At 42.6% G+C, this 72089-nt stretch overlaps 2 protein-coding genes across 2 annotated transcripts in view; both read right to left on the bottom strand.

The window, feature by feature from the left end:
• Positions 1-6480: 6480 nt before the first annotated feature.
• GCM1 (glial cells missing transcription factor 1) lies at positions 6481-18197 on the bottom strand. Its single transcript, XM_032764047.1, has 5 exons — positions 18099-18197; positions 14157-14409; positions 11942-12054; positions 10236-10364; positions 6481-7230 (listed from the first exon to the last, which is right to left on the bottom strand). Exons 1-5 carry the CDS (start codon positions 18195-18197, stop codon positions 6481-6483), a joined length of 1344 nt encoding a protein of 447 aa, XP_032619938.1.
• Positions 18198-67238: 49041 nt separating this feature from the next.
• Positions 67239-72089, bottom strand: part of ELOVL5 (ELOVL fatty acid elongase 5) — a 59308-nt gene continuing 54457 nt past the window's right edge. The window contains exons 6-8 of the mRNA XM_032763998.2: positions 71786-71910; positions 69817-69951; positions 67239-69104 (exon numbers count right to left, since the gene is read on the bottom strand). Coding sequence (XP_032619889.1) covers positions 68973-69104; positions 69817-69951; positions 71786-71910 — 392 coding nt within the window. The 3' untranslated portion in view covers positions 67239-68972. The remainder of the gene's footprint in view (positions 69105-69816; positions 69952-71785; positions 71911-72089) is intronic.

Consider the following 72089-nt stretch of genomic DNA (forward strand, 5'->3'; position numbering starts at 1 on the left):
ATAGTGGATGGGTCTGGGGTTCCCCCACAGGTAAAGTTATATAAACCCCAAAAGGGGACAGGGCTTATCTGGGAGCCTGAACAAAGTGCTGAATTTTAAGGGCCTGGAGCTAGGGCTGAAGACGTTAGCAATGTAAAATAGACCATTTAGTTATCGCACTCTTTGGTACCCCCAGTGGAGTTCATTCAGCCTTGGTAATGTTACTAGAGGGTCAAGCCACTGAAGACCTACCAATGTCAGCCTTCAAGGGACACCAGGGGTGAGAAAAGGACTATAATACTGCATCTCACTGCTTGGAGAAGCTCAAGAGGGTGAGTGTCCTGTTACAGCAATATTGTGGCCAAAAGCACTAATTTAATTCTTGGATTTGTAAACACGGGAATCTCAAGTAGGAATAGAGAGATTATTTTACCTCTGTAGTTGGAACAGGTATGGCCGCTTCTGAAATACTGTGTCCAGTTCTGCTGTCCAAAGTTCAAGAAGGATGTTGATAAATTGGAGAGGGTTCAGAGAAGAGCCAAGAGAATGATTAGAGAATTAGAAAACATGGTTCAGTGATAATCTCTTTGAGTCTAAAGGGTTGCTGGCTTACAATCTGTAAGTGCCTACACGGGAACAATGATTTAATAAAGGATTCTTCACTCTAGCAGAGAATGGTATAACAGGATCCAGTGACTGGAAGTTTGAAGCCAGATTAATTCAAACTGTAAATAAGGTGAAAAATTTAAGAGTGAGTGTAATTAACCACTGGAACAATTTAGCAAGACTTGTGGTGGATTCTTCATCACAGACCATTTTAAAATCAAGATTGGACATTTTTCTAAAATCTCCTTTAGGAATTATTTCAGGGGAGTTCTCTGACCTGTGTTATACAGGTGGTGAGACTAGATGATCACAATGTTCCTTTCTGGCCTTGAGATCCTGGCCATCTCCCCACAAAACTCCAGGAAGAATGTTAGTGTGACAGGAAAGGCCAGATTACTCACTAGGAAAAGCTGTGGTAAGGTGCTTCACACACAGCACAATCTTCACTCTGACCATGTGCAAAGGGCAACAGAAAAATTCTCCACTCCCAAAAGCCTGATACAAAATGCAGGCATTCTGCCTGGGAGAGAGGCCAGGTTAAGGTTCGGTTGTGTGTGAAACAACGCTTAACTGGGCAGACTTGATTTGGTGTTTTTATTTGTAGCACTAACATTTTTGGGGGAGAGGGAGACCTTAACTCAGCCTCACCTGGTTTTCTAACATTTAGGGGTTTGAAGTCCTATGTACCAGAAAGGTTCAAGAAGACTGTTGTGTGGCAGCAACTTTAACACTACCTGGATTAGGGTTTTGTATGTGTGCTCAGTTTAGCTGAAGGCTCTTTTATGATTCAGGACCCCTCTGTTAAAGTAGTGACAAACCTACTGTTAATTAAAATGCTTTAACATCAAAACAAAAAGCAGAACTTAGGTCCCGTCAACTGTGCAAATCTCTGGTTTTCCTGCCTTTTCCAAAGCTGTGTTGCCTTTCCTGTGTCCTAACCCACACAGCCAGGCAAGCAAGGAGCAGCTTTCTGACAGCTAATTAAGCTTCTAAAAATAATTGGCTTCAGCAAGTTTTACTTTGTTTTGTTGATTTACTTCTCTCCATAATTTAGATGTAGCCCCTAGAGGTGTGTGTGTGAATGGTGGTTTTTTTTTTTAAATCATACTGCATTTTGCTGTTCCCAGCATGCTCTGCTGGGGCTTGCAAACCCCACACCTGCAGGGAACCAATGTATAGCACCTATGCATGACCCACACTTCTCTGCAGATCATTGCAACCTGACCTGATTCCTGCATTCAAGTGCTGAATACCTTTGAGGATGTTGGCTGAACAAATGGACTCTGCAGAAAGAGAGAGAGTTATCATTTGGACCCACAAAATATTCCCCCAGCCTGGGACAAGCAGGTCAGTTCTGTTTCTCTTCCTGTCCTCTCCTCCCTGCTGACATCAGCTCCTGAAAGGAGGGGCCTGGAGCTTCCATTCCTCCAAAGACATCTGCAAGACAGGATTGGGTGCTGAGGTGACAGATGCAATTTGGTGAAGTGTAGAGGTATCAGCAGCACCTACTTTGGGGAAAATGAGGTAGGTCAGAATGAAATGAGAGGCAGTGCTGAAGTGTACATGGTTGGGGATGTGTAACAGAATTATAGGGTCAGAACCTTAGCTGCTGCAAATTGGTGTAACTCCATTGACTTGCTTTTTTTTATACACACTTAGTTCAGGCCCTGATTATTCATCCCAGGTTTCACCTAATATGTGCCCATACACTCCTGCTCTCTTTCTACACCTGCCATTGAAGACTTACCCATACCTAGTCAGAGTTCAGTGATTCTCCAAACCAATCAATCTCCCTGTCTCCTGCCTCTTCCCTACACAGTGTCCTCCAGCCACCTCCTTCCCCTCAGCAAACAGCCAGCTGGGGGTGTTGCTGTCAGAAGTCCTGAGGCAATGGGTGTGTAATGACCTTTTCACTCAGTGCTGCTTCTGCTTATCTCATTTGGGGAGTTTTTACCTCCCAGGGAACCAGGCTCACACCTAAGGCCTAGTAGGATCTTCAAACCTGCCTATGGTGTTTCATGGCCTAATCTGGTAGGTGTGTTTGCTGGGCCAGGGAGAGACAGTGAGAATGACTTTGTAGCCTGGTGGTTAGAGCACCATCTGAGAGAGGGGAGAGGCAGGGTCCAGTGCCCCTGGCTCCAACGACTATTTAATGATGTAGCCAAAGTGAAACAGCTTTCACAGGAGAGACTGAAGGAGCACCACGTCAGCATATCCCATAGCTCAGTGCTTAGCGGTGTGGGAGATGCCTGTTTAAATCTTTTCCACACATCAGGTGAGGGAAGAATTGAACCTGGGTCTCCCATCTACTGGGTGAGTGCTCTAACCTCTGGGCTAAAAGTTATAAGGGAAGTGGCAACATAGGCAAGAGATTCCTGTCGGTGGATGGCAAGCTGAGACAGGTGCCTCCTTGCAGCCCAGACTTAGGCACCTAGCTCTGTGAGAGGGGCGGGATTTAGAACGCACCCCTCTGGTCAGCAGCTCCCATTGGGTATTTTAAATGGCGCTCTGCCTAGCATGCTGGCTTTTGTGAATTGTTTCTCTCCCTCCAGGCATTGTACAAGTAGACTAGGCACCTAACTCAGGCTTTGTGGAGTCCAGTGATTTTTCAAGGGGCCTAAAAGTTAGGTGTCACAGTGCTCAGTGTCCCAATGCCAAGTGGGGCTGATTCTAGGGGCGGATGCCCTGGGTGTCAACTTTCAGGGGGTGCCTAGCTGCTTTGCCACTCTGCCTTTTTCTTTTGTTCTGCTCCACTCTGGCTGGATGTGTAATTTTTCCCCCCCCAGCTGACTGGCAAAATAGCAAGGGCCACTCCTGATATCAAAGTCCGTTTGTGGATCGAGGCTTTAGTCGCTCTGTGCCTCAGTTCCCCATGTAAATAATGGGGATAATGGTACTTTTACTTCACAGAGGTATCCTGAGGATAAATATATTAAAGATTGTGAGGCACTCGTACTATGGTAGTAGGGGTCATGTAAGTACCTACAATAGAGTGATCCCTCTAACAAATTGGTTCATAGAGTTTCATCTTTAAATGCTGCATAAGATTAAAAAGTTGTGAAAGATTCGTGTATCTATAAGATAGTCACAGTCTGACTGTATGCAACATGTGGCACACCGTGTTGTGGCAGTAGAGATGGTGCCTGTAATATCCTTAAAACAGTTCCTGTATAGTCCTGACCAGAACTTGCTTTGGAGCAACCAAAGAAGAGACTGCACCCCAAGAATCCATCCTATGTTTTATACTGAGTCAACGCATTCTTGGATAAGACTATGAGATTTCAGCATAAGGAGAGTATTCTGGCAAAATAAGCGTGTTTAGTAAAGCTTAAACAGTAGTTCTGTAGCTCAGTGCTTTGATCCTAGGAGCACCCAGTAAGCTGGTACCCAGCATTGTCCTTGAAAAACACCCATGTCCCTAACCTCTTTGTATTTCTGCTGCCTGTATTTACTAACAACGTAGCTATCCCTGGCATCTCTAAAACAATTTTCTGTAAAAGGCAGTAAGTTGCAGAGGGCTTGTGCTGTGATGTTGCCTGGTGAATGTAATCCAAGCAGGTGTCTTCGTGCTGCCTCTATTTCTATTGTCAGACCAACTTTAACATTTAGTATGTTTTGTTCTAGTTGCAGGACAAAAATAGATCTTGCTCCTATTTTCACCACTGAACCCCTACAAGTGTGGGCAAATTTAAATTTACTTGCAACCAACTCTGAGGTATTTGGCCAAGGAAGTAGAAACAAGGAAATATGTTCCTTTTTGCAACATATGTCACTATTAAATGGTGCTTTGCAAGGCTCACCCATGGGACTCGTATTTCCAGACCATGAACCAAGTAATTGCAAAGTTGGCAGTGTAGTACTCCCAGGTACTGATCATACTGAAAGTGGTGTGATTTCCAGTCTAGAAGTATGGAAAGGCTGAGTAAATGGCTTGGGACTGGGAGCTTACAGATTTGAGCAGACTTTGTGTGACTTTAGGAGAATCACTTAACTACTCCATGTCTCAGTTTCTTCATCTGTTAAATGGGGTTAATAATACTTCCCTTCAGGCATCTTCTGAAATCCAAGTCTTTAATATTGTGATGCATTTTGAAAACATCAGATGGAAGGCACTGTATCAATACCAAGTATTAGCTATAGTAACAGTAGCACTACCGACTAAGCAAATTTAGAGGATCTGGCAAAGAACACAGGAACTGCAATACAACATCAGACCAGTGGTTCTTTTAGCCCAGTATTCTGTCTCTGGCAAGGACCTGAACTAGAAGCTTTTGAAGAAGATTCCCAGCAGAAACAGTTATAGCATAACCAGCTCAAAAGAGAGCTCCTCCCTCACCCTCATCAATTATTTGTTGGCTTATGTTCTAAAGCAGGAGGGTTTATAACCCGTCTTAAATATTTTTATCTTATTGAATATAAATGTGGCTATTGTCATTAATAAAACTTAGCATAGAAATCTTCAGATAGATTTGATGAATAATAAAAATAAAAGGTGCCAAATTATATGTTGGAGTGATAATGGTTGACAGACTAAGTAGGGAGGTTGCTGAATTAGCCAACACCTAACAAGATGACTACCACACTGGGATATATATTAGATTTGTACAACATACCTGGTCATGAAAGCTGCTGCAGACCCTTATATTTCACAAACTGCAATATACATTTTGAAACATTCTATAAATATACTTTATCCTCCTCTTATAAATGTCACTAAACTCCACCCTTACTGCTGATGGTATCATTTCCATAGCAACAAAAGTACCTCAAAGTAGAAAAGGTAGGGAGAATCTAATGAAAGAAAACATGCAAACAAAAGACAAATGATTAGACTGACCCTATTTGACAAACACCAAGTATTTCATGGTGTGGAGTACTATAACATGTTTACTGCCACTTATTTTGTAATATTCTTGATCCAAGCTAGTACCAATAAAAACTTTATGGCATCTCACATCATAACGTATTGTCAGGGCATTGCTTGGAAGACTAGAGAGTAGAAATGAGCTCAAACTACAAAGTTTGAATCTGGATCCCAAAGCCCAAGGGTGTTTGGATTCAGGGTTTTGGTTCAGCCCATTATACTAATAGGAGCCAGCCATGAAATGTGGATCTAGATCTGAACTTCCTCAGAGTATCTGGGTCCAGAGCAGTCTCTTCTAGTGATCGCTGCTAAGTTCCAACTTAGTCCACAGCTTTGAAATACTGTACACTTTGCTGTGGAATGGAGAACAATGAAACAGAATCCAAAGAGTGACAGAGATTATATAGCTACCGAAAAGATACACGCTCCAAGGGAAGTTTAAAGAAATCTGCCAACATTTTCAAAGTTGGTCACCTAAAGGTAGGCAGCAAAACCCATATTTAGGCACCGACATATTTGGCTTGATTTTTCATGAGTGGTGCCCTCTGATAGCTCTTATTAAAATCAAGTTTGCATAATTTAAATATGGAGTGGAATAAGGGACATACGTATTCAAGGACTGTTGCAGCCTTAGACTAAAAATAGGGCAAGTTTTGCAAACATAAAATGGCCAATATTAAGAACAATTCAAGGGTGACAGGAGATATCAGTGAGGCTTCATGAATGGACATGTCCACAGACAGGGAGTAGATACATCCCAGGGAATGATGTAGGGGATAAAATGAACTGGAATTGATTATGGCTCCTCTGTCCTGCTGCACAGGGGAGATGAGAGGCCTGCAGGGAAGTGCAGGGTGGCTGTGCTCCCTAAGCCTGTTTATCTACCCCCTGCACAGTCTTCTGTGCCTATGTAGAGTGAGGGGTAGAGGGCTGCCTAATCAGAATGGCAGCATTTTACATCCACGTTACACAGAGCAGAGAATCAGGCCCACTTTTACAGGTGCAGGGAAGAGGGGAAATAATAAACATGATCATCGTAAAGGATAGAGACTAAAAATCATTTCAGTGTTGCAGTAATCCAGATTGGTGTATTTTCTTTCTTCTTCAAAGTCCCATTCGTTTCCTTTCGTGAGTGGTGAAGGCTGTTGATGGTGATGTGCAGAATTCATAATGAAGTAGGGATCCTCCGAAGAGAGATGGTAGAAAGAGGAAGGGATGTAGCTGCTGTTGTAATTCACATGCAATTTCCCTTCATAAAAATCATCTCCAGACAGGCCTGGGTTAGGCCTGGAAGGATGGTAGCCAGCCTTTGTTGTAGGTGGTTTATTGGGAACATGTTGGATACTGGAGTCCATACAGCTTTGTGGAGAAATGATTTCACAATGCAGATCAGCCAAAGATAAAGTAGAACCATTGCAACACTTGTCAGTACATGGATTCCTTTCTAGGGTAGTGTTCTTATTCCAGGGTTGTGGCTCTCCATAGTCAGCATACATATTGCACACAGAAGGTCCAGACAGGTCTCTACTGTCAAGCTCCCTGCTGCCAATTTCTTTGCACTTCTCGTAGTATTTGTTAGATCCTATGTCCTGAGAGTGTTCTGTTAGGTCAGGGGATCTTCCAAAACCATAGTTTTTGGCAAGAGACAAACAATTATTTATTTGCTCTTGAGAGTTTTTGTCTAGTAAATGTCCATTAAAACTACAGGGTGATATGTAGTTTTCCTGATTGGAAAGAAGTAAAGGCCAAGCTTCCTGACTTTGCATCTCACCTATCAGGGACTTAAGAAAGAAAAATAAAATTTAATAATTAACTCAACAAAACAAACAAAAAAGAAACCCTTATAACTAACGCAGACCAATTAATACTCTTAATGTAAACAATAAAACAGATCTAGTCAGAGTACCAAAGATATCTGAGTTTATATTTCTTCTGTCCTTGCATTATGTTAATATTGTGCATCGTAATGGTGAATCTTAGTAGGCCGATGGTACAGTATAAGAGAAATGTAAAATGGAAAGAAACCCATCCAAGTCTGGTGTCTCTTCCTTTGAACTTATCTGTTTCTTCATAATAGAGGAGCACAGTTGGGGCCCCAAATGATAAACAGCAAATGAAAGTCAAAGTTCAGAGAAAGAAGAAGGCTCTAGTTTTAGGATGCTAGTCTGGGACTTTTAAGACTTGGGTTCTCTTCTCTTACACAGACTTCCTGTATAACCTTGGGCAAGTCACATAATCACTCTGCCCGTCTGTAAAATGGAGATAATAGTACTATGAGGGGGGTTGTGAAAATAAATACATTAAAGGTGGAGTGCTCAGATGCTATGCTGATGGGGAGCCTTGTAAGTATAGCATAGTTCAGCCTCCAAAGTCCTTCCAAAGGCTTACTAGAAAATGTACCTTGAATTGAATACTAGAGTATATCAAAATAATACTTATTAATGAAATTGCAGTTTCAATACATGTACTATGACAAAGGATAATTTACTTATTTCTGTGGAGCTTTGCTGCAATTGGATAGGATGTTTTTTTTTAAATGGTTGTTACATTTGAAGTTGATTTTTTTTTTCATCCCAATAAATATGATTCTTCAGACATTTGTAAAAGTATTTCCCCTTATTTTTAGTTGACATTTTTATTTCTTTAAAATTCAGAGCTTCATGAATGTCAGTTTCATTCAATGAAGGCGCAGCACACTGGAAGTATTCTGCTGAGCATACTTTCTGGGTATTTTGCAATCTCTTTAAATACTCTAATTATTGGATTATAATTTTACAAGGTTTAATTCCTTGCAGAACACCTTCTTTTTGTGTACATTTAATGATTAGTGCTTACAGTCTTCTGTTCTTTGTCATTTTACTTTTGCATCCTTTTCATTATTGCAACTTTATGACTTGATGGACCCAACCGCAGTAAAACTCCCTTCACATATTCTTCAACTATCTGTATGAAGAAATTCCACTGACTGTACATTCTTTAGGGCCCAGCCCTGCCTTAGTTAAAGACCAGCTGATACCATACGGAAAAGTTTGAAAACATTCTACTGAAAATTATTCTATTTCTAGATCATATATTTTCTATAGTTCTCCTTCCAGGCATGATATAATAAGACGTATTATTTGAGAGTTTTTTCTGCTTCAGCAAATTATTCTTCATCTGAAGTCAAAATCTTCTGTGACCTCACAACTACTTGTTGTGGGCATTATCAATCTGTAACAAGGGATCATGATTTCAGGGAAAGAAAAAGCAGAGAAACAAATGAGCTTGAGAGAAACGGAGCCAAATTATGATTGGAGCAGTTATACTGATTTACACCAGCTGAGGATCTATCCCAAACAACATGTATTTATGGAGTCTTGGGCACAAACTCTCATTGACTTTAATGGGAGAAGAATTGAGAAGCGGACAATGAGAGTTTTGCCTGAATTAGAATATCAGGATCAGGCACATAGGAAAAATGGCAAATGGGACCCAGTCTTGTTACATGGGGGAAGAACTGCACCTATGCAAACAAGGACAGACTTGAAACCATATGAGAACAGCTGTTGGCTCATTGGCTTTTTCAAAAGTTCATGTCCCCTTGTTCTTGTATCAGACATTAGCTGCCATAGCAATGCATCATGTATTTGCTCCCTGTTTCCTCAGAAATCAGTATCTCCCACAGAGTCACTCCTGAGCGCCACTTTCTCACACCCTCCCAGCATATTTTCACTGAAAGTCACTTAGGTCTTCGTTGTTTCATTCTGGTTGGTGTAACCTCCGCTGTTCTATCTTTGACTCATTTCTTGGAGCTTCAAGGATTCTCTGATTCCCCACACATTCACACAGAACTGAGAGATCGGTGGGTAGTTACCCCCCCTCTGAAAATCATTAATACCTTCCTTCAGCAGCCAGAAGAAGCCTCAATGTCAAGTGCACCAACCTGTGATAAGTGTCACTGTCTTCCATCCACCAAACAGCAGATGCAGCTGAGTACTTGTGACCTCTCTCAAAGAATGCTGATAATTCACACCAGGGATAGCTCTGCTGATCAACCTGATTTCCTTACTCAGGGCTGGATTACAGTCATGAGATCTGTGCATGGATGCTGCCCTCAGTGTGTGTGATTCTCACCCTTTCCACATAGTCAGGACAGGGAGAAGCCATCTCTGGATCATCCTCCTCTTGGCTCTGCGGAGAACTCTCCATGGGTCTAGAAATGCTTATGTGGGAAGGGGGCCAGAAAGGACTAAGCATGAAGGATGCACATTATCCCTCACCAACCGTGGAATTCATAGAAACTGAACTCAAGCTAAGGTGGCATTAACTTTTCTGTGATGGCCCCTCAACATCATTGGTAAGACCTACACAGCAAGTGGGGATTGTCTTGGCAGTACAACTCCCATTTGGAGTAGCATGGCAGCTAGATGGAGATGGAGGTGGTGGTGGTGGAAGCTACTGCAGAGCCTACACGTGGATAATCCTATGCTTCTAGTGGATCCTTGATATCTACACATCATGGAGATTTGCAAGTTATTTTGATAAAACCCCAGCTCATTCTGCAGCGTGAAAGTCCCCACAACAATCTAAGAGGAGAGTTCTGAGGGGAAAGCTGCAATGACAGATGTCTCCTCTCCTGTGGGCTTTTCTAAGGGAGGGGAGAATCTGGCCATAGTTTTTATTCAGTGGTAGGCATGCCAAAGTTGCTGACTCCCACACCTAAGGTCCAGGTAACCTGAGCAGCATGGCACATAGGACAAGAGACTGTTGAGCCCTCTGTGTTTTGTATATTAATAATAAAAGTTACCTCAACCTCCCGGCATCTTTTTAGTCTTGGAGAGGTGGGAGAAACAGCTGTCTGTCCTTTCTGTATTGATCTTCTTGCTTCTGCTTCTAGTTTTGTTTCTGGCCTGGGGTGATCATGGGCCCCCTTAGACTTTAGAAAGGAATGGGTTAAGTTCAAATTAAATCAGAGCCCAAACAGTAACTTTAGGACTTCAGCACTTACGGTATGTATTTAAAATCCACGTAGGGGCTGCGTGGCCCAGTGGGTTAGAGCCTTTCACCTCACATGGTGTATTCAACTCAGCAAAACAGAATAGGGTGGTCTGCTGATGATGGACATTTGCAGAAATCACAAAACCATTGCACAACATTTACAGCTAGGGTTCTTCTCAACAGAGCCCAGACTTGCAGGGTTGCTGCTAGTCAGAACTAAGGTGTGTGGGGAAGCTTCTCTCTCTGTAGTATGTGTGAGAAGCCAGTTTCATTAGTTCTTTAATGAATGGCATGCATCTGACAAAGTGGATGTTCACCCACGAAAGCTTATGCTCCAATACATCTGTTAGTCTAAAAGGTGCCACAGGACTCTTTGTTGCTTCTTTAAGGAACACACACATATCTTTCAAAACTAAGGATCTGTGTGTGTGTGTGTGTGTGTGTGTGTGTATATAGATAGATGGTATGCTTAATCAGAAAATTAATTTCCATTTCTATTTCTTTGAGAATTAACTTGATATAAGCATGTTTGTAAATACAATATGTTATTAAAACGAAATATGTTTGGCCAGGTCCCCAGAAGGTGCAAAGACCTGGAGGAGAGTAAGGATAGTCCAGAATTTAGCCTTGGACTTAAGAGACATGGGTTCAATTTCCTATTCTGCCCCAGATTTCCTCTGCGACCTTAGGCAAGTCACTTAGCTTCTCTGTGCCTCAGTTGTCCATCTGTAAAATGTGGAGAATAGCACTATCTTGCCGCGCAGGGTAAAGTTGTCAGGACAAATATGTTAAACATTGTGAGGTGCTCAAAAATGACGGTAATGGAAGTATAAGTACTTACAAAAAAACCAAAACAACCCCCCTTCCAAATTTCCCAAAGGGTCACAGTAAAGCTTTAAAAAAATATCTGTTTATACCAGATCTGGCCTATTATCTAACTGTTTGAGCAATTGGTACTAAATGCTACAAAAAGTATAGTGTGTATATGATGGGCTACCACAGATACATGCTTAGGTATGACTCCTTACTGCTCTAAGAAATCCTTATTCCTGGATGGTGCATTCTGGGAAGGACGTAACAGCAAAATAGCATTTCCGAAGCTGTAAGGATCAGGGCTTTGTCTTAGTCTTTTAGACTATGTCTGCACTGCAGCTGGGAGAGCATCTCCCTCCCTGCTCTAGTTAGCATGCTAAAAATAGCAGTGTGGATGTTCAGTACAAGCCCGCCTGACACACAACACCCCCCGCCTCTGGCCCATACTCAAGTGGCTAGGCTGTGTCCCAACAGCTACACTGTTGTTTTTAGTGCACTAGCTCAAGCAGATCTAGGCCATGTCTGTCTACCCGGGCTGGGAAGCACACTCCCAGTTGCAGTGTAGACTTGCCCGCACGGGTATGATGCAGTACAAAGTAATGATAATATACGATTCTTATTAGGTAGAACAAATAAATGTCTTTAATTAATTGGATTCAATACCTTTTTAAATTGCTCTGGATAAAACTGTTTTATACCAACCTGAAAAAATATGAATGGCCCTTCATGCCTCCAGAAGTTGGTGACAGGGTACCCACCATGGCCTCGACAGGAAATAAGCTTTAAAGGTCCACTGCAGTTTGGACAGCATTTCCCTGTAACAAGAGTAGGAGGATACATTTGCATCAGTACAGGGGATCTAGCAGTCAGATGAACCATTCTCACAGATTGGATTCATTTGCAGTGGATTGTTACCTTATGGTGCTTGTGTGCTCAAAAGATGCATTGAGTAGTACATATAGACAATCAAATAGTGGCAAAGAATGACCTTTCTCCTGTTTCATACTTCAAGGTGACCTGCAAAGTATATTTTTAAAAATTGTATTTTTTTTGTACTTAGTTTGGTTTTTCATTGAAGTATAAAAAAAGAGCTGAAAGGCTCGGCAATGAGGGTTTTGGTTTTCTGATTGTTTTTCAACTTAGAAGTAGGCCTGGTTAAAAAAATATTGATAGATGTTTTCCACTGGAAAATACTGATTCAATACAAAAAGCATTTTGCCAAACTGCACAAATTTCATCAAAAGGTTCAATGAAAAATTATCATAAGAACATAAGAACCACCACACTCGGTCAGATCAATGGTCCATCTAGCCCAGTAGGCTGTCTTCCAACTATGGCCAATGCCAGGTACTTCAGAATGAACAGAGCAGGCAATTATCAGTTGATCCATTGCCTCTTGTCCACTCCCAGATTCTGGCAAACAGAGCCAGGGACATTCAGAGCAGGGAGCTGCGTCCCTGACCATTCTGGCTAATAGCCATTGATAGACCTCCATGAACTTTTCTTGGTTTTATAGTTTAGCCTTCACAACATCCCCTGGCAACAAGTTCCACAGGTTGACTGTGCATTCAAGTGCCTTGTTTCAACTTTATAATTTCAACTAATATAATATATTTTGAATGATACAGTTGAAACAAAGTACTTCAACCTTATCAAAACAAAAAGTTTTGATCAGGTAATTTAGATAGTTCTGTAACCAATTATTTTGGCAATTCTATTTTGTGGGAAATTTAGAAATGTTGTCTTTTCTTTGGGATTTGGGATGAAAGGAAATCTTGAAATGCCAGAATTTCCTGAGGAATGGAAATGCCAAATTTCAACCAGCTCTATCTCGAAATATCAGGAATTTCAAGTCTGATCTTCCCTGGTTCGTGAGAGCTCAGAGATATTTATTATGGGCTCCAACACTTCAACTAGATTTGGCAGAATTTGATTTTTTTAAAAAAATTTTCAACAGATAATATAAATGTTTGTCTAAGCACTTAATTTTTTTTTATAGATTTAAATTTTCACAGTTGTGCAAAATTATCAGGGAGATAGCATCACATATAACAATATGCTAAGTAAATATCCTTAAACCAAACTCTAATAAGTTCTCAACCAGCATTTTTCTTTCTTTGCCTATCTGTAAGTTTTGATTATTATTGAAGGATTTTTTTGTCAATTAACTTGTGAACTGTGATATCAATGCTTGCTGACATTTACCAATAAAATTTAATCCTTCCAATTCTAACTTTAGCTGAAGTCTTTAACAAAATCTTCCTTTATCCAAAATGTTCATTAGTCACCATTAAAAAAACCAAACAATTAAAAAGAATTTTAACAAGTCTAGCTAAAAATCTCTTCCCTTCTCAATTACTCAAGTTTAGATTGCTCAGTTTTTGTGTTGTCACTTTTTCAGTAATTTTCCATTCATCATAGTCTTCCAGCGTAGACAGGTTGAAAATCTAACACAGACACAAGTAAAAAAACCCAAATACTTTTTCTTTAGAAAAATATTTTTTCTGCATCATAAAAAAAATCAACTAATTTTTTCCCTTTGGAGGTCACCTTTAAGTAAGGTTCCTGTGCAGATTAGTATACTAGGAACTCATCTGTACCAAGCTGGATATCAAGCCTTAGCTAAAGCAAAATAGACAGTATATGCTGACTTTTAAGACTATCCAGGCTGCAAAAGAAAGTTTTGAGAAGCCAAATCAGTAAAAATAAAAAGGAATCAATATTCATTAGAATTCTTCTGAAATATGCAAGTTGTATTAAATAATAGGGAATACTGTTGTAATGGCAGTGGGAAAGACTGGATGATGCATTTAGTCTTTTCCATCGCTAATGTCTATGATATTATAATAATTTATTAACTAAGTTATTAATAAGAGAACCAGGGCAGGTGTTGCCATTTCCATATAGCCATACTTACTTTGCTGCTTTTGCCTGGCTTTATCACATATGGCTGGTCTCAGATAGATCTTCCTCCCATCTGCGGCTGAGCAGTCATTGCTGCAGACCACTACCCCAAGGCAGGACTTTTTTAAGATGCGCGAGTTGTGGTTATTGGTGTTTCTCATTGCCCAGCTACTCAGGTGCCTCTGAGCATTTTTATCATCTGAGCTATAGATATGCTTTACATAGGAATCTGGCCATTCCTGAAACCAATCTGTTTGTTTCACATCCTGTTAAGAACCCAAAGAATGCCACATTTTAGCCAAGGAAAGAAAGTAGTTTCTCAATATGAGGACAATAGGCTAGATCCTTGTCACTCTGACAGTGTGTAGCAGGCCTAAATCCAGACTAGCCAGTAACAGGAGGATTCCTTCAGTATAGGCTTGGGGGATGGCTGGGGAAAGGGACTGTGGCTACAGTTCCCCTTTGCTCCAATGATCTGACTAGCTGCCAGAACAGCCCTTTGGCCTTCAGGTTGCTCTAACTCATTCCAGGGCCCAGCCAGGTGCAGAGCAGTCTCAGAGTGGAAGGTGCGATACCAAGTGACTTTAAGCTACCTACTTTAAATGAAGTACCCTACACAGCCATCAAGCGTAGCAGCTGTTAATTTCTTGTATGCTCCATGGCCTATTTCACCATTACTAGATGGGTCTGTGCTGCAAAGTTTGGAAGTGGAGACAAGCATTTGGTTTGGGTTAGCCCCTCCAATACAGCATTTCAGTCAGAACTTATTTTTTTATTAGAGATTGAGCCAAAATCTATATTGTAACCAACAAACAGAATGACATTTTAGCAAGGGGCCAGCCAGACATCCACACAATGGCTACAGTGAGTAAAAGAAGAAAATGTAAATAGGTTATAAAGAACCAAACAACACTCTGATGCCTTAATGGGAAATAGATTGGTGACAACATGAACAAGTCTCAGCAAAGCACTGGGATTTTTTTCTTGAGTGTAATGAAAGCAAAGAAAGGAGAAAAGGTCAAAGGAGACTGAGATCCACAAAAGCAGTACAGAAGCACCTTGCTAATTTGCACTGGCTGGGAGATCTATTGAGAGAGACTAGCATCAGGGCTATTCCTTTGCCATTCTTGTGAAAAACTACCCAAGTTTGACAAGTTCTGTTCCTTTGAGAAAATCTTGATTTTAGAGCTAGCCAGAAATTTTCTGACAAATCTGAGTTTAACCAGAACGTATCAGCTCAGTAGAGCAAAATGTTTCACTGAATCTACTGCAGATTTGATGAAACTTTACTTAAAACTTGATTTCCTGGATGGCTGCTGGGAAGCCAGTGTTCTGGGGCAACCCCACCATGCAGACTGCCCTGTGCTGGTAATTGCAGGGTTTCCAGGCTCCCCTTTCCACAGAGAGCTTGACAGCTCCAGAAACCCCAAGCACAAAAGCCCAGGAGCCCTGAGCCTAGTACCCCCAGCTGGAGCTCTCAGGGCTGCTATGCTCCCCCCTCATTTGCAGCAGCACTGCCCATCTCTCTGCCTTGGAGCAGGAATTATAGAACTCTGCGAGCTGGAGCTCAAGCTCGAGTCTAGGACAACCCCATCATGGCAGGCTTCAAGTTGCCTTGACTCTAGAGACCGCTCAGCTAGCAGTTTCAGAGCCTGGAAGCCCTGTGAACCCCACTCAGGGTAAGTTAATCTACTTCTGTTTCAAAGTTGGGTAGGTCAAAGCTCACTACAGAACTTTTAGTGTGCAGTAGCAGGGTTCACATGGACACTTAGTGTGCCACAGGCTCATGTGGGGTGGATTTATACCCCAGCTTTTCATGAACTATATATTGTGTAGACAAGCTCTCAGGTCTTCCAGGCTGCCTGCTGCAGAATTGGGTACCTGAAAGTCCTGCATCGGGCTTCCAGTGTTCATGGCTGCCACCAGGCAGCTCTTCCATGCAGACAGCTTCCTGCTGAGGGGCGGCGGTGGTGCACACAGTTTCCAGATTCCCAGGCCAGCTGGCTCCCTGGTCTATCAGACACCTGAGTGGGTAGCCAGGGTGTCAACTGGCCCAGGAATCTGTCACAGTCCTGAGGACCCCAGGGCTTCCAATCTACATGGTGGTGCTGCCCTGGACTAGCGGACCCTGGGAGCCCAGACAGCTGCTGAATAAAAGTGACATTCTGCTGCTACCTGTGCTAACAGCAGTGAAACTGATAAGAATGTCAATTTCACATATTTAATTTTGGTTCGGTGCTCCCAAAATGAAATTTTTCAGGCTTTTTGGGTGCAAAAAGAATTTGGTATAATTGTTTTTGATTCAGTTTAGAACAAAAAACGAATTCCAAAATACTGAAATTTTTTAGGAACTGAAAATCCTGAGTTATGGCCAGCTCTACTCAGTTCACACATGCTCAGTAGAGACTTGTTAGAGTTTGGCAGCTAAATTCCCTGAAGTTTTAATCTGCACTGCACATGTTCCAGGCCAGGAATCCAATGTCTGATAAAAACTCTCCCAGAAATCACTACTTCCAGCTGCTGGGAGCTGCTGTGGCTCCAGGCTTGGGAACTGAGAACAGGAAGACATTTCTTCTATGCTCTCTGTGCTCCATCTGCTGGCTCCTAGGCAGTGTGGAGGTCGAATCCGCCTGACACAAATGCAGATGGAGCTAGAGACGGACCTACAGGAGGAGGGCCAGTGGTGGCAGTAGATTTGGACAAAGAGCTTTTGGTGTGGAAGGGGAACTGAGACAAGGAGCCTGGGTGGGGAGGGTGATTGTGAGTGGGAGCCAAGGTGGGGAGACGGATTGGATGAGGAGTTGGGGTTGCGTGTGTGAGGGACTGGCTTGGCTTGACAAGGAGCCTAGTGGATATTGAGATGAGAAGCTCAGGAAGGGAGATTGAGACTTGATGCTGATATAGTGGAAGACTGGGACTCAGAAGGGGAGCATGAAGAGGGGAACTGGAACTGGGATAAAGAGCTTGGGGGTCACCATCATCTGCTGTCAACAAATATCTCTTATACTTCCAGCCAAAGTGTGTGTCTAATGCCCTACTAATAGCTGGTCCACATACAGGGTGACAACCAGCTCGTGTCCTCTGTTACTCTGGTAGCTCAAGTTGCAGAGACTTGGGTCTAAATGTTCCAACAATGCTGATGACCCATATTAGTGTCAAGATGTTGCCACTTACTGGAGTTTCACCATTTTTCAGTTTGCTTTTTTAAAACACCTAGAAAACTACACACATACAAAACTACATTAAAAGAACTTTAAGGCTGCAAAGTTTCTGGGTACCTAGCTTAAATCTGGGCTCTGATTTGCAGAAGTGTTAAGAACTCACATCTGCAACTGAAAGCAGTGGCAGCTGTGCTTCTTGAAAATATAAAATGCTTTATAATGCAAAATACTCTGAAAAATTAAGTCCTAGGTATCGCAAATTGGACACCTAAAGTTACTGGGCACTTTTGACCTTAATCTCTGTGTCTCAGGTACCATCTGTAAAATGGGATAAAATACCATCCACTTACCTCACAGTGCTGCTGTTAAAAAAATTCACTAGTGTTTGTGCAGCACTCAGATATTATAGTCCTACACCAAAGAGAAAATTAATAATTGTGTGTTCAAAGCACATTTGAATGATATGCAGTAAATAAGACATTCAAAAGAGATGACAAAATAAAATTTTGAATAGCTGTATCATCCAACCAGTGAACTAGATAACTAGTGAAACTATAGTGTCACTATTAGTTCTAACACAAGACAGCTCTTTCAGGTGTATAATTCAAAGATAAATGTATGAATGCTTAAATGGTTTACTGAATAATTTTCTAGCTGTTCAACAAAATGTCTCATTTTGCGATCTACACCAGGGATACCGGGAAAGTGGCAAATAAGGAAAGATGATAAAATATGGATGTTTCAGAAGGTATTGGCTGAACTTCTAAAATACCTTCTAAAACAAATGCACGTACCTGAGGCAGTTTGATGTCATTGATATCCCAGCTTGTCATTTCTCCACTTTGAGAAGTAGAATCCTCCTGGTCCATAATGTCATCTGCAGCTTTCAGCATTTCTGAATTCCTTCCCAAACTTAGCAAGCAAATCTCCACTGCCTTCTTTTGAAGTTAACTAGCTGTCACCACTCTCAGGCAGTTTACAATGAGGAACCTGTTTCCTGAAGCTAAACGATAGAGAGGCTGCCCATTAAAGATAAAAATCAGTGTTCTTCTGCCAGAAAAACTTGTTTCATTAAAAGTTTTGCAAGCAGACAAAACAATGGAAAATATAGCTTAGAGACAGAATGTGATCTTATGGAGGCATTATTAACTGAAAGCACACCATGAGTTTATTGACGGTTTTGTCTTGCTCATTCTCTTTTCAGATCAAATTTATGTTCATGTAACTCCACGCCCAGACCTCTTTGTAAGTGAGATCAGAATCAGGCCCTATATTTTCAGAGCCAAAATGACTGGGAAGCTCAGCACTTGCTAAGGCCTCTTTTTTTTTTTGTTGGTTACACAATAGGATTTTCTCATAATGTACATTACAAAGATAAGGTGCAATAGGTGACTCTGTCATATCTAAGGTGACCAGATGTCCTGATTTTATAGGGACAGTCCCGATATTTGGGGCTTTGTCTTATATAGGCGCCTATTGCCCCCCACCCCGTCCCGATTTTTCACACTTGCTGTCTGGTCACCCTAATCATGTCATTTAAATTGAAATGGTTCTCGGCCATTTCCTAAATTGCACGCACCTCTGAAAGCCCATCAGTTACAAAAATGGATAGAACTGGGCAGGCTTCATCCATTTTCCTATCTCAACTAGCAGGCAAACAGAAGAAAATTTGGTATGTTAGTTAAAAATTATTGTTTCCTTATGCTTTCCAGTCATAATTTCAGTATCAGCTAAGCATAGCACCACAACAGCAGTGTGCACACACATAAAGTTATTTTTTCTTGAGTGAAATCATTATTATTTCTGAAGAGAGAAGGTAAATCTGAAAAGTATCATCTGGAGCCTCAGCTGGTGGAAACTGTCATAGCTTCATTATCTTCAGTGGAGTTACTTTGATTTACGCCAGCTAAGGATCAGCTGCAGCATGCTGAGTGGTCAAATATATAACATATATAGCATCATAATGTATTAGGCAGTTTGTCCAGTAACTGGAATAGGGAACTGGGAGCCATTTTATTATTATTATTGGCTATGCAAGTGACAAGATCTTTAAGAGGTGCCTCAGTTTACCCATCTTAGAAATTGGTCTGATAATACTTCACAAGAGTGTTATGAGGCTCAGTGAATATTTGTAAACCATGTTGAGATCCATGGATGAAAGGTACCATAAACAGTATATTCAGAGTATTACTTCCCAATAAGTAAATCAGAACAAATCAATGGTAAAACAATAAGGGAATTGCAGCGTACTGTGATCAGATATTCAGAGCAAAATGCATGCAGAAAGACACTAAACATGACACTTGGGATTTAACATTAATTGCTTAGTGATCTGAATTGGCAATTTAATTCTTACTAGGCAACTAAGTCATTTTTGATCCAGAAAAGATGTTATCAGAATGATCTTATTCTGGGAAAAGCTGCTTTACTACATAGAACATACAAAAGGCTATAGAAAACATCAGGTCTTCATATACTTTCATATTACACCATGAGGGCTAATATAGTCACCGCTGCAGACAAGGGCAGTAACATTAAAACAGACAATTTAAAATGGAAGTTGCACTGGAAAGCTGTGTTGAATTTATGAAACAGATTACCCTTGAATATTAAATGACCTGTTATATAATTCAGAAAGACAGTCCAAATCTTTCTTCAATTACTTTTCAAAATGAACTGGCTTGAAAATTTGATTTTTAATTTCTTTCTTCAAAAGAATTAATTATTAACAATTTATAGTGGAGCGTTTTCCTTTTATATTGGCTTGCCAAAGGAAAAAGCATAATTGAATATTACTTTAAAATCCAGTGAATGACAAACGATGGCTGATGAATACAGCATAGAAGACAGTTGCAGAGAACCATGTTTGTACAATTAGGTGTTGGTATGGACTGAAATTCTTGCAAAACTTCTAGTAATTGAATTGCATAGTGGCTTTCAAATTATTTTGATTGCTATTTGTTTATCTTCTTACTGGATTATATCAACTTTACAAAATCTAAATTTTACTTTATGGCAAATAAGTTTGTATCCTTCTGGTTTTTTTAAAGCAATCCTTTTAGTCAACCACCAGTTAGGACTTCTATGTCATATCTTACCTCCTTAACTTCTTAGGTGGATGTAGTGTCATCTGAATGAAGAGATTCTTTGAGGGCAGAACTCTCAGGCTTCAATCACTTACAAGTCTCAGTAGCTGTACTCTATTCCATGATCAGATACTATATGCTAATGTGCTCTGGCTGCTATCCAACCAAAACTTAGATGCTCACAGCCAGAGACAAGTAAGAAAACCTGTAAAGAGTCCTATACATTAACTCATTTACAGCATTAGCAGATGGGAGGTTGGGGTCTGGCTTCCAGCTCATATTGTCCCTCACATAAATTGTACCACATTCCCTTAAATATTCAGATAGTCATCTGTTTTTGCGTGTGATAGAATGCCAACAGTAAGGTAGCAAAATTTGCAGATGACAAAGTTATTCAGGTTAGTCAAGACCAGAGAGGATTGTGTTGAAATTCAGAGGAAGGTGAATGGATAACACAGTAGCAAATGAAGTTTAATGTTGATAAATATAAAGTAATTTACACTGCAGGGAAATATCTAAATATTTAATATACACACCTTACAGGGTTCTAAATTAATGGTATCAGCTCAGGAAAGAGACTAGAGGATCACTGAACAGCTCAGTGATGACTTCTGTTCAACAGTCAAAAAAAGCAAACAAAATGTGAGGATACATAAGGAATGGGGTGAAGAATAATACAGAAAATATTATAATACCATTATATAATCCAATGTGGTGGTCTCATCTAGAATACTGCTCAGTACTGGTCTCATCTCAAAAAGGATATTGTATAATGAGAAGGGGTTCAGAAAAATCAAACAAATAGGGGCACGGGAAAACTCTTGTCATAAGAGATTGGAAAACCTGGGGTTGTTTATTTCAGCAAGGAGATGAGTAAGAGAGGGTATAATAAAAGTGTATAAAATAGTAAAAAGTTAAGAGAAGTTAGAACAGAAGTTCCCAGTCTCTCTTACAACTCAAGAACAAGAAGCCATTCAATGAAATTAAACACGATAAATTCAAAAATTGAGAAAAGGAAATAGTTTTTCCTGCAATGCATAATTAGACTGGAACTCATTGCTCCAGGTTGTTGTTGAGATGAAAAATATAGCAAGATTTTAAAAGGGAATGAATATATATATATGGCTAACAGTAACCAGTATTATAATAGTTAATATGAACATCTGTGGAACATCTAAGAGAAACTAACGGACTTTTTGGAAGAGACGTTTAAACCTCATGCTTCAGTGTTTAAGCCAATCTTTAATTTCTAAAGGGACTAGGAGCTTTCTTGTATCTGCCTCTGAACCACTGTTGGAGACAGGACAGTGGATTAGATGGACCTCGAGTTTGATTCAGTCTGGCAACTCCTACGTTACTACATACACAGTAATTCAATGCAATTTGTCTTTCATTGTTGGGAAGGACACTCTTTAAAACCATAGCCACAGCAAATCTCATATGCTCTCCTTTGATATTTCTTCTGTTACAAGAAATCACAAGTAGGTGAAAAAAATCTGGAGCCTGGAATGCTTTTGACAGGAGGATCACAGTTCATCAAAACACTATGTAATATTGCTAAACAGCACTTTGGAAAATCAGTGTAACCTTTTGTAGAGTGTCTTTTGTTCAGGTTCCAGAGTGTGATGAAACCCAATAGCTGATCACAAGAATGCATGGATGTAAGCTATTACACAGTGTTCAGAAGATCAAGCTCCTTCCTGTATTGACTTAATGCCCTATGAAGAAGCTACTCTTGTCAGTGCTATCGTCAGCCTTCCTTATTCCCTCTTTGGTGTAATCTTTCAGCCGGTAACATTACTTGACTGATCTCAAGTGCCACCATTGGCCCTTTACATGGACACTGATTAGTGCTATATTACACACCATATGGTTTGTGCCAAATGGAAATTGTATTGGTTTAGACAAGACATGCAGTTAATTATTCTATTTTAGCTTGTACATGACACCTCATATGGATGCTGTCATTTTTATTCCACCTACTGCAACATGAGAGGCAGCTGAAGGAATGAGGTGAGACCACATAATAATTAACATATTAAAAATCCAACTAACTTTAATGGGGCCACAGCCCTCACACAGCAGTATCTGTCTCCCCTAGGGCCAGTGACAGGAAGCACTACCCACCACAAGAACACTTTCCACCCAGTCTCTGGGTAAAGATAAAAGGGGAAAATAGGGGTGATGTCATGAGAGAGGGTCTACAATCGACAACCAAATCAGGAAGAAGTGGGGGATGAGGCATTTCTAGAACAAATAACAGAAATACTGAAAACATAAGAGTTGGTAGCAGTGGGGGACTTTAACTACACAGATATCTGTTGGAAAACTAATACAACAAAACACAAAATGTCCAATAAGTTCTTGGAATGTATCGGGGGCAACATTTTGTTTCAGGAAGTGGAGGAAGTAACCAGAGGGACAGCCATTTTAGACTTAATTCTCTCCTGTTGGTCAGAATCAAAGGCAAATGTGAAACTGGAAGGCAATTTGGGTGAAAGTGATCATGAAATAATAGATTTCATGAATCCAAGGAAAGGAAGGAGAATAAGAACAACAGACTTAAAAAACAATTCCTGAAACTTAGAGAACTGATAGATTGTCTTCCCATGGGTCTTTATCTAAGAGATACAGGAGTTCAGGAGAACTGGCAGTTTCTTAAGGAGACAATATAAAAAGTACAACTACCAACTATTCTGATGTGAAGAAAGGAATAATAGTAAAGGGCCAATATGGCTCCATCAGAAGCATTTTAATGACAAGAAAATCAAAAGGAATCCTACAAAAAGTGGAAACATGGACAAATTGCTAAGGAGGAGTACAAATAGCACAAGTATATAGGGACGAACTCAGAGAGGCTAAAGTACAAAATGAGTTAGTGAGGGACATAAAAGGCAAAAAGAAGAAGTATTTCAAGTACATTAGGCACAAGAAAAAGCCAAATAAAACTAGGTCCTCTACTTAGTGGAGAAGAAGAGCTAATAACTGATGACATCAAGACAAATGAGGTGTTTAATACCTATTTTGCTTCAGTCTTGACATGATACTCAACACAAATAATATTAACAATAAGGGGGAAGGAATGCAAGCCAAAATAACAAAGGAACAGATTAAAGAATATTTAGATAAGTAGATGTATTCAAGTCTGCAGGGCCTAATGGAATTTATCCTATGGTATTTAAAGAACTAGCTGAAGCAAGCTCTGAATCATTAGTGAAGATCTTAGAGAACTCATGGGGGACACATTGGCTCCAAGATTCCTTTCTTGAGTGGTAAGAGCTAATTTAGACCTCATCATTTTGTATGTATAGTTATGATTATGTTTTCCAATATGCATTACTAGAGGATAATAGGACTATAAGGAAGAGCCGGCATGTGTTTGTCAAGAACATATCATGCCAAACCAACCTGATCTCCTTCTTTGACAGGATTTCTGGCCTATTGTACAGGGGGAGTTAGTAGACATGACAGATCTTGATTTTAGTAAGGCTTTTGATGCAGTCCCACATGACAGTCTCATAAGCAAACTACTTCATCTAGATCATAGTTTTGTAAGGTGGGTGCACAACTGGTTGAAAGACTGTACTCAAAGAGTAGTTATCAATGGTTCACTGGTGGGCACATCTATTAGGGGTTCCTTGGGGGTTTGTTCTGGATCAGATATTATTCAATATTTTCATTAATAACTTGGATAATGGAGTGGCGAGTATGCTTGTAACACCAAGCTGGGAGGGGGTTGTAAGCACTTTGGAGGACAGGACTGGAATTCAAAAGGACCTTGACAAACTAAAGAATTGGCGTGAAAATCAAGAAGATGAAATTTGATAAAGAAAAGTGCAAAGTACTACACTTAGGAACGAAAAAAATCAAATGCCCAGCTACAAAATGGGGAATAACTGCCTAAGAGATAATATTGCTGAAAAGGATCTGAGGGTTTTAGTGGCTCACAAGTTGAATATGAGCCAACAACTTGATGCAATTGCAAAAAAGACTAATATCATTCTCGGTGGTATTAGCAGGAGTGTTGTATATAACCCGCAGGAGATAATTGTCCTGCTCTGCTAGCCATAGGTAAGGCCTCAGCTGGAGTATGGTATCTAACACTTTAGGAAAGATGTGGACAAATGGGAAAGAGTCCAGAGGAGAACAACAAAAATGATAAAAGGTTTAGAAAACATGACCTATGAGACAAGGTTCAAAAAAAATGGGCAGGTTTATTCTTGAGAAAAGAAAAGAAGTCTGAGGGAGCACCTGTTAAGTCTTCAAATATATTGAGGTCTGTTAGAAAGAGAACAGCGATTATTCTCTATGTCCATTGAATGTAGGACAAGAAGTAATTGGCTTAATCAGCAACAAGGGAGATTTAGTTAGATATTGGAAAACACAATCCTCTGGAACAGGATTCCAAGGAAGGTTGTGGAATCCCTGTCACTGGAGGTTTTAAGAACTGGTTGAACAAACACCTGACTCAGCATGGACTTGGTGACTTCTCAGGGCTCCTTCATTTCTATGTTTCTCTCTCAAATCACACACAGCTGATGGCAGAGAGGAAACCTGTTACACTGTCCCCTCACACATATTCACCTCTGAGTTTGGTGTGCTGCCCTCCCACAACAGAAGCATTAGTTCCATGTCTGTGGATAGGCGGGTATCCACACAACACGGGATAGGCGGGTATCCACACATCCATAAGTATCCACACAACACGGTCAAGCCTTGGGCGGCCTGTAAATCCCTAGGGGTTGGCCTGAGGGACAGGGTGTCCACTTATTGAGAAAATTGGCAATATGATATCAGGGACGATATTGGTTACTGCAGAGACCTGATGATTTTGGATAGGTCCAGTCCCCTCTTCCTTAGTGTTGTCTTCTTTTGGGGACCCATTGCAGATCTCATGATCCTTGTTGGGTCAACATAGTGCTGGCAGGTCCTGGTGTAAAAATCACTCTTCTACACCCAATTCACCATATCTGACAATCTGTCTAAGACAGTGCAAGGGCTTTCCCAGGCACTGGTTAACTTTGGACACCTATGCCTCATTCTCTGTGGAGAGTACACACATACCTTGTCCCCAGGGGTAAGGTGTATTTCCCTTATCTATACATCTTACTGCCATTTCTAGCACTTTGACACCTCCTGGAGTCAAAACAATGAATCAGGCCCATTCAGTCCTCCAGCTATTGAATATAGTTGGGTTCAAATCCTGTCTTGTTCTCCCTAAGAAGTATCCCTAGCTCCTTTCCAAACATGATGGCATCAGGAATACACTCACTGGTTTGATACACAGCTGTCTAGCAGGCCATCTGTAAAAAAAAAAAAAAAAAGGGTGGGAGCTAATGTGTCTCAGTCCCATTTCTGTTGCTCTACAAAACAGCTGTGCCACCAGAGTGCAGTTATGCTGCCCCACCATCTCTTCTCTTTAAGGATGCAATTCTATGCTGTGTTTCCTGGCTCCACAGCAGGGCCGGCTCAGGCTTTTTGCTTCCCCAAGCGACGAAGGGGAAAAAAAAAAGCTGCGCTGCTGCATTCCTTGGCAGCAATTCAGCGGTGGGTCTTTCCCTCCGAGAGCGACCGAGGGACCCGCTGCCGAATTGCCACCGAAGATCTGGACAATCCGCTCTTTCCCATTGGCTGCCCCAAGCACCTGCTTCCTGCGCTGGTGCCTGGAGCCGGACCTACTCCACAGTAGTCAGTGGATCTTCTGTAAAATTTGAATCTTAATTGGTCACTGCAGCTCTGGAGGGACACCAAATCATGAGAATAAGTCATTCATCTGATCCTCAGCAACTTGGAGAAGTTGTCTGGGGCGATTAGGATTAGTTGATTTCCCCTTTCAGTCTCATGCAGGGGATATCAGCCTGTCAGTGGCCCCTACATTGTACTGGTGCATTGGTGCTCTGGACTTCCCAGAGGGTCCCCTTTGTGCCATGCATTCATCACAACTCCAACCTCAACTAGCCACATCTCTCTAGCATCTGGCCCAGTAGAATCTCTGCTGTCTCTGACATAGGGTCTTTGTAATCCCAAAGGGACCTGCTGTCAGCAAATCACATGTCAACTTCAGAACCTCTGGTGGTGGAGTCTTTGGTACAATCAGCTGACAATGCTGTGCCATTTAATCCCACAGTGGGGTGGACCACTTTCTGTAGAACACACCCTCCTGCAACTCCAAGTGGTTCCACAGAGTCCAGAAAGCCTTCACTAACCCATTGCAGTACATGGTGCTGTCTGCTCTCACGAAGGCTCTGCCCTGCCTGTTTCCAATGTAAAAGGGGTGCTATATCCTCATCCTCAGCCTGCCTCTGTGCCAGATGTTCTGCTGTTCACCCCCAAGTAGCTCCTCAGCTTCTTTCTGAGAACTGCAGCCCCCTGGATCTCTTCCTTCTGCTTCTGGTGGAGCGAGTGCTGCCATTTGACTTCCTAGCATGAATGGTGAAATGGGATATCCACATTCCCATGCTGGGCCCTGAGTCAATGCTATGCTTTGAAATGACACCATTTGCTGTTTCCCCAGCCAACGTGCCATTTGTCCTTCAGGTTGCCTGAAGCTCAACACCTACCAGGGAAGCATGGTTAGTATGTATAGGTGCAAGTGGAATCGCTCAAGAGTTCCGATAACTGCCAAGAACTCCCTGTGGATCAAGGGTAGTTCCATTCCAGTGTCTTGAGGGTTTTGATTATATTAGGATATAGTCCACTCTGCATTTGGAAAGCACCCCTCCTATTCCAGTCTTGCTGGTATCACTATCCAGCACAACTGGTCATCCTGGCAGGGAGTATGCCACACTGATGCAGAGGTCAAAGCATTCTTCATCTCCTGGACTGCCTGGCTGTGTTTGGCTACCCAACTGAATACAGATCTCTTCTCTGTTAGACTAACCAGTGGAGAAGCTGTGTCAGCAAACCCCCATACAAACATCAAGTATAGGAGGCAAGTCCCATGAATCCCTGCAGTTGGGGGACATCCTTGTGTTTTGGCCACATGCAATGCAGCATCCTACATACAGGGGGCCACTAGAGTCAGGGAAAACACAGCCCATCCATTGAGACTATTCCAGGTCTCTGAGTATTGCCCCTTATTCCTGGCTCTGCTTAGTCTCCCTATGGCTTGTCCAGAGTACCTCCCTTCTTGAGTTTCCTTCTCCATTTTTGGGGAGCATTTCCAAGCAAAATGGTCCAAACTCCCGGATACTCATCTCTGCTACTCTCCTGGGAACTGATCCAGCCTTGTAGTTACAACTGATCCACCCTGTAGTCGGGTTCTGGATACCACCCTCGTGTGAATCCACCACCACCTGTGTGAATCATAGAAATGTAGAGCTGGAAGGGACCTTGAGAGATCATCTAGTCCATCCATCCATCCACCCACTCTGAGGCAGGAACAAGTATATCTAGACTGTCCTTGGCAGATGTTTATCTAATCTGTTCTTAGAAACTTCTAATGATGAGGATTCTATAAACCTCCTTTGGTAACCCATCCCAGTACTTAACTATCCTTATACTTAGAAAGATTTTCCTAATATTTGACTTAAATTCTATGATTTTGTAAGATTTCTTTTTGAATTTCATTAAAGAGCTTCTGATGAAGCCATAATGGGCTCTTACTATTCTTTCCTTTGCTTCAGGATAGTTTGCTATTGTGCCTTTAATATTGTCTCTTCAAGCAAACTACCAGGCCTCCTGAACATCTTTTTTCCCCTTAGATTTTCTTCCTACCTTCCTTCTTGCCTTCCAGTTCTCTGAGTTTGGGCTTTCCAATCTGCTGGGAATCTAGTGGCCAGCCTGGGACTACACCTGCATTTGCAGACCTCAGGTTCATACACTTGCATTGCTATGCCAGTAATCCTCTGGCTTCTTCCACAGGTCCAGGCTCACCAACCAGTCCTCACTCACCAGACAGTTTGACAGTCTTATCATCTGTATGCCCAATATAGGGCCTCTATATCCAGCCCTCCTTCAGGGATTTGGGTCCCCTCAGTGTCACCGCACTCTCAGATTTGAATAGTCCAGCCCATGCAGAAGCTGCTCCAGCACTCTCTGCTAAAACATTTGGATAAGTCACCCACATCACCAGATGCAGCTCACCAGGGCAAACAGAAAGCATCTCACTGTCTCTCTCCTTGGTACCTAGAACAGAAAGTGAGCCCCCTCTGTCTGCTTCTCCGCCTTGAAGCAGACAGCAAGGCCTCACACTTGGCCTGGTTAACTGGAATACTCCTGTACCCCGACTGATAAAAATGGACGGGGCTTCCCCAGTCAGACTTGTGGGCAAATATGCCCATCTCCCCCTCTGACCAGCAGTTCAGCTTCCTTGTGATTTCAGACAGAGTTAGGTATGTTTCCTCACTCACCTTGTCATCAAATCCGGGTGCTTTGTACATCATCAAGGGCCTCTGCTCTTCCCCACTGCCTCATCTGGTGTGCCAGCAGGATGCAGTCCTATTCCTATTGTTCACTGGGTCTCTCTTGGTTGGTGATCCCTGAAGTTTCTTTGTCCACCTCTTTCAGTCTTCCAGTCTCTGCCTCCTTCTATTTACTGCCTGTGACCCGGTCTGCTCCAAGACTCTTCCTGGTTGTAGCTGTAACAGCTGCTCAGCATACCCAGGTTCTGTTTGCTGGCATTGGTTCATTTCATCAGCAGCCCACAAGTCTGACACCAGCATAATGTCAGGGATATCTAAAGGAGGACAACAAGCCCATGCAGTCCAAAAAGCCAGCTATCTTTAATGTAGCCAGAGCCCTCATCCATCATAGGGTGACCAGGTGTCCGGTTTTCGACTGAAACACCCAGTCAAAAAGGGACCCTGGTGGCTCTGGTCAGCACCGCCAACCAGGCCGTTAATAGCACCCCAACCCGCAGCCATGAGCCCCCCTAAACCCAGAACCCCCTCCTGTACCCCAGAGCCTGCACCCCCAGCCCCAAGCCCTCATCCCCCCTGCACCCCAATGATCTGCCCCAGCCCAGAGCCTCCTCCCACACCCTGAACCCCTCATCCGCAACCCCACCCCTGAGCCCAATAGATGGGATTAGTTGTGAGGCTTCTGACTAATGACTTATGGGAGAGACCTCCCTAAATCAAGCTAAATAGGATTTCCTAAGAAAATCTCATTTGAGTTATTGGCTATGTCTTTTCTGCAGGCTAACTAGAAAACAGACAACAAAAGATTGTCAGAACCACAAAACATCCTCTTCAGATGTCTGTGGATTCTCTGTGCAGAGCTCACCTACTTGAACCGTGTGCTGGAGATAAGACCTTGGTCTAAACCAGGATAATATAGTAAGCATGTGAATGTTGAAGAGGCAGCACTTTATGGGATGTGTGTAACAACAGACAAAATCAGCATGTATAGTTGTAAACATACAACACACACCTTGAAAATAAGGCACAAGACAGAGAGCCAAAACTTTAAACAGAGTCATTTAACTCTTTTGAAGAAAATATAATGTGCCATATGCACCCTGATGACATTAGTGAGATTATAAAACTAGTGATCTTAGCCTAATTACTTTAAAATGAACCAACTGACTGTATTTATGCAAAAAGTCTTACTTTGATTAATAATAAAATTAAATTATACCACTAACTATAGGTGTAGCTGACTGTGCCCATGTGACTTATATGTGGTCTCTGGTTGCTTTAATGCTTTGTTGGCACAGTAGATGGCGCCAGATAAATAGCTTTCTGTAGCCGGCTGGTGGTATAGGTAGCAGGGGAGTGTTCTGAGTCAGTGTATCTAAAAAAATCTGTGTCTGGAGTATATTTCTCAGTGAAAATGCCACCCAGTGTTTTTCACATAATGTTACTGATCAAAATAATGCCTCAGCCATTCATCCCCATCACTTGTTCTTTGCTGAAATTCAAGCCACTGTGATGGAATTAACATGAGGGTTCTGACTGAGATGGCAGCGAAATTAAAAAAACACCAGTTAAGGCCCTGATAAGACATAAATGTGCAGGTTAGCCCATTGAACTCAGAGAGCCTATTCACACGTGTAAAGTTGCTCATGTGGAAGTGGCGAATCAGGGTGTAGTGATGGAACAATTTGCAATGACTCTGGCTACATTGTCCTTTTCTGTTCCTTTGACTCTCAAGTCACCCTATAAAGGTCATTTCAGAGTTCAGTTTTTTTGTTCTTTTTTATTTTATGTTCACTTTTAATTAGTCTGAGGCCTTCACATGCTAAGGTAATGGAGGCCACAAGTTAAAGCCTGGCCCCATTGAAGTCAATGGCTGGAGATGGGACTCTGGATGGGGGGCCAGGGCTCTGAAGTGTCACCGACTAGTTTTTCTCTCTCAGGTACTTGGCTGGCTGATTCTTTCTCATGTGCTGAGGGTCTAACTGAGCGCCATATGTGGGGTCAGGATGGAATTTCTCCTCCGGTCAGATTGTTAGTGACATTGTTTTCTTCCACTTTCCTTTGTAGTATAGATTGTGGGTCACTTGCTGGGATTAATTGGGTAATTCTCACTCAATCCTTCCCTTTCTTTATCTGTGGCACTTAATAATCTAGTCTTCTCTGGGCTTGTAATTCTTTGGTCTAATTTTGGTTGTCAGGTTTCGTGTGCAGGTGTTGGTGGCTTGTGATATACTGGGGTCAGACTAGAAGATCTGGTGGGCCCTTCTGGCCTTAAACTCTATGACTTCAATGGGGCCTGGATTTCATCCCTTATCTGTTATTGATATTTAAATAATTATATGAAATCTTTCACATTTTCAATTTGCCACATGTCCTATTGATCATGCCTAAGATTTTTGGCTTTCATGTTATTTTTCTCTGATTTAACTCCTTCTTTCTCCTGCTATTAGAGGGATATATTTAGGCCTTGATCCTGCAATGTAGTCTGTGTGGGTAGATCCATCATGCAAATAGAGTCCCAAATGAAGCCACAGAGAGGGTAATAATCACTGAACAGGTTGCCAAAGAATGTGATAAATTCTCCGTCACTTGGAGTTTTGATGTTGAAGTTAATGGTTTTTTCTAAGTTATCCTTCAGTGCAACCAGTTACTAGGCTAGATGCAGGTATCATTTGGTGAAATTGTACTGCCTGTGTTTTGCAGGACGTTCAAGTAGGCACATCGATTGGTAAGGCTACGATACCACATGGATCACACTGCAGAATGAGAATCATAGTTTTTAAAGTTTTTATCTGAGCTGTTGTTTCCTGTTTTCTTCTTTATTTAACACCATTTGAGTTGGTTTCTATCAAATGAAAATATTTTGATGATTGAAATTATGTGCTTGTGTTTGTTTTCTGTGTCAAAAATTGACTTTTTGTACAAAATCTTAAAATGTACTTAAAAAAAAATCACAGAAACCAGGATGTTAAAATATTATCCGAGCTTCTGAGACAGAAGTTACCTCATTGGGCGAGAAATGAATGGCATAGAGAGTTGAAATGTACTTTGGTAGTCTATTTTTTTTTCATAGTACATACACAGGTTCCTGTTCACCTTTCACGAAGAGGTTAAATACATCTGGAAAGATACAAACAGGTAATTCCACATTCAGAAGTCCAGCTAAAACACAGCTGTGTCCCTGTGCCTTCAGCTAGGAGCATTTTCTCTGGCTCCTGTATAAGCATGCTGTCCTAATTTTAGTCAGGAACAACCCCCATCCCATCCCTAGTCCCACCTCCCCCACAAAGTGGCCCATTCTGTGCTCACCAGTAATTGAATATTGTTTAGTCATTTGAATCTGGGTGTGCTGGTCTCCATTCTGACCAGCAGTTTACCCTTTTGCTTTTAGGGATCTTCCCACTTAGGAATGCAACTGCTAAATTGACAAGAGGTTATATAAATGCCTAGATTTAAGATAGATGTAGGCTCGAGATTCTCTTATAAATTCTCTCAGTGGACTCGCCCTGCATAAAGAAAATGGTTTATAGTGCAGATGCAGCTGTGCATATTTTTGACACGTCAGTTCAAGTATGTGTTCTCTCGTTAACCAGCTAAATTACTTAGGTGATCTCCAACAGATGTTTCACAGAATGACAAAGCATGTGTAAGTGAACAGGAGAGGGAATATTGTCCACTAAGATTTAGAACTGATCCTACAACTTTTCTTAAGAAACGTGAGAAAAGTGTCGGTTGGGGGCTAGTTCTCTGATGAAGAAGCTAGCAAGTAGTACATGGATGAGCAGTGCTGTTGTAAAAGAGGGACTGAGGCATTAGATGTTATTGGAACAATTTTTTAAAAAACTGTAAAACTTTGTGGGTTTAGAGTTTGTGTAAAAGGACTCTGGTCAGATATTACCATAGCAACCACACCATAAACATCTTCTAACACTTATTAATCACATGACAAGAAAAGCTAAGCAGAAACATTACTTGTAATTCAGCAGTTAAATGGTTATTTGTTCTGAGAAATGCATTTAGCAAAGTGCTTCAAAAGGAAAGATATTATTAAAAAGTCTCTGGCTGGAACCAAAAGGCTTTCTAGGAGGAAAGAATCAATCCACCGTTGGATTTTGGATCAACATTTCTTGTTAAGAGTAATTCTGCTGTTTAGACAAACAGGACAAACATATGAGGGCAAAGAATAAGGAAAACGTTGGTCTCACTGATGTTTGCTTCATTCATGTGCAAGCAGGATATGGTAAGCTCAGAGGGGTGAACGATGAACAATCACTATCTATCCTAAACAAACTCAGTTCACACAATTCCTTTGACTTCATTTTATGTTTGTTGTCCTTACAATTTTACAGGATGGGGTTCACAAGTACAAATGACTTCCTACTGACCTTTTACCCACTTTGGCTAAACACAGCCTGTAAGGGTCTTAGCTAGCTACCATCTTTTCTTTCTTTAATTGGTCCTAGCTCTACAACAGCATATGAGCTGGAGCCTTGTAACTGTTTATACGCTGGAGAGAGACCAGTCTGCCTTTGAGGATGATCACCAGTTTTCACAGTAGCAATACAGAAAGTAGCGTGTTACCGTTTTCAAAGCTCGTAGGCGATATCAAAATGCAGACATGCCAACACAGCACCTAAAGTCAGGGAACACTACTTCAACTTAGCTTTCCACCAGTACATGCAATTTCACACCAGGATGAGGAAAAAGAGGCACTGATTCCTATGTACAGAGTTGACAGAAGACCCATGATGGTTGGTCAAACAGGACAGACTGTTTGACCAACCATAGTTTTACTGGACCTTAGGTTAGTTTATGTGCCTCCATATTTAGCGCAACTTATGAGGTGAAAAAATTACCATGAAAATTGAGAGAGAAAAACGATCAAATCACCTAACTGCCTTTGCTCTGCAGAATTGCACCTGTTAGCATGTCTCCAAACAAAGTATCTGTGCACGTGTGTGTGGGGTTCTTGCGTGAGCACTGAAACAGATTCATGTTTTTCCAGTTCTGCTGTAGATATTGTGGGGGAAGCGTCTCTTTTTATTTCAGTGCTGTGGTATTTTTCTTCAGTGCCCTGGTATGTGGAAACTTGTGTGGTTACAAGATGAAAAAATTCAGACCAGAGTCTCATAAACCAATGTGGTTTTAAGGCTCTCACTAACACCTTTACTGAGAAAACACACACTCTTCAGCTAGGTTGTACATTCTACTATTGGCCTCAACGGCAACATACCAAACTGAGCCCTTTTTAAAGTCCCAAGGCAGACAAAGGGTGGGAAGGAAACTAGACACAGATGGATGAAGGTGGTTGCCTGAGACAAGGTCAGCTGCAAAACCAGGAAGAGAACTCAGATATCCTGCATCCCACACTAGGCCCTATCCACTGGACCATGCTGCATCTCTAACTTTACTCACAACCCAAGCCTTTAGCTGTTCTTTCAGTCGATTTGGTTTATTTTAACCATTCCTTAAGATATTTTCATCACTCTAGATGATTTGTTATGAAATTTCTCTTGTCTTTGTGTTTGATTTTTTTGAGTTTGTCCTTTTAATCCTGACCTTCATTAACATCTTTCTGCCCTGCCATGCAACAATGTTTTCTTTTCTTTTGATTTCCTAATAGAGACAAGGCAATCAAGCTCTCTCTCATGACCAGAAGTTGGTCCAATAAAAGGTATTATCTCACCCACCTTGTCTCTCTAATATCCTGGGACCAACACAGCTACAACAACACTGCGGACAACAGTGGAAGATTCTCTTATAGTTGATTATCTGTTAAACAGATTTGTACATCATACAGCGTTCCAGACAGAACAACACCACAGATCCATTCACTCAGTCCCTTCTCATAGGGATTAGGGCCTTGTCATTAGAAGACAAAAACCAAACAAATTAGCAGCCTTTTTTATGGCCTCTGACAGAACAGAAGTATGATGCATCCCGGGGCAGAAAAGAAGTTGCATTCAACTCAACACAGAAGTTGCAGGCATTTGAAGTCAAGCACCTTTAAATACTTGTTAGTTTAGAGAGAATCATATAATTAGACTGGCATATTTATTATTCAATGAATAGCAGCAAAACCACTGGATCACAAAGGAAACTACTCACCTAACTCTGCAGAATCCCCAAGACGTAGACAAAAAGATCCCCATGAGCCAAGCAGACCCATGCATCCTTCAAGGCAAGAGTTCACATGGTCTTGCCTCCCTTGATAAGGAAGCAGAGCCATCTTACATGTGAAACAAACCCCAAATCATTACCTGCTAAACCACTATAATGTTTTTTCTACATTATGCTACAGCTCCTCCAGACTTCCTAGAAGCACTGTACACAAGCATTAGTTTTCTGTTTTGTTTATGATTTCATCTTAATGACTTGCTTTGTATTTTAAAGTTGAGCTCACTGTTTGAACTGAACACTGTGGGACGGAGTACACACGGATGTAATGTATTGCTTATTAGTAAATGTTTATATTTTGATAGCACCTGGAGTCCTCAACCAGGTTGGGCTGGATTGTGCTAGGTGCTGAACAAACATATAATAATTAACAATCTCTGCACCAAAGAGCTAGCAGTCTCAAAGACAAGATATACTGGGAGATGAGACAATCAACTTTGCTGGGGTGAAGGCAAGAGTGATGGGTAGCAAAAATTATAATGCTTAATGAGTCAGTAGCACAGACCACACCGATCTTTACCATTATCAGGTTGCAGTTTTCTGTAGCTATTATGGCTCAGGTGAGCTGTGAAGAGGGTCTTGAAGACACGACAATGGTTTTATGGATTTTAACTGGGAGCTTGTAAGGGGAGGGACATGAAAAAGCGTGGAAACACTCAAAGATGCAGAGAACTGGCTGATCCAAGCTGACATCATTAGCAGACACGGTGGGAGTTGATCTTATGATAAGGTATCAGGCGGGATAGGTACAGCAGGCTGGATTGTGAAGGGCTTTTAAAGTAAAGAGTAGCCTGTTTGAAAATAAATGTATCAACTAAAATGAAAAAAACATGTATAGAGCTTGGAATTCATGTATCCTGTGGCTCACACTTAAAGAAGAGAACCATGCAGGAATGTTGTTATAGTAATGAGTACGCAGTAACAAGGTACAGAGGAACCTGGGAGTCTGACTGGTGGAGCCAAGGAAGCATCTAGAGGACATGACCATCACCCCAGAGAAGCATGCAGATCTTTGAGAAGGCAAAGCCAAAAGCAGCAGCATGTGCTGCAGCAGTCAAATCATTTTGATTGCATCACTGTTCAGCTCTTGAGCAAAGTTACAGCTGTTCTGCAGCCAAGGGGAAGAATGGGCAGCCTAAAATAATGGAAATCAGAAAAAGTTGGGGAACACCAGCAAGGCTCAGCAAAATAAAATCAAGTCTTAAACCACTTGAATATTGTAACTTAAGCCATGTGGACTGTGTTCAGACAGCCTGTAATCAAGGCTAGAAGGCCTGGGTCTGAGAATAGAGCAGGGAGTGAACAATCCTTTCTGGAGTAGAGACTGCATCTGAAGCACTAAAAATTGAGAGCAGGAGCCATTTTATGCCAGCCTTTGCTCTTTGATTAGTTGTTCAGCTCAAGATTGGAGCAAGACAAATATTGTACTGTTACACCTTGATCTCTTGGCTGTAACATGAAACACTCCTTACAAGGTCTACATTTCAAACTGTTTAAAGGTGATGTTCATTTACTTCTCTCTTGTGTTCACTCTCGGGCCTGTCTCTCCCCTTCCTCCCAGCCCAGAATCAGGCTCCCATTTACCCTCTGAGCACTGCTCCATTGCAGTGCTGATCTCTGGCACAGGGAAGATAAGGAGGCATGGAAGCTGGCCAGTCTGGGACAGTAGCCACCTGCACATGGTACTGGTAGAACAGAGCTGCCTGCATATCACTGTACTATTCAGAGTCAGACTTGACTCTACATGGACCTGATTGTATGCAGAGGGGAAGGCTGGCTTTAGGTCTTGTGCAAGAAAAGGAGAAGAAGAGTTCATTGAGGGGGCGGGGGAAGAAAGGGTAGCGACATGGGATTGGCAGGTCTTTGATATGCATAAGCTTAGTCAACTTGCTGTCAGCTTTACCAACTCAGCTGGCTGGCAACTGCTTCAGGAAGCCAGCATCTATGGGGGTTTGCAAAAACCTGGATGAAGCTCTGATTTTTGTAAAACTGGCTGGGACAGGGGCTGAAAACTGGGACAACATACCCACTTCAGAGACCCTAAATAGATCAGTCATCATAGGAGCAGATGGGATTGCTACAGTGTCGCAGTAGCAGATGGACTGAGAAGGCATCATCCATGTTTTTTACTTACTACTTTCAGGAATCATGGTACCTTGGGGAAGCCACTAAATCTACCAGGACATTCCTAGTAAGCCAACTACTAGAAGAGTGATAGAACAGCTCAACAGAGTTCTGAAGATGTAGGACAGCTGCCTAAGGAATCGGAGTGGAGCCATTAAGGAGCTAGAACTGGGAGACTAACAGACTAAAGATGGCCAGAAGGCAAGAGAGGAGAGGCAGCATCTGAAAGATTTTGGGGATGGGCTAGGGTTTGTTCTGTTGGACATGAGCACCCATGCTGGATTTGATTTCTGGTTTTAAAATGGCAGTAAAAGAACTAAGTAAAATGGGGTTAAAAGATGGAGATTAGTTCCATAATATGACTATATCTGAAAGTTCACATGCTTCCTTAAAGTGATAGTACTAGGGGGAGACAACAGGCCTGTTACTCAGTATCTGGAGGCTTATCTGTAGCATAGTTCATCTCCTCCAAAGCTTGGCACTGGTGGGAGAGAGGGCGAGAATCAGTAGGAATGGAGCAGGGCTATGCTTTAGCTCCACAAGAACACACGGTCCTTCTGTGCACCCTTCCTCTCCCCCTCGATCCCTCCTGCTGCCCTCTGTTTGTGGGAGAAGTGGCCCTGGAAAAACATTAAAATATTGGAAGTTATGGTTGGACCTCACACACAACTAACCTTCCAGGTGACTGCTAAGAGAGAGCCAGAGCCCAGCTCACCTGCCAGCACTGCTGTGGCTAAAACATGACACTGCTGGGCAACTGAGCCTCCCTGATCCTCCTTTCAAAATGACTTTTTGGGCCATGATTTGTTCCAAAATAGGAAGGAGCCATACCAGTTTGAGAGCTGTCTGGAAACATGTCCGCAAACAGCGATACTTACCCATCTAGCACAGTAACCGTGTTACATTGTCTACTAAAAGATGAACATGTTTCTAGAATTCACAGGAAAAAATTTAAGGACTTCAGCCATTTTAAGTGTTGTGAAACCACTTTCTATATAATTCTAGGCAAATTTATCATAATGATGCTTTTACAGGGCTTGAGCCAAAGTCCAGTGGAGATGCTGGAAAGACTCCCATTGACTTCAGTGGCTTGTGAAACAGACCTCACTTCATTAAAAGGTAAGCTTGGAACATTGCTTTTACATAATTAGTTCTTTTGCTATTATGTGACCCTCTGTAAAAGGCCAAGACATGATTTGATCTGGGATTTTCAGTTTCAAAGAACAAAAGAGTCAAGCCAGAGGGTCCTCTAAGTCTGCATCTCGCAGATCTCTTCATTTTCTAACAGGATTATGTTATTTTTAGAATGTGTTCAGGCTCTGTATGACTTGATTTCTTCACATTGTACCATGAATGATTAACGTATAACCTTTCCCTCATTATTAACTTGCACTTCAACAGCCAGAAATGTTATTGCAGTTCTGCAATTGAAGAACACTTCTGAGCCAATCAAGTACATTTGTTATCATTATTTTGATAGAACATTGCTGCACTAACGTAATTTGATCTTTCATCAGCCTCCAAGACAAAGGTTTGCTTTGTAGGTGATTACTCTAGTGTGGTAAACATCAAGCAGTATTTCCTGATACTTAAGACTCTGTGTCCATTAAGGATTTGACACACTGGCTTTTCAACAAATTATAAAGTAATATTTGCAATAAGTTATTAAAATGCAAGGTCGAAAGCAGATTACATAAAAGAACTTTTCAGAATAAACTCAGATCTCTCTCTCTCTTTTCCAGTTATTTTCTAGTGGAGCTAGTCAGAAAATAGGTTTTATCCTACAGATAATTTTGATACAAATGGAAATATATATAATTCAAATTCTCTACAGACAGTCTCAACTTTTGATTTTGAAAAACAAACTAAAAACTGAAAAATTTCAGTTGAAAATAATTAAAAAATAAGTTAGAAAATGCCATTATGGTGCCTCAATGGGAGCTGTTGCTGAGGTGTTGTTCAGCTGTGTAGTCCATGATGTCCCATGATGAACCATAGTCTCACCTCTTGTTGAGCCACTAAAGTGCATCATGGGAGATTGTAGCCCAGCTGGGGACCCCTGCCCCAGAGCAGAATGGAAGCATGAGGCACCTGAATTATAACTATTATGAGGAAATATGGCTGCATTTCTGAATAGAAATGTTTCCATTTTGAGATGTTTGGTTTTCAACAAAAAGTCAAAATTTTCCAAGGAAAGAAGATGCTTGTTGCAAAAAATTGTGTTTAGTCAATAAACTAATTTTCCATTGAAAAACAGTTTGAATAGAACATTTTTGACCAGCAGCCCTATTTCCTAGCTTTTGTTGGGCAATATTTTAAAGTCCTTATTCCATTATTATTCTGGCAAAACTCCAACTGAAACTAGGCAAAGCTGTCAGAGGGCCTTAGGGTTTGGCCCATTGTCTTTGTAAAATAAAAGCTAAACTTTAGGTCAAGGTTATCAAGAGAGAGCAGTGATTTTGCATGCCTCAATTTTTGGGTACCCAGCTTGAGACACCTTTATGGGGTTTGATTTTCTGAGAGTGTGTGGCTCAGCATTTTCTAAAAATCAAGCCCTTTAAAAAGCATCTCAAGTTTAAAACCCCAAAAATGAAAACATGCAAAATCACTGGAGACTTTTGAAGTTTGCCCTGTATTTACTAGTGAGTTGATTTTTAATAGATACTCTGATGAAATCAGATTAAATCCATTGTCATAAATTAGAATATTTATTTCTATTTCTGTAAGGAACAGCTTTATGGTTAAACCATTTTAGCAAATGTAAGAATTGATAGCACCACCTAGTGCGGAAAATGCAAACCTGAAACTGATATTTGGTAACTTACAGAATCCCATGGTAGGGAGGAAGGGAAGATGAGCATATCTCATAGTTATTGATCTAGCGCTTAGTTATTTCAGGTTAACAACTCTGAAATGAGTGATTTTTCACCCTTTTATTATGCTACACTTTGGATAAATGTGTTAATGTTAAAATTAGTCATCTTAACAGGTTAAGCATTGGGAAAAAATGGGAGCAAAACCTCAGAGGAGTGAAGTCACTTTCTAGCACAGAATGGCCAAGATAGGAGGTGGTGCAGAGCTGCACCGCTCTAGAAACAGCTCTGGGAGAGAGTGTCTCTCAGTGGAGAAGGGTGGGACCTGGGCAAAGCCCCCTTGGGGTGGCTTTTGCTCTTGGAGGCAATAGAAGGGAGCTGTCCCTGCTCTCCCCTGAACATAGGCACTGCAGGGGGTGGGGGGAAGAAGAGAGGCTTCTTGCCCCGTCTCCCCGCATGCATGTTGAGGGACACACTTTACTCAAGTTCAACATGCCTGAAGTTGTTTTGAATTTCCCACTACAACGAACTAGGCTTCATATTCTTGAGAGACAAGGTAAGGCACAACATGCCCTTGAGGACTTACAGTTTTAGAGGCTGGCTGATTAGAGTTATAAGGCCCCTTCTTCCTTCTGCATACAATTGACTAGAGTTAGGAGGGAGAGGAGCCTCTCTCAGAGGCCACACTTGTCCTAGCATATTCCCTCCACCCCCATCATTTCTGTGTAACTTTCTGCAGACGCCCTGGTAAGCAGGCAGGTCCTATACAACGTAGGCTTGATTAGAAAAAAATTGGCTTTTACTCAGATGGTCCACATTTGTTTTAATGTAAAACTAAGACTGAGATTCCAGAAAGCATGAAGATGACAAGATAGCTCAAACTCCAAAGGGAGGCTAACCTCACCAAGACAGCGAGTGATGAAAGCGAAGACCAGCAGGACCAGACTGAAGCCAGCTAAGGACAAGTGAAATCAGACAGGAGAAAATAAATGATCAGGTAAATGAAGAGTCAAAAGTCAGCCAAGTCCAAGTGAAAGGCTCAAGAAATTATCGAAATGAAGCAGCTCAGACACTAATAGTATAAGGTGGTAACAGCAAATCCCATCTTCACTTGAAAGCTTCGGTCAACAGGCAGAAATGAAAAAAGCTCTGAATCTTTGAAATTAAATCAGTCAAGAAGTCAACAGCATTAAAAGAAAAGCAGATCAAAACCTGAATTCTGTGCAGAAAGAATGGGCTCCAGTCCTGGGGCTTGTCTGCGTGGGGAAACTGACCAGCTGAGCAATAGCGAAAAAGCTAAAAGTTACTTTGTTCTGGAATATAGTGCCCACACTAGGATAGCTTATTCTGCTATAGCTATGCCAGTTAATTTCCCCGTGTAGATGAGTTCGGAGTGAACCACCAAAACTACAAATTATTAGAAGACAATAAATATTTTAGACTGAAAGAGACTGCCAGCTGCTCTTCAGTGATTAAGAACCCGTAAGTCCCATTCAGAGAGTTGTAATGTTGGTATATGCTATGGAATCCTTCACCAAGTTTCTAGCCACAGGAATGAGAGAGTATTCCTACACTGCTGATCTGGATAAATTAATCAATTCAGAGATGAGTCATCTGTGAAGGAAGATCCACTAGGATGCTTAATATGCCTGTTTGAAATAATAAGGCATGCAAACTGTAGGAGGACTGAAAGTCAGAGAGTTCCATTTCTTGCTGCTACTGTAAAGGAAACTGTACTTGTTGTGCTAATGGTGGAATTGATGGGAATGACACAGGAAGGGTTATCAAGCATTAGGATCTGCATTAAGCACCCGAGTTGGAGTTGGATACTAAATAGAGCTAATTAGAGTACAGTTCAAGTATCATATTAGAAGCCATGAAGAACCTCTCCCTGGATTTGCTGAAAACAAGAACCATTTAGTACATGTTCTATAATCTCTCTTCTTGTCTCTCTTCTCTTCAGCACACTATCATCAAGGCAGCCTTCCTTTCCTGCCAAGCCAGTTCTTTTTCTCCTCACTGGCTTCTTTCTCAGAAAGTTTAAGCTTCCCCTGCTCACTTTTAAAGCTCTTCATCAAACTGTGCTCTCATCTCTTCCTCTACTGCCTTACATGCTATCCAAACTTCTCTCTTGTTTGCTTCCTATGTCCCTGTAAGTCACTTGTCTGTTCTGCTTTTCTCCAGAGGCTTGGAACATCCTCCTAATTATGTTAAGTTCTCCATACCTCAAAAATCTGATAATCCGTCTGTTCCAGGAAACATTCCAGCCCTACACCCACACACTACTCGGAGCCCTATCTTGTGAGATGTTAGAGCACTGATCTCTCCCCTTTTGTTCTCTGTGTTATTATTAATCATTTAATATTATTTATTTATATTATTGTAGAGCCTAGGAGCCCTAGTCATTGTGCCAGGTGCTGTACAAACACAGAACAAAATGAGACATTCCTTGGCCCAAAGAGTTTACAATCTCTGTCTGATATTGTACCCACCAGTGCAGACATTTTATGCTTTGCTTAGCACATTTTATTTGTGAAGCACAGAATGCACTGATGGCACCATCTAAATAATTATCAGACATTTCCAGCTGCCCAAGAGCTACAGGCTGTCTTGTGCTGAAAGCAATTGCCGGATGAATTTAAAGAAAGGTTAATTTCAGATGAAGGTTGAGTTTCCACCTCCGCCGTACCTTGTTTAAATGTTTGCTCACCTCTAATTATAACACTTTCTGACATAAAACTACCTGTCTTAGATTTTCTGGATATCAAAATACACAGATCTGCACTCTTACCATTTCTCTTATAACAGCTCTCATTTTGTTCCAAAATGTTTATCTCCCAAGGTCATTTGTACAATGAAGATTAGAAAAATCACAATCCATTATATAGCATGGGCTTTCTTTTAATCTCCCTCTTAGTTTCCATGAAGACTTTATTCTCATATTGGAAAAAAATTATAGCTCTGGTTTACAAATTCTCTGCTGTACGTGTACAGCAGTGGTGAAACAAAGGGAGAATATATTATTTTGTTCAGTGCCCTGTCAAGTGACTTAATATTCTGGTTATCAGTACTACTAGAATCTGTTTTGAGGGCATTTCAAATTGTTACCTTGCAAATAACAGATGATAGCTCTGGTCATCAAAACCTTTTCTATATCCTGCTATCCAAAATAGATCTTTAGAGAGATTAAAGTTGAGCTTCAAAAATAGGAGAAATAAAAAAACAGAATGAATTCTGTATAGGCGGAGATGAGTGTTTGATTAAAGATCGTGAAATTTGGTGTTCTGTGACTGAACTTAACAATATGTATAAAGTAACGCATATTGGAAAATATAATCCCATCTATACATACAAAGTGATGGAGTCTGAAATTAGCTATTACCACTCAAGAAAGTGTTTTTGGAGTCATTGTGCACAGTTCTCTGAAAACATCTTCTCAATGTGCAGTCAAAAAAGCTAACAATGTTAGGAACCCTTAAGAAAGACGAAAGGGATCGATAATAATATAGTAAACATCGTAATGTCACCCTGTAAATCCATGATATGCCCACACCTTGAATACTGCATGCACTTCTGGTCACCCCATCTCCAAAGAGATATATTAGAAATGGAAAAAGTACGGAGAAAGGCAACAAAAATTACTAGGGGTATGGAACAACTTCCACATGAGGAGAAATTAAAAAGACTGGGACTGTTCAACTTGGAAAAGAGGCAACTAAGAGGGGATATGACAGAGATCTAAAATATTATGAGTGGTGTGGAGAAAGTGAATAGGGAAGTGTTATTTTCCCCTTCACGTAACATAAGGACAAGGGGTTACCCAAGAAAAATCATAGGCAGCAGGTTTAAAACAAACATAAGGAAGTACTTCTTCACACAATGCACAGTCATCCTGTAAAATTCGTTGTCAGGGAATGATGTAAAGGTCAAAACTATAACTGGATTCAAAAAAATAATTAGGTAAGTTCATAGAGGATAGGTTCATCAATGACTATAGCCAAGATGATCAGGGATTCAACCCCATACTTTGAGTGCTCCTAAGCCTCTGACTGCCAAATGCTGGGACTGGATGACCGGGGATGGATCACTTATGATTGCCCTGTTCTGTTCACTCCCTTTGAAGCACCTGGCACTGGCCACTGTTGGAAGACCAAGGACACCAGCCTAGATGGACAATTGGTCTGACCCAGTATGTCCGGTCTTATGTTCTTATACACTTTTGTGCACAACTCTGGCTTGTACTAGGTGTCATCAAATGGACTCTGTGTTTCCCATTTATTTCAGCAGCAATTATTTATTAATGCCCTGTGTTTTATGTTGTATAGAGGTGATGATGTATGTCCTCCATCCCCATCTTTGTCTGCTCTTTTACATTCTACCATAAGAGGGCATGGTTGCATAGGGAATTCATTCCCAGAGGGCAAGAAGGAATTGCCCGCTCTAGCTCACTGTTACAGCCCTTCTGTTGTCAGAATAACACATTAACGTGTTATTGTGCCTGTGTAATCACAGCCCGTGTATCAATCTTGGTGCCTCTGTCAGAATATCCCATATCCCTGCACCGAGGGACTCTGAGTACAGGACCAATGGACATAAATGGCAAAACCTCAGAATGAATAGGAGTCACATCCCATTTCTACCTTGGCTTCTGCAACACACAGTTCCTCCCTATGGGTTTTCAGATTCACAAAGAATCATATCTTTTTGTTCTCCTTTCACCCTCCTCATATTAGTCACATGACCAAAAGTTCTAACAGCCCTCTCAACTCCTGTTGTACTGTCCACAGGGGACACCTCAGTGACCAAATGGTCCTATAGGGATTGAACAATATTAATACAGTGTATGCATTCAATAACAATATTCAATAACACTAAATTATTTTATTACTAACTGCTGCAATATTCCTCGAAAAGAAATCAGAGGTGAACTCTGAGCAATCCTCAAGCCCTTGTCTGTTCAGGTGCCAATTTGTAATATTTGGGTGGGCTAGAACTTCATTGCCCTTCTCCAGTGCCTAAAAGACTCCAACTTGCATAGAAAAGACCCTGGAGACCCAGAATTCAGTCACTGAGGATTTTCGGTAAGGATTGCACAGTGTCAACCTCCCTACAATCAAGTCCAAAAGAACAAAAGGAATGAATTTAATTCTTGAGTACCAACTTTATAAAAATCTCATTACGAAGAAACAATAATAATACTATCAATTTATACAACATAACATGGCTACTTTATAAGCCACATACATTATCTTCACAGTTATACCTAAACATAAAAAAAGAAAACAAATTAAATCTCAACAGGTCAGTCCCCACAGAAACACAGTGAGAAGCCACCCAGAGTTTCCAAAACCTTAGGTTGAGTTCATCTGAGTCTCAGCTAGAGTCTTACGTCAGCAGCATTCACATCACACTCCCTGTCAGTATCTGACCCAAGCCAGGGAAGCTAATGATCCAACTAGCATGTGCCGTTACACCCCATATTCTTCATAGAAATATTGTTATGATATGACTATGGCATAACTAAGATATGTTTTATGCAAGATGGATCATGTGAGGTGGTATTGAAAAGGTTATGATTTACTGACTGCGTTTATTCAATTTGTGTGCATGTATCATTTCTATATTGTCTATGTAACAATTACAAATGTGTGAGTATGTGCTTGGGATAATGACAGGTTTCAGAGTAGCAGCCATGTTAGTCTGTATGCCCAAAAAGAACAGGAGTACTTCTGGCACCTTAGAGACTAACAAATTTATCTGAGCATAAGCTTTTGTGGGCTACAGCCCACTTCATCGGATGCATAGCATGGAACATATAGTAAGACGATATATATACACAGAGAACATGAAAAAGTGGAAGTAGCTTTTATAATCTTCTTACTATATGTTCCACTCTATGCATCTGATGAAGTGGGCTGTAACCTACGAAAGCTTATGCTCAAATAAATTTGTTAGTCTCTAAGGTGCCACAAGTATTCCTGTTCTTTATGTGGTTGGGAAACGTCCACGAGACAGTAAAGCAATCAGCCTTAATTGGACATTAGGAAAAGACAGTGAGTCTCCAAAGATGTGGACCCCCCCCATCTTGCCCAGGAGTCCTTCCGTTGGACCTTATCAGAAGTAAACCTTGTCTCATTCGCTAGCAAGTTAAAGAAGTATGGGCTGAATTGAATGGACTATAAGGTGGATAAAAAGCTGGTTAGATCATCGGGCTCAACAGGTAGTGATCAATGGCTCATTGTCTAGTTGGCAGCCAGTATCAAGCGGAGTGCCCCAAGGGTCGGTCTGGGGCCAGTTTTTTCAATATCTTTATAATGATCTGGAGGATGGTGTGGACTGCAAGTTATGACAACACCTGGGAGGAGTGGTAGAATACGCTGGAGGGTAGGGATAGCATACAGAGGGACCTAGACAAATTAGAGAACTGGGCCAAAAGAAATCTGATAAGGTTCAAACAAGGACATGTTGCAGAGTCCTGCACTTAGGACAGAAGAATCCCATGCATGCTACAGACATGGACCCAAGGCTAGGCACAGTTCTGAAAAAGGACCTACGGATTACAGTGGAGGAGAAGCTGGATATGAGTCAACAGTGTGCCCTTGTTTGCACAGAAGGCTAAGGCATTTTGGGGTAATAAGTAGGGGCATTGCCAGCAGATCGAGGGACGTGATCATCCCCCTCTATTCGACATTGGTGAGGCCTCATCTGGGTACTGTGTCCTGTTTTGGGCCCACACTACAAGAAGGAGTGGGAAAATTGGAAAGAGTCAGCGGAGGGAACAAAAATGATTAGGGGCTGGAGCACATGACTTACAAGGAGAGGCAGAGGAATTCGGATTATGAATCTGCAGAAGAAGAAGAATAAGGGGGATTTGAATAGCTGCTTCCATACTGCCTGAAAGGGGGGTTCCAAGAGGGATGGATCTAGACTGTTCTCAGTAGTACAGATGAACAGAACAAGGAGTAATGGTCCTCAGTTGCAGTGGGGGAGATTTAGGTTGGATATCTAGAAAACTTTTTCACTAGAAGTGGTGAAGCACTGGATTGGGTTAATCTAGGGAGGTGGTGGAATCTCCTTCCTTAGAGGTTTTTAAGGTCAGGCTTGACAAAGTCCTGGCTGGGATGATTTAGTTGGGGATTGATCCTGCTTTGGGCAGGGGGTTGGACTAGATGCCCCCCTGAGGGCCCTTCCAATCCTGATATTCTATGATTCATGGTAGCCCTCACACTGCAAGGTCATGTGATAAGGTCACCCGGTACAAAATACCACCTTGGACACTGCTGTTACTTTTCCACTGGAAACAAAGGCTTCCCGCCTTATGTAAATTCTATTTAAGGCTGGGAAGGAAGTCATTCAGGACTCTCCTCCATTGCCTCCCCAGGAGGGAAGACTGCTAAAAACACCTGGAGGGAAAGGCAGGATTGAGTCCAGGCTGAGACAGTGGTCCAGTCTGTAAAGAGAAATAACTGGATTCTAAGCTACAGAAACTATGCAGCTTGCCTAAAACAACATAGAGTGAGAAATTACATTTTGTAACCTGTTTCTTGAGTGCATTAAGATTAGTTTGCATGTTTTGTTTCATTTGCTCAGTAATCTGCTTTGTTCTGTTTGCTGTCACTTATAATCACTTAAAATTTACCTTTTGTAGTTAATAAACTTATTTCTTGTTCATTTCAAAACCCAGTTTGTGCAATTCATATCTGGTGGGGAGAGGGAGAGGCAAAAAGCATTGTATATCTCTCTCCACCATGAGGGAGGGGGTGATTTTTATGAGCTTGCATTGCGCAGATCTCTCTATACAGCACAAGACAACATTATTTTTGGGATTACACCCAAAAGAAGGTGTGCACATGAGTGCTGGATAAATCCCTGAGCTGAATCTTCCCATACAGAGATGATTTCAGCCTGTGTTTGCAGCTGAGTGTGGTCTTACCTGTGTGTGTGCTAGAGAAGGCTTGAGGGCCTGGCACAGCAAGGACAGTGTGAGGAAGCCCAGGCTGGTGGAACAGGAAGATGCTGTGGGCTCCCAGCACATCAGGTGGCATCCCAGATGGGGGTTCCAACCCGTCACACAGGGGACCACATTTGGTGATGAATCCTGGTCACGTGTCTCCTGAGGTACATTGCACATATGCTAAGAAGATCATCAAATCTGTAATCTGCTGAGTCAAAAGCAACATCTTCCCTCCACTTGCTTGCAGAAATTTTCAGTTTGAATCCAGGCAGACTCTTCCTCCTTCTCTGCTGAAATCACTCAGTTAGCTAGTCAGCTAATCAATCACTCAGTTAAATATATAGATTTAAAAAACCTTGCTGTAAAATGCTCAGAGTTAGGGAAAACAGTCTGCTTTTTACTCCTGGGCTTAGCTTCTGTCAACCCACACAGGACACATGGCCTTTTGCAAAGCAGCTGCCCTGACTAGTTGCCCTCATGGAATGTGAGTTCAGCAGCAGGGAATCTATTGAGCATACCCAAAAGTACCACACCCAATTCCAGAAACTTCTGGATGTGGCGTGTTAACTGTGCATCTGCCTAGCAAGAATGAACCAGGGACAATTCATTCTTCCCCACCCACATAGATCTCATCCTCACAGATCTCTTAAAGACATATCTCCCTGTTAGGTATATGGGTTACACCTGCTTTTTAGCATTAGCAATGGACTCAAGCCAATCCTGGATTTGAATGCACCAGGTCTTTGGTGAAGTCTTTGAGAAGGCTGAATCAGGAGTCACCTGAGGGTTAAACCATTCTAGAAGCTCCCTGAGTTTTTCTTCTAACAAAGAGAGAAATACTGAGGATACTGCTTGTGCCTGAGCTCTTTTCTGGGACACAGGAAAATTGGGATGTCTTCATCAAATTTATGATTCAGTCCAGAGATAATATACTTGTCGTGTGATCCTGACTAGCTAGTGTATGATACTCAACTGAGTGTTTCTTAGTCACTTGGTGCACGTTGGTTTTCAGTTGGTATGTAAATACTATGGTCTCATTTCCCTCCTCACCAAAGGATAGAGTAAACTTCCAAAAGAATCACAATTAAATACTAGAGAAAAAGCAATGAAAGGAAAAATGCATTGATATACAACCAGCCTAACTCATCTCTACCTCAGTGTTGCCTCACTGTGTGACCTCTTCACATAGAATCATAGAAGTATAGGACTGCAGGGGACCTTAATAGGTCATCTAGGGTAGTCCCCTGCACTCAAGGCAGGACTATGTAATAACTTGACCATTCCTGACAGTTCTTAAAAGCCTCCAATGACAGAGATCTCATGACTTCCCTAGGCAATTTGTTCTGGTGCTTAACTACCCTGACAGTTAGGAATTTTTCCCTAATGTCCAACCTAACCCTCCCTTGCTACAATCTAAACCCATTGGTTCTTGTCCTATCCTCAGAGGTAAAAGAGAATAATTTTTCACCCTTCTTCTCGTAACTACCTTTTAGGTATTTGAAAACTGTTATGTCCCCCATCAGTCTTCTCTTCTCTAAACTAAAACCCAATTTTGCTCATAGGTCATGTTTTCTAGACCTTTAATAATTTTTGTTGCTCTTCCCAGGACTTTCTCCAATTTGACTATATCTTTCATGAAATGTGGGGCCCAGAAATGGACAGCTGAGGTCTCAGTGCAGAGTAGAGTAGAAGAATTACTTCATGTTTCTTGCTTACAACACTCCTGCTAGTACATCCCAGAATTATGTTTGCTTTTTTTGCACCAGTGTTACACTATTAACTCATATTTGTCTTGCGCTCATATCCTCCAAAGCACTTCCAATCCCTCTCAACTTGGTACCATCTGCAAACTTTGCAAGTGTACTCTCTATGCCATTATCTAAATCACTGATGAGGATATTGAACAGAACCGGACCCGGGAATAATCCCTGCAGAACCCCACTCGATATGCCCTTCCAGCTTGACTATGAAACACTGATAACTGAACAGTTTACCAACCAGTTATGTACCCACTTTATAGTAGCTCCATTTAGGCTGTATCTCCCTAATTCATTTATGAGAGGGTCATGCAAGACAATATCAAAAGCCTTACTAAAGTCAAAATATACCACCATCTACAACTTTCCCCAATCCACAAGGCTTATTACCCTGTCAAAGAAAGCTATTAGGTTGGTTTGACACGATATGTTCTTGACAAACCATATTGACTGTTACTTATCACCTTATTATCTTCTAGGTGTTTGCAAATTGATTGCTTGATTATTTGCTCCATTATTTTTCCAGGTACTGAAGTTAAACTAACTGGTCTGTAGTTTCCTGGGTTGTTTTTATTTCCCTTTTTATAGATGGGCATTATATTTGTCCCCTTCCAATTGCTAAATGGCTCAAATATCTCCTCATTCAGCTCCTTGAGTATTCTAGGATGTATTTCCTCTGGCCCTGATGACTTGAAGACATATAACTTGTCTAAGTAATTTTTAACTTATTCTTTCCCTATTTTAGCCTCTGATCGTAACCCATTTTCATTGGTATTCACTGTGTTAGATGTACAATTGCTACTAACCTTTTTAGTGAAAACTGAAAAAAAAAGTTATTTAGCAGTTCTGCCATTTCCACATTTTCTGTTATTGTCTTCCTCCACCCCCGCTCCCCCCAACACTAGGTACTGGGCCTACCCTGTTCTTGGTGTTCATCGTGCTTCTAATGCATTTGCAGAATGTTTTCTTGTTAACCTCTTTGTCCGTAGCTAACAATCTCATTTTGTGCCTTGGCCTTTCCAATTTTGTTCCTACATACTTGTGTTTGTTTATATTCATCCTTCATAATTTTATCTAGTTTCCACTTTCTGTAGGTGTAAAACTCTTTTGAGTTTCAGATCACTGAAGATCTTCGAGTTAAGCCAGGGTGGTCTCTTACCTTACTTCCGATCTTTCCTACACAGTGGGATAGTTTGCTCTTGTGCCTTTAATAATGTCTCTTTGAAAAACTGCCAACCCTCTCAAACTGGTTTTCCCCTTAGACTTGCTTCCCATGGGATCTACCCTGCCAACTCCCTGAGTTTGCTAAAGTCTGCCTTCTTGAAATCCATTGTCTTTATTCTGTTTTCCCTCCTACAATTCCTTCAAATTATGAACTCTTATCATTTCATGATCACTTTCATTCAAGCTGCCTTCCACTTTCAAATTCTCAACCAGTTCCTCCCTATGTGTCAAAATCAAATCTAGAACAACCTCTCTCCTAGTTGCTTTCTCCACCTTCTGAAATAAAAATTTGTCTCCAATGCATTCCGAGAACTTTTTGGATATTTGGTGCCCTTCTGTGTTATTTTCCCAACAAATATCTGGGTAGTTGAAGTCCCCCATCACCACCAAGTCTTGTGCTTTGGATTATTTTATTAGTAATTTTTTAAAAAAGCCTCATCTACCTCTTCTTCCTGCTTAGGTGGTCTATAACACCACCCTTGTCTTTTTAGTTTTTATCCTCACCCAGAGACTTTCCATCTCAACCTCAATCCAAGTGTATACATCTTTGTTAAGGAAACACCATATCCCTTTTTCCCCACCTGTCCTTCCTGAGCAAACTGTACCCTTCAATACCAATATTCCAGTCATGTGTATTATCCCACCAAGTCTCTGTGATGCCAACTATCTCATAGCTGTGTTTATTCACTAGTATTTCTAGTTCTGCTTGTTTTTTCCCCATACATCTTGCATTAATATTCAGACATCTAAGATATGGATTTGATTTCCCTTCTATGTTCCCTCTTATCTCTTCCTTGTCTCCCATGGTTCCCTTCCCACCCCGCCCCCTGATTCTAAACCTTCTCCCAAGTCTCCATGTTTCTGACATACATGTGGGCTTTTGTCACCTGCCCTCATCAAACCTAGTTTAAGACCCTCCTCACTAAATTAGCCAGTGTTTATCCAGAGATCCTTTAGCAATTCCTCAAAGGGGACCACATCTCTGCGTAGCAGTCCTTCTTCCCGGAGCGGCATCAGTCAAGAAAACTGAAGCCCTCCTGGTGACACCATCTGCACAGCCCTGCATTCAGCTTCAGGATGCATCTGTCTCTGCTTGGGCCCCTACTCTTGACCAGAAGAATCAAAGAGAATAACACCTGTGCCCCCAGCTCCTTCACCCTCACTGCCAGAGCCTCGTAGTCACTTCTGATCTGCTCAAGGTCATACCTTGCAGTATCATTAGTGCCCACATTGACAAGTAGCATGGGGTATTAGTCAGAGGGCTGGATGATCCTCAAGAATCCCTCTGTAATGTCTTGGACATGGGCCCGTGACAGGCAGCACCACCTCCTGGGATGTCATGTCAGATGGACAGATGGGTGCCTCTGTCCCTCTCAGAAAGGAGTCACTGGCTACCATCACCCTATGTTTCCTCTGGGGAGTGGTGGCCACAATCCTCCCAGCTTTGGGGATACGGAGCTTCTCCACTTCCATCTTTGGGGGGTGATTCCTCATCCCTTGTTGCCAGGGCAGCATAATGGCTCTTCATCACTGTAGTTGGTTGGTTGGCAGCAGGGGTGAAGAGCACTGCCAGAAGTAAACAGCAGCCAGTGTCCTCCCTGTGACAGAGCCATATCTTTCTCCCCCCGGTGGTGTGATAGCAGTCCTCTCTAGCTGGATAGCTTCCTCAGCCTTGGAGATCTCCACAGGAATACTCTTGATGAATTCCTTATGTGCACAGATGCTGCTCAGCTTAGTTACCTCCTCCTGTAGCCCTCCCACCTGCTTCCTGGGAGATTCCACCAGCAGACCCCTTTCACACTGGATAGTCTCCCCAGCCTGTCTCCTAGTGATGGTAGAAGGAGGCAACAGCCACTTACAGCATTTCTTGGAGCACAGAAACTGCAGGCAAAATTAAAGAAACTCCTTAACTGCATTGGTAAATCCTTGTAAAACAATGGAAGAGGCCATTTCCAGCTGCTTTGTAAGAATCTTTCAATGAAATGGAAACTAGGCTGGTAATATTAATCCGTTAATGTTCATCTATGCCACTCATTACACATGGTAGACCTTTTCCCATCTTATCTACAAAGCCCCATGAACACCATTCTTTAAATCCCTACTGAAGACCCATTTCAATCATGATGCCTACAGGAAACTGCCATTAAGTGGCTAGGTCTATGGACAATAGAGATTTTTTAAAATTCTAAAATGTATTGGTTAATTTATATCTGATTTTTTTGTTTAAATCTCTAATCCATCTAGCTGTGCACATATCTAGTCTATGGAATCATGTTTCCTACCCCGTTACCCCATCATCTCCTGGTTCCTTCTGTTTGTTTGTCAAACTCACATGCTGCGTCTTATCCTAAATTGGACTAAGCTCTGCAGTGCATGAACTGCTTTTTATTACAGATATGCCATTGAACAGTACCTAGCATGACAGGTCCTTACTCCTATGGGGAGCCTCTGTGAAGGAATTCTCCAAACGGGGTTTGCGGGCAGATTCTGCAAAGGCACAAAAAGGAGTCAGGGACCTAACTCATGTTGTGCCTTTGGAAGGCACAAAAGGAAGATTCTTGAAATCTCCTTTAATTAACGAAGAGCAGGTTTGCTGCCTAACAAACAGAAAGAGTGACTACCCATGGAATCAACGGCACAGAGACAGTTGGGAAGGGGATGCTAAGAGGATGAACATTCATTGAAGCCATTTGGGATTTTCACTTTGCTCCATTCTAAACAGCTTCAGCATGACCAAATATTACTTGGCAACAGAACATTACCTGTTGTTATATCCTTGGGGGCAGCCAGTTTAGGAAGAAATCACTTGAGGCCAGACAGCAGACAGCTAACAAAACTACCATTTATTTACATACACAGAGCTCACCTAACTGGCTGAAGCAGGCTAGGCTATCCCCTAATAATCTAACTCAGTTGCCATGGGAACAAAAACCATGACAACCAAATACACAACATATTGCTCCCCCCCTAATAAGAACATCCCCTAAATAAAACACACACTAGACTAGAGAAGGAGGGTAGACTGCCTCCATTCCCGGCTAAACCCTGGGGATTATTTTGTCCCATAATTGTGGGTTTGCCCTAGCTAAAGATCCAGCCGATGAGGAGGCCTTCTGTCTCTAGGTGGATTACGGCGAACTCCTGGTTTGTTGCACCCGAAAGTACCATGGGCTCAGGGTCCGCAGCATGAACAGGTGAGGAGGTGGTATCAGCTCGTGCTGGGCAAAGGGGTATCTCAGCCGCCGGCAGTAATGGAGGAGAACAGTCAGAAACAGTTGATTCGTGATTCGGTGTCTCACCAGAAGAGGTGAAGTCAGACCACTCAACTGCAGATGTGTCCTGAGGACTGGCATGACCTGGCAACAGCTGATCTACATGTCGCCGCCAGGTAAGATTCTCTGCAGTCGGACTGTGTAGGAAACAGGTCCTGTTTGAGTGATGATCGTGGCAGGGACCCATTTAGCCTGGAAGTATAATTCCGAGCAAAACTGGCTGTCCCGGGCTAAAGGTTCGGTCTTTTGCTCTGGGTGCCCGTCTGATGACTTGATATTGCTGCTGATGTTGCACAATTTGTCGGGGTTCAGAAGGTTTCAGCAGATCAAAGCAAGTGCGCAGCTGTCGTCCCATCATTAGAAAGGCCGGGGATGCCTGGGTCGTAGCATGAGGTGTGTTTCTGTAGGAAAGTAAGAAGGTATCCAGACGCTTTTGAATGGAGTGTTGTCCCCTTGCTGATTTCAAAGCGTGTTTCATTGTCTGCACAAATCTTTCAGCTAATCCATTGGTGGATGGATGATGATATGGTGCTGACGTGATGTGGTGTATCCCATTTGCCTTCATAAAATTTTGAAACTCCTGAGAGAGAACTGAACTGCGGTCCGTTGTCGCTCACAAGTTGTTCTGGCAGACCGAAACGACTAAAGAGTCCCGTAGTTTTTGGATAGTACTCTCTGCAGTAGTGGACTGCATTATAGAGACTTCTGGCCATTTAGAATGGGCATCTACTGCCACCAAGAACATGCTTCCTTCAAGGGGGCCAGCGAAGTCAATGTGAATATACGTTGCCACGGGTTTTCAGGCCAGTCCCATGGGTGTAGGGGTGCCCACTGGGGTGCATTCCTCACACCCTGACATGACATACAAGCTTTTGCCTTCTCTTCAATAGCACTGTCCAATCCAGGCCACCAAAAATAGCTTCGTGCAATTTCCTTCATGCGCACTATTCCACAGTGACCGGAATGTAGCTGTTCTAACATCTGTGATCTCAGTGGTGGTGGAATAATGACACGTCTCCCCACAACAAAACAACCAGATTGGACCGATAACTCCGTCCTCCTGGACATGTAGGTAACAAGGTCGGGTGAGACCGGAGAGGTTTGTCGAGATTTTCCATGCATCACCAGGTCCATAACTTGGGACAATACTGGGTCAACGCGAGTTGCCTTCTTTATCTGAGTAGCAGTGATGGGTGTATTCTCTACCTGTTCAAAGTAGAAGATTTCCTTTTGGGCACTATCTTGATGTTTGACCGGCAAAGGCAACCTTGAGAGGCCATCTGCATTGCCGTGCAGAGTGGATTTCCGATATTTGATTTCATATGTGTGTGCTGAAAGTAACAATGCCCAACGTTGCATACGACTAGCAGCTAATGGGGGAATGCCTGTGTAGGGTCCAAAAATTGACGTCAGAGGTCGATGGTCTGTGAGAAGAGTAAACTTTGCCCAAACAGGTACTGATGAAACTTCCGAATTTCAAAAAAAATTCCTAATGCCTCACGTTCGATTTGGGCGTAGTTAGTTTCTGCTTTGCTTAGAGTGCGTGAAGCAAAAGCAATAGGTCTCTCTTCTCCCGAAGGCATAATGTGTGACACGACTGCTCCCACTCCATAAGGGGAGGCATCGCAGGCCAATTGTAGGGGTAAGGATGGATCAAAGTGCGTTAGAACTTCAGAATTTAGCAATGCATCCTTAGCTTTGTTAAATGCAACATCACAGGCTTCAGTCCACTTCCAGGCCTTGTTCTGCCCAAGGAGCTCATGAAAGGTTTTAGCAGTGTGGCTAACTGTGAGATGAACTTTCCATAATAGTTCAGTAGTCCTAGAAACGAGCGCAGCTGGCTTACATTTCGAGGTGGGGGAGCCTCCACAATAGCTTTAACTTTTGCAGGGGCCTTATGAAGACCTGCAGAATCAATGATGTGTCCCAAAATATTCAACAGAGGGCTTGAAGAATTCACACTTGTCTTTGCGAACTCGTAGGCCATACTCTTCCAGTCTTTGTAGGGTAGCCTCTAAATTCTTTAAGTGATCCTCTTCATTCCTTCCAGTGACCAGGATATCATCCAGATAGCACTGAACTCCTGACAAGCCACACAAGATCTGGTCCATAGCCCTCTGGAACAGGGCGGGAGCAGACGTTATTCCGAAGGGTAGGCGACAGTATCGATAAAGCCCCTTATGAGTCACAATAGTCAACAGCTCTTGGGACTTTTCATCGACGTGCATCTGTAAATATGCTTGACTCAGATCAATCTTACTGAACTTTTGTCCCCAGCCAGGCCTGCGAAGAGGTCATCGATGCGGGGAAGCGGGTATTGCTCTGCACACAACACTGGGTTGACAGTGACTTTAAAATCACCGCAAATCCGGAGAGAGCCATCTTTCTTCACTATTGGGGATGATAGGAGTGGCCCATGATGATTCGGCGTTGTCTCACCAGAAGAGGTGAAGTCAGACCACTCAACTGCAGATGTGTCCTGAGGACTGGCTGACCTGGCAACAGCTGATCTACATGTCGCTCGCCAGGTATAGTTTCTCTGCGGTCGGACTGTGTAGGAAACAGGGTCCCGTTAGTATGATCAATGGCAGGGGGGACCCATCTAGCTCTGGATAGTATAAGTTCCAAGCCAAAACTGGTTGTCCCGGGCTAAAGGTTCGATCTTTTGCTCTGGGTGCCTGTCTGATGACTTGATTATTGCTGCTGATGTTGCACAATTTATTGGGGTTCAGAAGGTTTCAGCAGATCAAAGCAGTGCGCAGCTGTCATCCCATCATTAGAAAGGCCGGGAGATGCCTAGGTCATAGCATGAGGTGTGTTCGTGGAAAGTAAGAGGTTCCAGACGCTTTGAAGGAGTGCTGTCCCCTTGTCTGATTTCAAAGTGTGTTTCATGCTGACAAATATCCTTCACCCGATGGATGATATGTGCTGACTGACTGGTTGTATCCCATTTTGCTTCATAAAATTGAAACTCTGGAGACGCAACTTGGTCCGTTGTCGCTCATGTTGTCTGGCAACCAAACGACAAGAGTCCCTTACGTTTATAGTTTAGACTCTCTGCAGAGACTGCATATGAGAGATTCTGCTCCAGAGGCACCCCTCATGCTTCCTTCCAGGAGCCAGCGAGTCCAATGTGCATACTTTGCCATGGGTTTTCAGGGCCAGTTCCCGATTGGGTGTATGGGGCGCACCACTGGCGGTGATTCTCGCGCAATATGCCTCTTTCATATGTATTACATACTACTACTTTGGTCCGTCTCTCTATTCATACATCATAGTCTTCTCTATTGTCCATCTGATACGCAATACAGCTCTCTGAGCCGATCTCATTATGAGAAAGTTAAGTGTTTCATTGACAATTTTCACTCCGTCGATGGCAACATATTCCACAGTGACGAAGTGTAGCTGTTTTGACCTAAAACGATCCTGTGATCATCGCGAGTCGAGTGCCGTAAGTGTGGTGGGTTTGGTGTTTGGTGGTGTAGTGTGGATATGGATAATACTAGACCACGTCTCACTACACACACCAAACAAAATTCACATTGGTGTAAACTGAATAATCGTCTGTCTCTAAGATACATAGTATGTGTAACAACGCTGCGTGGTGATACCTGGAGAGGTTGTATCTCTCGTCAGTTTAGCAGGGAGTAGGTTTTAGCCCCTACAACACTTAAGAATATTGGCACCTTCTTCACTTCTGTAATGTCATTTGCAATAACAAAAAGCTCAAAACGCTCAGTATACACATGCCTCTGCTCTATATTCTCATCAAAAGGTTCCAGTGGCCTGGTCACAGTAGCCATGATTTTTAGTTTCACTTTCACAGTCAGTGCAAACAAGCAGTTTTTTTGTTTGTTTGTTTACCTTGACTTCTACTTCCTTCTGTTACTGGCGCAGCACCGGAATCGCATCCATCGTCGCCGCTTGTTATATCCTTGGGGGCAGCCGGTTTAGGAAGAAATCACTTGAGGCCAGACAGCAGACAGCTAACAAAACTACCATTTATTTACATACACAGAGCTCACCTAAGTGGCTGAAGCAGGCTAGGGTATCCCCTAATAATCTAACTCAGTTGCCATGAGAACAAAAACCATGACAACCAAATACACAACACCTGTGGTGCTGGTGTAGACACTAGGTAGCTGGCTGAAGATGCAAGAATGCTAGCTGTTGTTGTTGCAATTAACCAAGAACTATAGATAAACCCAAGATGGCAGATATAGTTTAATAATCTCATTAAGTCAGATATGGCTTCTTATCAGGGATGGGTGAATCAGTGCATGTAAAAAGGGTAAAAGAACCTTTCTGTGTTCCCCCATGAACTGGTATCCATTTTCTAAACCAAACTCTAACGGAACCTCTTTGGAGTTTCTGAAATGTTCAGCTAATTCTCTGCCCTGTCTTCTCTTCCCTACCTGCGGAAATTGAATTCCAGGCACAGACTTTCCAGCCTGAGGAAATGCCTCAAATAATAAAATTTGTTACCTATTCTACTGGGCACAGGTTTGTTTCAAACACAAACAGCATAGACAAGTTGTGGTATCTTGAAGTCCCTCCTTCAGCAGATATTTGCCTCACATTCTTTATCACATTTTAAAATGTTTCAGTTGCCCAAAAGAAGTTGTTACAACTTGCATCAGGCTAGACTCATTTGAAATAAAGCCATCTGCCTGTTGATAGACATGAAGTGGTTTCACACCCAGTTGACCCTATGTGTGGATACAATAGTCCAAGTCGTACCATGATGTCTGTAACTCCTCATAGCCACTTTTCCTTTTGACTGTTATTGTTAGCTCTACACACAAACTCTCCTTTCATCCCAGATAGTTAGAATGGCTCCCTTCATGTACTGTTGAACCATAAGAATAAGAAAGGCAAGGCAAACAGCTGCATCATCATCCCTGAGGGTGCTGTTTAGTTTAGGCTATAGCTTCACTGCAGGCTAAGGATAGAATCAGCAATCATGGATTAGCTAATGCCCTGTAGCCTAACCCGCTACAGCGTGACCACATTGGTGACATCAGCACACTGCTTCATGCCCTGTTTCTGCACTAGTCTTGTATCTGGCCCTGAGAAGCAATACATTTGATCATGTATCCCATGATTCATAGTACCACAACTCCAAGCAGCAAAACACCCAGTTGAGGGAGCCAATAATGCTCTGTCTAGAAGCATGCTGCTATTGCCTTCCGGAAGCTGGCAACCCCAGACTGTTACAGATCTGTTGGTAATCAATTTGGGGTTGGCATATCCACAGTTGACAAGTGGTCATTCAGGTCTGCAAGGCAGTTGATGCTGTGCTGTCCTCCAGGGTTATAAACATTGGAAATATTCCTAAAATAAGTGCAGGGTTTGAACAGATGGGGGTCCCAAGCTGTGCAGGGAGGCCAGTGACCCCCTTGGGCCTGGTCCTTCTCTAACCCCTCACCCATTGAATTAGGAGACTACATCTGCATTGCTTTGACCTCACATTCTGAAGCCTTTCACTGACCCTGAGCGATCTCCGAAGTGTCATCGCCTCCCTCAGTGAGTCTGATACTGTCACATGGCCCTGACACAGACAGAAAACAAGTTTCTGAGTGCCCAAGAGTTCCTATAATTTCATACTCACTGTACGCATTAAGAACTAAAAAGTGACACATTTTATCTCAAAAGGAAGCCATTCTTTGCTGATTCTCTCAGACAGCAAACTTCAGCCTGTTGCAATGCTTCATAAAGTTGGTTCCCCAGGAAAAGAAATAGTTAATTTTTCCCTCCAACTCTCCCAGAAATTTTTTGGGAAGATGGGGTGGAATCCAAGACCTAGGGGACAGAGCAGCAATGGTGATTATGTTAAACCTGCTTGAGGATGCTGCAACCTTACAAGATGTCATGCTGTTTCAGATCCCATAATGAAATGACCAATATTCCAGGCTTAGCAAGGAGACCTTCTGTCTACATTAGGGAAATCTTTCTGTATCTTGTGAGAGAGGCTGTGTTCACGGCGCTGCTCAGAACATGGTCTAGTTATAAATTCTTCTTTCTTCTTCTTCTTTTTTCCTTTATGCTGCTTTTCCTGGTGAGGGCCACAGCAGCAGCTTGGAGAGTAGGAAGGACCAGACCTCCCTTTCCTCTGCAACAGGTGCTAGCTCCTCCTGGGGAATTCCCCAGCACTCCCAGGCCAGAATGGAGATACAATCCCTCCAGCAAGTCCTGGGTCAGCCTCAGGGCCTCCTCCCAGTTGGACATGCCCTTTAGAGTTCCAAAGGAAGCCTCCCAGGGGGCATCCTTATCAGGTATCTGAACCACCTCAGCTGTCTCCTCTTAATCCAGAGGAGTAGCGGCTCTTCTCTAAGGCCTTGCTGAATAGCTGAGCTCCTCACCCTGTCCTGGACAGTAAGTCCAGCCACCAGTACGTCTAGAGAAACCTCATTTCCATTGCTTGTACCCACGATTGCTTCCTTTTGGTCATTACCTAAAATTCATGAGCATAGGTGAGGATGGGGACATAGATCGACCTGTAAACCGAAAGCTTTGTCTGAGAACCTCAGCTCCCACTTCACCACTATCACTGCTGCCCCCGCACCAATCCACCGGTCGTGCTTGCCATCACTCGTGAACAAAACTCTTAGTTACTTTAACGCTTCCACTAAGGGCAGCTGCTCCCCCACACCTGGAGAGAACAGTCCACTTTCTTCTGGGACAGGACATGACCTCTGATTTGGAGGTGCTGATTCTTATCTCAGCTGCTTCACGCTCTGCAGTGAAACATTTGAGGGCACATCGGAGATTGCAGTCTGAAGCAACAAGAAACACGTCAGCAGCAGCGATGACATTGGCAAGTTCCTGTACTGTATGCACGCCACAGCTCAGCTGGGCCTTACTATCCTGTCCATGACAATCATGAATAGGAGAGGGGACAAGATACACCTTTGGCGGAGTCCAATGCCCATCTTGAACGAATACGATTTCATGCCAAGAATACGAACACAACTCTCACTTAGAGAATAGAGGGACCGGACAGAACGTAAAAGAGGCAACGACACCTCATGCTCCCGCAGCACTTCTCACAAGAAATCTCGGGGATTGTGGTCGTATGCCTTCTCCAGGTCTACAAAACAAAGATAGGCCAAATTAGCCATCTCCCATGACCTCTTGAATATCTGCAAAGGAGCAGAGAGCTGGTCCACAGCCGGGACAGAATCTGCATTGTTCATCCTGAATCTGAGGTTCAACTAATGGGCGTAACCTCCTCTCCAGCACCCTGGCATAGGCTTGGCTGAGGGGCGAGATCCCCCTATAGTTGGAATACACTCTTTGGTCTCCTTTCTTAAATATCAGGATGTAGTGAGGCAGAGTAGCCTTCTCCGAGACTGGAGAGTGGGGGATCATTACACTTCCCTTGGTGGGCAAAGCTGAATCTGCCCTGCCCCCCTTGCCGGAAGTACCAGGGCGTGCAGGAAGTATAAAGGGAAGGCTCTGCAGCTCAGTTGGGCAGGAGCCAGCAGAGGAGATGGATGCCTCTGCCCTACTGTGGCACCCGGGAGCTGAATTGGTGCTCTGCTGCACCCTGCTGCCAGAGGAGACGGATCCAGATGAGGAGTTGCTGGGACTACCATTGGCTGTATACCCAGAGGAGTCTGAGGATCAGTGGATGCCAGAGGTAGGAAGGGAGGTAGGAAGTAGCCATGGGGCAGCCGATGACTGCCTGGCTACAGGGATGACCACTTCTAGGTCGGCGTGTTGTGGCTGCATCCCCACCGACCCAGTGGCAGACCACTCTGCCACTGTTAAGGTCCTGAACTGGGACCTGGTGGAGTTGGGCCAGCCTGCGTCCCCATTGCCACCCCAATTCTGGGGTGGCCGACTCCCCCCCTTAGGAGGCCTGTGTTCCATAATCCCCCCCTGCTAGTACCCTAGACTGCCTGCCATGGGAGCCCCTAGACTGTGTGGGCACTCATCCTGACTTGAACCCTGAGACTGGCTGCCTGAGCCCACAAGATTAGGCTAAAACCTGCTCCTGGCTCTGCCCTGCCCCGCCCCACAGGCTAGAGCTGTTGACTATGTCTGTTTGCTGGCTGACTTGACCCAGAGGCTTAAGTTAGATCCTGCTGCTAGCCTGGCCCTGCCCCGAGGGCTAGGGCCCCCAGACTGTTAATTGTTGTCAGCCCCATCTGAGGCACTAGGGGACTAAGGACTATGTCAGGTGCTGCCCCACCCAAGGGTGGGAGCAGGAGCCCCAGACTATTGTGTGTTTGCCTCTGTTAGATGGGCCCAGAACTATTGACTATGTAAGGCTTGGCCCTACCAGTGCGACCCGAGCCAGAAGGTTATAGCCCCTTACAATAAGGCCTCTCTCCACACTGAAGAGTGAGGCACACTGGGGTGGCCTCTCTCCACACTGAAGAGTGAGGCACCACTACACAGGATCACCCCCTACGTTGCCAGTCCAGAGGTTCTGCACCCGCCTTCCATGCAACATTGAAGAGGCACATTATCCATGACACCCCAATGTTGTCCAGTGATTTTAACATCTCCAGAGGAATCTCATCCATCCCTGCTGCCTTACTACTATGAAGGCACTTGTGGTGTTTAGATGTTGCTTGTCATTATTAGAACTGGGAGCATTGGCTGTTGGGAGTCTGAAAGGACAGGAACCAGGAAGGAGAGGGGAGGAGTTGAGGAGACTGAGTGAGAGTTACAGAGGGGGCAGCAGCAGCAACCACTGTAGCAATCTTATAGAGCTGATCTCACTGGAGGTTTCTGGCACTGCCTTCTGAAGGGATGGCATGTCCACGGGGTTGAGCAGTTCCTCGAAGTTCTCCTTTCACCTGTCAACAATCTCCTCAGTCGAGGTCAGCATTTCACCACCCTTACTGAGAACAGCCTGGGCGATGTCCTGCCGACCCCTTCTAAGGTGACAAATGGTTTGCCAGAACACCTTTGAGGCTGCCCGGTAGTCACTCTTCAAACTCCTCCCAAGCCCAGGCTTTCACTTCAACAACTGCCACAGATGCAGCCCCCTTGGCCAGCTGGTACCGCTCAGTCATATCAGGAATCTGGTTCACAAGTGTTTCTTGGAAGGCTTCCTTCTTCGACTTGACAGCTTTCGTCACCACTGCTGTCCACCAGCAGGTTGCTACCATGACAAGCACCAACCAACTTCAGCCTACAGTTTTACATGGCTGTCCAGTTATATATTTTGGACAGCACTGGATTCTTTATTTTTACCCTTTGTCTTCTAGTACCTCACTTTGAGCCCCTTTATCATCTCTCTATACTGCTGTCCAGTCCGCTTGATCCTGTGATCAGCCAGCCACTGCTGACATATACCATCATACAGTTCAATATTCCTCTTTGAGGCGTTCAGTTGTACTTTTTCACATTCTTTGGCCCAAAGTTTCTGGTGTGATCCTCCAACCAGGTGGCTTCATGCTGTCCATAGGCTTATTACTGGTCATTGTTCTGCTACTGGAGATGGGTGAAGCCAGAGAAACTGCAATCAGCAGGGGACTTGAGGATACTAGTAGAGAGACATGAAAGTAGACCACTTTGTCAGGGTCAGGGCACATGTACATGGTAAGAGGATAGACAGGGAGTGCCCAGGTGTTTTCCAGGAAAGGATTGGAGGACCATCATGTACTGTTTCATTGCAGTTAGATTGCATTAGCAATACACAGGATAAGCCACTTTGTATCTGCCCTCAGGCTATGTTGACAGCCTCAACACATAGCACAGATTGAGGTGTGTGGCATAGGCATAGTTTGACTTCTACATTTGAGGGGGGAAGGAGTCGGGCTTGGCAGGAGACCTAGGAGTGGGGTTCAACAGGGGCTCTGGATGCAGGGGGTGAGACTCAGTGGGGAAGGGATTCAAGTGTGTGGGGTGGGGGCCTGACAGGGAGTCCGAATGCAAGGGGGTTGGATCCATGGGGGAGGTAGCTCCCTATACAGTGACCTCTTCTCCCTGCAGCTGAGGGGTGATGGGGGCAGGAAGCAGAGGAGGAGTGGATCTGACCAGCCCTGTCTGTTCCAGGGGAAGAGAAAGTCCCTTCTCTCTGCAGCAGCTGAGCCAGGCACAGAATTCCAATTTCCCCAGGAGTATTTCACTCTGTCACTCACCTGGGCTGTATGCTGCACAGGTGCCTGGGAAACAGCTCAGCCACCTGGCTTGCCTGGGTCACTGCTTTCCTGCCCTCCCCTCACAGAGACCGTGAGGGGGAAACTGACCTGCTAGCAGAGACCACCTAGCTGCCCCCCATGTTCCTCTGTGCCCCCCCCCAGGGAGCTCAGGGGGAGGGAGAGTGAGCAGCAATGCCAGGTGCTCTGTGCCTGCTAGTCAGTTTCCCCTCGTGGGCTGTGTGGTGAGTCAACAGGAACTGTTCCCTGCCTTCCCCTGAGGCATCCCATGGGCAAACTGACCAGCAGGCACAGTGCCTTGTGTCACCATTTGCCCCCACCCCCACTGTTCCTCCACAGGGAGGAAGCAGGGCTAAGCATGGGCAACAAGGGTGGACCCCCCACTTTGAGGAGGTTAGCCTGCTGGCCACACCCTTTCCACCTGAGGCTCCCCCACAGCAGGAGCCCCAGCCTGCCCACCCCAGCCATGCTGGTCTGGCCCAAGCACCAAGTGCCACCCTGGCCATCGGTGGGCCTGAGCCCCTGGCCGGCTGAAGCGGCGTCCCCACCAGCTTTACAGTAGAGGGGGAAGTCGGTTGGGCTTCCCAGAGGAACATGGGCCATGGCCTTGGTCAGGGGAGGCTTAACCTGCCCTGGCCTTTGATAACCACCACCCAGTGGGGCTAAGGGAGAAAGCTGGGTGCTCCTCCTCCATTGCCTTTGCAATGTAGCCAGCTTGAGGGGGCAGTGCCCCCCACAATCTCCACCCATGGTGTGTGGCTGAGTGAATGGGGAGGTTACAGGGAAAACCCACAGCTGGACCCAGTTACATCTGCTGTGAAGACAAAGGCATTGCACTCTTTACACACATACCGTTTTGCACCAGTCACAAATGATGATGATGCTCACCCCACAGTTCTCATGGCACCTACGTGCTAAGGCATATCCCAGACTGCATGCCTACTCTTGTTTGTTTTTTCCATGTCTGGTGGTAAAGGTGAATAGTAGAATGAACAGCACTGATGCAATGCCGGCTCTTGCTTTAAAGCTACTTCTTTTTGTTTCCAGAGCTCGTTCCCTCTCCCTGCCCCCCTCCCCACCACAAAGTGAATTCCCCCATCCTAGCATCCAAGTGAACAATAGCATACTCCCTGAAGCGGTGGCAGCAGCTGCACTAATGACTCAACATCAGGGATATCCACAGATTCACACTGGCATGCTCAGAACAGCATGTTCTAGGAATACATCAGCCCTTCTATCCGCTTCCTGTTTATTTACACGAAGCATTTAGCTCTGAAACACTCTAACCTGAAATGCACCAGGGTCGGGATATTGTTGAAGCAGTGTGGTAAATCCATGACACCTATTAGCTATACAGAATCCTAACCCAGTAGATGAGATTTAGGTCATTCAGTACAATTTCAAATAGATACCAAAGCACCGTAGAACCCCATGCCAGTGTCTGTATGGGTTCCCCACTGTGTCCAGTCCACAGGGAATAATCTACACGGCCTGGCTCTTTAGCCCGAGTTGTAGAGATTCGGGCTTTTAGAGGTCCCCAGTTCACTCCCTGCCAAGATGGCAGCAGTCACAGTTGTATCTATTAAAATTGATCTTCACTTATATAGCACTTTTCATCCATCAAAGTATTTTTCAAATAAAATCATCATAATCCCCATGTCACAAGTGGGGAAACTGAGGCAGACAGGTGCAATGACAGATCTACAATCTCACAGCAGGTCAGCAGTGGAACTGGGAATACATACTAGGCTTCCTGACTGTCCACTCTCTAATAGAGTGCTCAGTTTTTTGCCCCAATCTGTTCACTGATCAGTATAGTATAGTGAAGGCTGATAAAGTCTACACATCCTCTCAAACCTTTCATTTACTATTGGGCAATAGATATAGTATGTAACAGCTAGAGATCCATTCTGGATCTTATAGTGACTTAGTTTGTGTGTGGGTGGAACATTCCAATTCCCACCCTTTCTTCCACTGACAGCTGGCTAAAGACTGCATGCTAGGTTTAATTATTATATAGTTTTCTAGCAATGAAGCCGCTGCCCCTAAAAGGTAGTTAGTTCAGAATACAGCAACAAATGCTCCTCACTACACATCGTTGCAGTACTCCACTCTCCCTGCTGATTCCCCAGAGAATACCAGGTTCCGTTTAAGGTTTTAGCAATTTTAAAAGCTGTCCATGGACGAGACTAGTTACCTGAGGGATTGCATTGCACAGTGTGATCAAAGCCCGCCCCCAGGACTGCTACATTCCACTCAATGAAACTGTGAACCTCAGAAGTTAAATTAATGAGTGCAGGAGACAGAGCTTGTTTAATTATTGGCCTACAAAATTGGAACTCACTCCTGGGAGACATCAGAATAACCTTGGACCTTCAGAGCAAAAAGCAAAGCCTGCTTCCTTGATTCAGCCTTCTCACAACAGCATGCAGACTGGAGGGAAGAGAGTTAGTGCTTGTCTACATGTGATTTAGGAACAGCTATTCCTGAATAACTCCATGTGTAAACAAGCCCATAAGTAGTTTCGTACACTTTATGGATTTTGTGAGGTGCTGATACCATGGTGATGGGCATTGTATAAGATCAATTAAATGCTTTTGGTACAGTTAGGGACCAGAGATAAGGGCAGTAGAGCCTAGGGAAGGCTTTACAAGCATTAATCATTCCTCAGTACTTTTGATAGGTGCATTACTGTCATTTTAGAGACTGGGTTTCTGAGTCAGGAAAATTAGGTGCTATGGCTGGGACCGTAATTTTTGTCCTGTGCTCAGACCACACATCCCATTCTACAGGTAAGGAGGCAGTAATTCCACTGAGAGGATTAATCCACCCATGTGGATAATTATTTCTACAATTAAAGCTAGGTGTTTGGTAGCTGTCAATGTTTCTTGTAAGGAATTTGTTATTTGATGTATGTGTGTGTTAAATTTCTGTAAGTCTTTGTAGTTCCCCCTTATTTCTAACAACCATGATAGTTCTCACTTAGCATCATACAAAATAAGGTGCAATATCAAATCCATAAAATAAAGTACTATGGAATTCAGGCAGAGATAATCAAAAATGTTTTAATGATTAAACAATGTCAAACACTAACAATGTAGGTATATTCAGATGAGCCAAGGGTTTATTTCTAGCACACTTAGCGTATTTTGAATGTTACAGCTGCTGTACTGAAATATGTAAAGACTGTGCAAACCAGTACCTAGGAATGAAGACACACAAGCTTTGATAATGTAAATGTAAACAGATGATGTGTCTCCTTTAAAACAAGAAAATCCCCAAAGCTAATAGGAAAACTCATTATTTCCCTAACAGATGTGCAAAAAATTAAGAAGTTAAACATGGTAAAACTCTGATATTTATATAAATATCAAACAAAATAGTTAACATACAAACTTAAGCAAATGACCAACAGGATGTCTTGCATGATTAGTTAAATGTTCTGAGCTCAATGAATAAAAGTATTCATAATCTAAACTCCACGATAGTAGATAACATACCAGCTATAGATGTCTGCTTTGCAACTGTCTCCTCATGTGTGCAAGGCAAGATTTTACCATTAACAGGAATTTTAACAAGCAGTTCTAAACAAATTTGTAGATAAGCCAAAAAGTTACAGGTGATCTACACAATTTACACTCAAGAAACAAAAACACTCATCTCCAGCACATTTCCAAAGGTTTATTTTTTGATGTCTGTGTGACTTGATCTGTTTAATTTTACTTTCTGGGAAAAAAAAATCTTTTTGTGAGCTAGGCACATTTTAAGAATGACTTAAAGTATGGTACACAAATAGCAATACAAATGCCAATATGAATAATTACATTTGAAAAGCATCCTTTATCTTCATTTTTAAAAGAACTTTACTAAGGTCATAGACTATCCAGTCACTTCTGAAACATGAATATGGCTATGGTACCACAATGCTTGAAACTGGTATGCTTTCCAGTATTAAAAACTGCTTTGCAATTTAGCAATTCACAGAAGTAAAAAACCAAGATGTACCTTCCCTGTATATTCCCTAACTCTTAGAGACAATTAATATTTACGTCTTGCTGGACTGCTTAAGCATTAGTGACATATGCAAAATAAAAAAATAAGATCTATTAAAAAGGTAAAATAAACTTCCATCTTGATTGTGACTGCTTAGTCAATTAAAGCCAAATATACAAAACTAAAGGCGCTATTTCTAATTTCACTGTAACATGTAGGAGATACTTAACATTATGCGTCACATACAGTACAGTAAAACGATCAATGGATTTTTCTAAATGACTTATTAAAAAGTCAATCAACTCAAAGTTGAAACGTACCCTAATTCTGAAACCATTAATAAGCTTTGGGCCCTGCTTTTTAATTATTATTATTTTTTTTTTTTTTTAAGGCATGTGTGTTTACCTACTGAAACCAACATTGTACAAATTACATTTACAATCACATGCATAATCTACAGTAAAAAACATGAGTTTGGATTACAGTGTTCTGAAACTGTGAATCATAATTCAGCACCTATTATATTCACTAGTAAGGCAACAGCAGTGTCATATACTACAATAATACTTCCTTCCACAGTCTATAGCGGGGTCAGTGATGCCTAGAATTATTAACTTTAACTGTATACAGTTTCTAGGGCGTTTGCACAGGTTAAGTCCTACATAAATCGCACTATTCTAGGCAGGAATAGTTACAGTAGCTGTTAGGGTATCAGTGCACAACTCTTATTGTGCTTACAATCAGATTATTTTGTTGTCTGTGGTATCAAAATGGTTTCTCAGTTTGGTCTTCAATCCTTTCTTTGTTTTCTTTGTTTCACATTGCTCTCAAGGGAAGAAAAGCTGTTTGTGTACCCGTTCACAGCGGCTGTAGAGCCATTCTGATATTCTTTCCTTCTGGAGGATGCCTTCTTTTTGTAAGTCTAAAATACATAGATGTGCACAAAGTTTTGTTTTAAATCACATACAAAAGGTCTGTTCCCTCAGAGCAATTAAACATGTGCACTGACTTGCACATCCTAGCACAGGACCCTGATTACAGTGATATACACTAAGCCTTCAACACATTCAGAGATAATTTTTCAGTAGCTATTATGCTGAATTTTTGAGCCAGAGACTTAATGCTAGCATGCTAGTGTTCTGTATTTGGGGGCCAGAGGGGAGAGAAGGAGAGCAAATGTCAATGCAAAAAACAGTTCTAAATAGTTTTGTGTATTTCTGGCAAAGGATTATTTTACAAGTCAAGCTTTGGAGCAATTTCCTAAAAGTTATGATCATGTGTGACATTGAGCCATTGTTTTTGCAGCTTTGATAATGCATGATACTTCTTTACATGAGTACATTGCAAATTGTCTTTACAGGTCACTACTGTATTTCAAAATGGAAAGCTGTTCCTTGAGCAGAGCACTATTTCCTATACACTTATACTTTACATTACCTTAGCTGAGCATTTTTTCATTAGAAACTTGTTATTCAAATTCCTAATCTTCCTGAGTGCACATACAGCATATACCATGAAGGGCAGACAAGTGCCAATAGTGAAAACACATTTATACTGAAGAGGGGAAAACCACATGTTTCAAGGCTTTCAAATAAGACTTGTGCAAAGAATGAATGAACGAACATTTGTTTTACCTGAATGTAGAAATTTGTGAAGAGGATAATCAAAGAAATCATATAGGAGATCTGGAAATACAGCCATCCCATAGGGAAGGCACATGGCCAAACAACACCACAGCTTGTCTGGAAGATTGTCAGGACAAATTGAATCTGAAAGAGGAAAAAAATAGGAGCACAGTAGTGAAAAGAAGGGGAAACAAACCAACAGACCAAGAACTAGTGAAATGATTTCTAAACAAGTCCAAATGGTCACTAAAGTGAGTCTGAAGAGACTTTGCCTTTATGTCAGGAACAAGGATTTTAGGAAACACTTGCTGACAGACCTTTGTCTGGACCACAATATTTGGGTTCTCTTTTTGAAAGCTCTTTATTTTACAAATATTGCTTCACCTCAAAGCGCTTAGTGAATCCTGTGCAGGAGTTATTTATCTTAAATGGATTAAAGGGTAAAATTCACCCATCCAAATGAAGTATTCAGACTCAGTGTTGGTGGAGCGTGGAAAGGTCTGGGAGGTGAAATCCACTGCCACACTACTTGGAACCATAGCATGTGGTGGCTCTCTTGGGGTCCCTCCCCGAGGACCTCTGTGCTGGCCTACCCAAGGCCACCATGGAGACCCTTTCGTCAGCAGGCAGGGGGTGCACAGGAACCTCTGCTGGTCTTCTCTGCTTAAGGTCTCTCTGTGCAAACACTGTTCAGGAATTAAGTGCTGCAGACGGCTTGAAGCAAGTTTCAGCCTTACAGGGAAGTTGGCAGATTAAGAACAATAGAAAGATTGTTTCCCTGCAAGACAGACAAAACTGAGCATCCCCAGACAGGACAGTGCAGGCAAGACTACCTTTCCAGGGCTACCATTAGGCAGAGACTTGAGTTCTATTGTCATCTAAATGTGATGAGGAGAAATGGTGCCTAACCCTGGGAGAAGGATGGTGCAGCCAGCCCCACATAACACATCAACTTGCCACTGGATCAAGAATGAACATTGCTGACAAATGGACACAGGGAGTCAGACTCCCAACAGTGCGCAGCTCTGTCCTGGACATATTATACCAATCTCTCAGAGAAACCTGAGGTGTCCATTTTCATAGTTTGGCAACACTTGTATAGGTTGTCATACCAATAAGGTTTAATTGAATTGAGTCTATTCACAGCTCTGCCAACCACCTGCCTAGCCAAATCACTTCTTTGTGCCTCAGTTCCTTTTCTATAGAGTGGGGCTAACACTTGCTGTCCTTTATGTGGTGGTTTGAGATCTACAGATTAGGAGTACTACATAAGAGCAAAATCTTATTGCTGTCACTACATGCACAAACCCATTGCTCAGCTATTTTTCTTCATCACATGCTGTACACAAAACATCTAGGTACCAGCAGAGGTATAAGAGAACAATACCAATTGATGTGGGAAAAAGTATAACAATTATAAAAAAAGTGATAAAATCCACCTACTTAAAGTGTAGCTGAAGGATAGAAATATTGAACAATATTTAGAGAACCATTTACAACTGTACATAAAAACCAGGCAGGAAGACAACTGTTTTGCAGGATTAGAATAAAGGGCCTCTTTACCTAGGATTTTGAGTCACATGCAGGTTCCAGTCTGTCATTGCAACATCAGTTCATGATCAACAAATGCTTTAGAAGAATGCACTGGCTCAGAGTGCTTGGGAAGAAACTTAGCTTTTCCCTGCATTCTCACTACAGAATCACAGAAAGCGCAGTGCTGTGACACAGGAATAAATTTAGCTGCAAGTCAGAGATGAGTGGACAGAGGCATCGCTAACCTTCTCATTGAAAATTACTGTTATGTTACGATGACTGCCCAGAAGCCCCCATTATGGTAAGCACAATGCAAAATGCCCTCCCCTAGTTTACTAGCTTTCAGTCAAGAAATTAAAATTCCCTCCCTTTATTACAGGCAGGGAAAAACAGCTCCTCCAGTGCCAGAGAAGTCTGGCAGGGAACCAAAAACGGAGTAACTCACCAGCTGTCCTTGAGTGATGTATTTCTTCCACCATAGATAAGGGCGCATAGCTGGAATAGCAGACAATCCGTAGTAGGAGTACATCAGGACATGGATAAAGCTGTTAAGGGTGGCACCAAAGTATGCTAAAATGGAGATGGGAAGAGAGAGGGCATTTTAATACAGAAAACAAGTTGGCACACTTGGAACCTGAACAGTGCTAAAATGCATAGCCACAGAAGGTGACATTTAAACATTAGCAGGACCTTTTTAAATAGGCAGTTTCCCCAAAACTAAAGGCTAAAAAAGAATCAGACTCTCAAAC

Source organism: Chelonoidis abingdonii, chromosome 3 (assembly GCF_003597395.2).
Source record: "Chelonoidis abingdonii isolate Lonesome George chromosome 3, CheloAbing_2.0, whole genome shotgun sequence".
Taxonomy (NCBI): Eukaryota; Metazoa; Chordata; order Testudines; family Testudinidae; genus Chelonoidis; species Chelonoidis abingdonii.

Bases quoted from the DNA above. Each gene is read 5' to 3' on its own strand.
- GCM1 (XM_032764047.1), bottom strand. From the start codon at position 18,197: ATGCTGAAAGCTGCAGATGACATTATGGACCAGGAGGATTCTACTTCT. The intron at 12,055-14,156 runs GTAAGTATGGCT...CTCTTGTTACAG, and splicing joins AGCCAGGCAAAAGCAGCAAA to GGAAATGCTGTCCAAACTGC. The intron at 10,365-11,941 runs GTTGGTATAAAA...TCCTTTCTAAAG, and splicing joins GGCCATTCATATTTTTTCAG to TCTAAGGGGGCCCATGATCA.